Source organism: Protomyctophum parallelum, assembly GCF_964188405.1.
Source record: "Protomyctophum parallelum genome assembly, chromosome: 22".
In the NCBI taxonomy this organism is placed as follows: domain Eukaryota; kingdom Metazoa; phylum Chordata; class Actinopteri; order Myctophiformes; family Myctophidae; genus Protomyctophum; species Protomyctophum parallelum.
In genome coordinates this window covers 19,491,068-19,563,156 of record NC_139714.1, presented here as the reverse complement: position 1 = coordinate 19,563,156, position 72,089 = coordinate 19,491,068, and the positions used below count along the sequence as shown (strand labels likewise).

Below are 72,089 nucleotides of genomic sequence, written 5' to 3'. Positions count from 1 at the left end.
ACAATCTTATTCACGCCGAGGGCCTTTCCCCCAAGAGGGCCATCACAGAGATAGAAATACACACAAAGGACTTCAATCTACCAAGCCCCCATGAATTTCTACTGATTCACAGAGAATTCCTCTGAAATTGTCTTATACAAACCTGATATAATCAGTTAACTGCGATCCCACAGAGGTCTATAGGTCTGCTAGTATTCCTCATACAGCAAACCTTTTAGCCGAATCAACATGCTACGGAAGGGTGCCCTGGGCGCAGCCATTACTGAGGTGTAATCAGCACTGATTAGCTACACCTGGCCAACAGGGCGCTGCATCCAAATAATTATACACACACTCTCCTGATTAACGCTTTTCACATGCTGTTCGTAGTTTGGTCATATCATAGGTGCACATTTTCCAATTGTTCACAAATTACAAAATTGCCACCAATATGGTAAACATTTTCAGAAATCTTCAAGAATAGGAAAAAGAGCAAATCTACGAACGAGTTTTGCATTTCGGGTTGTCATATTGATATGTAGACTCAGGGATGCACAAACCCGTAAAACCATAATGTAGGCCACCGTTCTCCAGTACCTGCAAACGATGTAAAAAACCTTATATAAAATATAATTGAATTCATAAATCCACAAATGTACAGTGCACAAGGCGTGATTCTACACTGCCAGGACATGTGTCCCTTGGAGAGCTCTGAGGGTCACAGAGGACACAGGGGAGGGGGATGTACAAGGTGGGCATAATAATGAAGACATGAGGGGTGGTGCGTGCGTGCATGTGAGAGAGAGAGAGAGAGAGAGAGAGAGAGAGAGAGAGAGAGAGAGAGAGAGAGAGTATGTGTTACGTTTCTCTGCATGTGCATGTGCGCGCATATGTGTATTCACTTTCACGTAAGTGTGGGGCTGTGTGCGTGCGTGGAAAAAAAAGCAACTAAAAAAAAAGCAAGATAACAGCAGAGTCTAATTCCCCCAGGAGGAGCACATGTCCATACCCTGCAGTATGTAGGCCAACCATATGGATATATACTGCCGTAATGAAGAGCATTGTTGCTGCACCCCTCCCCCGAGCTGCAGCCGAATCACCGTCTCCCCCCCATTTTGTAGCATTGCCTTCTGTCCAGTCAAAGTATGGGCACGTGCACAGGTCAGGGGGCAGAGAAATAACATTCAAAGTCGTCTGAAATAAAGTTGGAGCTTTGCGACCTTTCTTGTACATCTCAATGTAAGCTGATACTGTGGTAAATACATATTGTACATTGGACAGTGGAGTATCCTAATCTTTCCTAAAGTGGTCATGTGGAGTGAATACGTGTTGGATTCAAAAATAAATTCTTCTTTCTTTTTTACACGTCGACTAAACCAAATTGAACTTTGATTTGGAAATGGAATGGAAGAAGTGCAAAACACCCTCTCATTCAATTTTCCAGTGCTTCCCTGCGAGAACAATTGCGTTAACATCTCTGTCTGGCTTCACATTCTTGGAAACAGAGCCCTGTGGAAGCTTGAACTGGAGTCCAGGAGTCTCCTATTAACAGTAACACAATATGAGCACTGTGGTGGGAATCACATCAGTACGACCCACATGAACATATTACTGCTTGTTGTTTCTTCCATGTGTCACACACAGTGGTGTGCTCAAACTTGAGTCAAAGTCTTCAAAGTAGATACTCCGGGGTCAAGTATGCAAAAGTATTTAAGTAAACTAAGCCAGCATCATGGGGTCCATGAGCTCTGCAGTGTGTCCACCCTCTTTACCTCTTATAGCTGTGCCTTGGGTTGGCTTCCAGTCCCACAGTATCAGTGGGCTTAATTGCCATCACTGATGGCGAGATCAGATAACTGAATATTTCTTACAGAAAATGGCTCCTGTCATGAAGGCAACGTCCAATCGAACGATCACAACCAAATTGAAGTTGCATGTTCGGGGCCTCTATTCAGTGCACTTCCAAAAAACACTGTATACAATTGAGTGCTTTAGACGAATCACAGTTTTAAGTCCACACTAATTATAAATCAACGAGTGCATAAAATGTAACCACATGGATCCGTAAGGTCTTATAGGCGACGTGAAGCTCGCTGGTCTGAATATACTGGCGTGGCCCATAATATACTCTAACTCCGCTGTCCCACAGCACTTTGTGCTGAGTGGGGTCTCTGGCCATTGTTTTATTTTTACATTGTCTTTATGACCCCCCCTTCCCCCGCCTGCCCTGTCACCAACACACACACACACACACACACACACACACACACACACTTGCAATTGGTCAGCGCCCGTGGTCATTCAGAGGTCAGGGGTCACAGGTTGCCTTCCAACAGATGGAGTGCCGCGCGTGGCGTGTGTGTGTGTGTGTGTGTGCGTGCGTGCACGTGTGTGTACACAATGGGGGTCACACACCTCGCGGAGAAACGCACACCCAACAATGGATGTGTGGCGCCAGCAAAGACACCGGGCTCCATGCTGATCCAGCACCACCTCAGCCTCCTGATCCCGGCTTCACGGTCATCTACAGTGGCACCGTCGCAAAGAAAACCACTGTCATCTTCCACAGTGTGTGTGTGTGTGTGTGTGTGTGTGTGTGTGTGTGTGTGTGTGTGTGTGTGTGTGTGTGTGTGTGTGTGTGTGTGTGTGTGTGTGTGTGTGTGCGTGCGTGTGTGCGTGCGTGCGTGCGTGCGTGTGTGTGTGTGGGGGGGGGTGGTGGGTGTGCATGTGGGGGTATATTCGGCACACGCCAGCTGTTTGCGTGCGCTCAGGTGGCATTAATTCCATAAACAAACACAACCCCCGAAATGTGTGTGTGTGTGTGTGTGTGTGTGGGGGGGGGGGGGGGGGTGTAATTCAGCGGCAGACCCAGCACGTGCCACAGGTCACGCCGTGTCAAAGGTCAAGAGAGCAGGACAAAGGGAGTCCTGAGCTCATCCCGCCCACACACACACACACACACACGCACGCATGTGTCATATGGACATATTCACATGCACGTCCATATGCATAATTATACATAAACCCACAGGCATGCGTATGTGTGGATAATTACCAATGTCACAATCTGTTTACCTCCGGTTTAAGTGCAGTAAGAGAGAACGACAGACAGACGAATGCTCTTGTGGTCCTTGTGGATATTATTGGAAAAGTCCAAAGTGAACTTAAATGACCGTAGCAAAGAGCTCTATAGGTATAGTTTGTTTTTTCTCCATAGTTTTGTTTGTTTGGTTAATGTTTAGCTGTGTCCTCTCCTCCCCTGTCCATGTGCATTTGGTCCAAGGTTAATTAAATAAGGTTAGGAAGCGAAGACCGTACGGTGGTCTCCATGTTGCTCCCTGGAAGGAAAGAAACATGCGCAATTGAGACCAAGGAAGCTGAACGCGGAAGTGCTGGCTGCATATAGCCCATTGCGCATGTTTCTTTCCTTCCAGGGAGCAACATGGAGTCCACCGTACGGTCTTCGTTTCCTAACCTTATTTAATTAACCTTGGTTTGGTCCAATTATGTCAGGTTACTTGAGTGGTTAAATAACTTTTAACTTTTCAGCAAAGTTATGTTCTGGGCCCTATAATTTGTTTGTCGGAAATGTTGTTCATCATTTGTCACTTTGTGTGAAAACCTGTGTTCTCCTATGTTTTAATTAACTGCTTGGCCCCTATACCTCCATCACGACATGAGGGATGAAACATTGCACATTTTCTTGCATGGCGTGCAGTGATGGTGGTGGTTAAACAGATTTAGATGCGCTATTAATCAACTCATTTTGATCGTCAAGGACCCCTGGGGGTCTCCGGACCCCGCTTTGAGAACCGCCTTTGGATTTCCAGGACCCCCATTTTTATATGAGTTAGGTCACCACTCACCGAACCCCCCAGTTGACACTTATTGTTGTTGTTTTTTCCGTTTAATCTCTGGGACCCTAATCTACACTGTAATCTTAATTTAATTCAGAGATTGTACAAAATGGGAACACTATGAGTTACAGACCCTCAGGGGTCCATTTGTATCTATATGTGTGCAAAACTGTGCATGCCTCATTTGCATCACGACACATTGTGAGCTTGTAGATCAGCTATGTTCAAATAGCCATTTGTCACTTTGTGTGAAAACCTGTGTTCTCCTATGTTTTAATTAACTCCTTGGCCCCTATACCTCCCTCACGACATGAGGGATGAAACATTGCACATTTTCTTGCATGGCGTACAGTGATGGTGGAGACACAAAAATATGTGCATTTGTAAAGGGCAGTCCATACTGTCTCCGACCACCAAACTTTCGGAGAGTCACAACATCTGGGAGTGCAGCTTTCAGAACAGAAATTCGGAGGAATGCGTTTCAGAAGTTGCGAGTGACGTCATGTTGTAGTTGTACCGGAGCTTTCCGACGAAAAGTTAGATGGTTGGAGACAGATATGGACTGCCCTTCAGAATCCTAAAATCCTCAGTGTTCATTTGTCCATTTGGAAGAGTTTATGTTTTAGTTGTATACTAAATGATTTTTGTCAGTTTTTAGTTGAAATATGCTTTAAATTGTCCTTCAATGTCAAAGACAGACCTTGTTGTTTCCTCACACCCTTCACCCTTTCACCCTTACCCCAGTTACCCCAGTGCACGGGTGTGTTCCAGGTATCTATTAGTGCATGAGGCTGCGCAAACAAGTGTACCGCGCACAAGCGTGCAAGTATGTATGTGTGTGGTAAAGTCAGTGTGCCTGTCTGTCTACTATCTATGTATGGGAATGTTTGACATCATATTTCCCCTCTGTGAAGGGGTCCTGTGTGTGTGTGTGTGTGTGTGTGTGTGTGTGTGTGTGTGTGTGTGTGTGTGTGTGTGTGTGTGTGTGTGTGTGTGTGTAAGGGGGTGGGGTGGGCCTCCCCCACCCCCCCCCCCCCCCCCCACCGAGTTCAGCCCGTGTTTGTTTGTGTAGTGGTGAGCTCCCCCACGAGCGCTCGGCCGGCGCTCGCCGATTAGCTGGGCAGGAACAACACCCTGTTGGAATGCGCGGAATTCTCCACAACACCAGCTTAGCTCATCCCTGCCTGTTGTCTCTGCGCTGTCTGCTTGTCATTCTTTCTGCCCATCCAGGGCTTAGGGAGAGAGCTGAGAGAGAGAGGTTCCAAAAACAACACGTCATCCCCCTATGAAGCCCATGGTGTTGACACTGACATGTTGACTGTTGCAGTGGTGTAAAGTAACTAAGTATAGGCTGTACTCGAGTACAAGTTTACAATGCGGTGCGATGCATTGTGAGCTTGTCCATCTGTTATTTTCTAAGGATTTTAATGCCTTTCAAAACCTTGGGGCATTCTTAATGAGTATAGGCCTACTTTGTTTTTCCTTAAGGAAACCCATAGTACCTTTTCCATCATGAGAGAGAGAGAGAGAGAGAGAGAGAGAGAGAGAGAGAGAGAGAGAGAGAGAGAGAGAGAGAGAGAGAGAGAGAGAGAATCAGAAAACAACACGTCATCCCTCTATATGAAGCCTATAGTGTTGACTGTTGACAGTCCCTCTTTCTCATTCCTTCCATCCTAATATCTGTGACATCTATTACAACACTGGTCCTCAAACGTTTCCCATGCCAAGGACTCCCAAATCAATAAGAATGTGTTTGGCCATGGACGCCCATCTGAAATTTATTTTGTGCCAGGGCCCCCCGTACAAAGATATTATACCGTTAAAACAACATGTTTGAAAACAGCTGATCTGCAAGCATGTAAGTCAGGGTTCCCCAATTAATTTTCCTCAAGGGCCATATTTTGACTAGCGTACCAGGCTGGGGGCCGAGTCTGCACGCGCGAGGTCGAGGTCTTGCCCTGAAAATTCATTTTCAGGGCAAGACCCCATTTGAAAAGGATGCCCAGTTTAGGCTACTGACCCCCATTTAATGCCATTTATATCTGGGACCCTTTAAAAAATAAATTAAAAAAATGCCCTTTTTTTTTTTTATTCTTTCATGGGCCACAAGGGGGCGCTCTGTGGGCCGCAAATAGCCCGCGGGCCGCCTATTGGGGAACCCTGATGTAAGTAGTAGCCTTGCCGAGCCATGAGGCCCATAGGGCAGGATCCTATCTCCTGTTTCTGTAGTGTGAGGCAGCTTGATGTACAAGTACACCCCCTGGACATGACGCTAGTATGTCGCAGGGATTTACCCCCAATCCAATCCTTGATGCTGTGTGCCAAGCAAGGAGGCTTTGGGTCCCATTTTTAGAGTCTTTGGTATGACCCGGCCTGGGGATCGAACCCCGACCTCCCAGTCTCAGGGCGGACACTCTAACCACAAGGCCACTGAGCTGGTCGGACCAAGAGTGGTTAAAGATTTAGATGCGCTATTAATCAACTAATTTTGATCGTCAAGGACCCCTGGGGGTCTCCGGACCCCGCTTTGAGAACCGCCTTTGGATTTCCAGGACCCCCATTTTGATATGAGTTAGGTCACCACTCACCGGACCCCCCATTTGACACCATATTGTTTATTTTTTTCGTTTAATCTCTGGGACCCCAATCTACACTGTAATCTTAATTTAATTCAGAGAGTGTACAACATGGGAACACTATGAGTTACAGACCCTCAGGGGTCCATTTGTATGTGTGCCTTACCATTTAGCTTTAGAAACGGGTAGATTCATTGGTACTCCTGAGGAGGACAGAGTGTGTCTAGTGTGTGATTTTAAAGAAATTGAAAATGAAATTAATTTTTTGTTTTACTGCCCATTATATGAAGAATTAAGACATGTATTATTTTGTAAAATGACAACCATCTGTGCTAACTTTTTCTGGTTAGAGGACTATGAAAAACTGGAATTTTGTTTTAGGAAAGGTATTTTTGCTTTAGCAGACTTTTTATGCAAAGCGTGGGAAAAAAGGCAGAATGTTTTGTTTGTGTAAAAAACAACAAAAAACAACAACAAAACAAACCTGTTTCTTGTACACAATGCAATATTGAAGCAATGATATGGTGTGTGTCCTATAAGTCCATGTGGGCTGCCTCATTTGCATCACGACACATTGTGGGCTTGTAGATCAGCTATGTTCAAATAGCCAACGTACTGTAGCCATAGGGTGAAAGTGGTTAAACTGATTTCAATGCTATAGATAACTAATTTTAATGGGGATGGGGACCACCTGGAACCCCCTCAAGGACCCCTGAGTGTCCCCGCACCCCCCTTTGAGAACTATACTGCCTAATGCAGGGCTCTATTCTAGTCCAAGCCCCTTCCTGTCTTTGCTCTCAACCAAATATATACACGCTTACTTTGCTATAATTTACAGAATGCTTGCCCAAGAATAGGGATATGCTGGGTTACATTTACAGTGGTGCTGCTCACTGGCCAGCTGTATCATTCAGATTGTGGTTGCACTGGACAGCTCCCAGTAGGCTACAAGTTGTACAACGATATTGGACTGTTGTTGTACTGGTCAGTTCCCAGTACACCAGACTGTGGTTGCACTGGACAGCTCCCAGTACAAGTTGTACAACGGTATTGGACTGTGGTTGTACTGGTCAGTTTCCAGTACAAGTTGTACAACGGTATTGGACTGTGGTTGTACTGGTCAGTTTCCAGTACAAGTTGTACCACAGTATTGGACTGTGGTTGTACTGGTCAGTTCCCAGTACACCGGACTGCTGTTGTACTGGGTGGCTGGGAATGGTGGGGAACCACAGCTGTTTCTATTCTACTGAGCAGGGCAATCATACTTTCCACACAGTTGAAAATATCTTCCATTGTGCCACTTGATTCCTGTCAACTCTTGGTCAGCACTGCCATCTGGTGGTCATTGATGGTTTCGATCCCTCTCACAGATGTTCTTTTCTTCAGTGTGTGTGAGGCCAATTATTCTTTATTCAAATGTTGTGTTTTGATGTTTGATGTTATCATGACTATTCATGGGCATTCTGTCGAATAGGTTTTTCATTGAGTAATGAGGAGGCTAATCGCAGTAGTCTAGTCAATACAATCTCAGTGGTCCGTCAAATGGAACCAAATGGACGAGAGCAAGAGGGCGCTAGCCCCTAGCCCCTCCTATATTCAGCTATAGTGTAGATTTTTGTCAAGACACAAACATTAAATGACACGCATTGACAATTAATGGAGAATTTACGTCATATGTGTCTGAGCAAATTGGCTATTATGTGCTAACAGTACACAAACATTAAATGCCATTGACAATGAATGGAGAATTCACAAGTAGCCGTAGACGAGCAAATCAGCATATTTTTTTCCTACACAAAGATGAAATCCCCATTGACAATGAGTGGATGATGGTACGATGATAAGAGCACCGCTCACTTCACACAGGTGTGATTTTTTACTTTACTGTTGATTTGCTGTCGTAGTTCACATTTTTTTCACATTTCACATTAATGTCACAGAGCCACAACCAACCCCCAGCATGGTGTTAGGTAATTAAATACATTTACTTAAGTACTGTACTTAAGTCTTAGGTGCAATTTGGAGTTACTTTGTCTTTACTTTATCATTGCACCATGTGCGTGTTGGTAACTTCTTATGAATTGAACGTCATGTCATACATTATTGCGGCCCTTTTTTAATGTTTGTTTATTCCGCGTCTTAGCTTTGGTTTCTTGGATATGCATGATGTTTTATGTTGCACAGTTGCACCGCAAGTGGATGCAGGGGAGACAATAAATATTCTTAATATAAGTACATTTCCATTTATCAATAGTATCATAGACTATACTACACAGCAGGGACGCCGGAGGGGGGTTCAGAGTGGGGGGACACTTTGGCGTGGCTATATGGTGCCGCAATGGGGGCTTGGCCGGGTGTTGACGTCACAATATGTTTTAACCTGGTGCAGTACACAGAGGTTATTAGCCTAAATGAAGCAATACATGATGATATGTTGTGTTGTGTTAAGCTACCCAGCAGTACTAATTTAAAATGGCTGGTTACGTGATTATGGTTAAAGTGGTTAAACCATTTTGATGCTATATTAACATATTTTGCTCAGGACCCCCTTGAACCCCCTCCAGAGAACCACTGCTTTACCCTACAGGTTACTCATAGGCTACTCACAGCCAATACGCTACTCATAGTCTACAGCAGTGGTTCTAATATCTCCATATTTGAGCATGAAGACAGACTGCACTTTTTAAATTTGGAGACGTTGATGATACATCTCAGCCAATCATAGTGTGAGGTTGGACACATCTGTGTGACATCACTAGCAACATAAGAGAGAGAAATATAGTGTGTTTACACGACATGACCAAAAGTGGACACTCTGGGCACTTTAGAGGACACTTTCTAATGATGTCAATTTCCCTTAAAAAACAAAACAAAAAATGGCGTCTTCCTCAGACGTCCGGATTTGCGGAGAAGGAATAATCAAACACGACCTCGAGATCAAAGCTCTCATTCAGGACATCAGAGAATGCCGTGGCCCCATGTCTGCTCTCGCGGAGCTCAACTCTCGGGTCAAAGTCGAGCTCGACCAGCTCGGACTCCGAATACGGGACCTGGAGCAGATGTCCAGAGAGCAGGACAGAGACCGAGACACGCTGGCCGTCCAGACTGAGACGGAGAGCCACCGCAGGCACATGCTGAGCAGCCGGGCGGCGTGGCGTAAAGCCAACCTGGCCTGCAAACTGGCCATCGACCAGGCGGAGAAAGAGGAACTGCTGCGCTGCGGACGAGACGACCCCGCGCTCAGACAGAGGACGGTGGCCAAGGACGGCCTGGTTCGGACCAGCAGTGACGTCACGGACAGCCTGATGTCCATCTGCAGGATGATGGACCACAACGTCAAGCAGAGTGTGGACGCCGTCGGCGCGCTGGCCACCTCCTCCAGGACCATCCAGGAGACCAACGAGGAGTTCCGCTCCATGGCGGGGACCATCCACCTGGGAAGGAGGCTCATCCTGAAGTACGGCCGCCGTGAGCTGACAGACAAGCTGCTCTTCTTCCTTGCCCTGATGCTGTACCTGCTCACCGTCCTCCACATCATCAAGAAGCGCCTGTTCCCCTTCATTTAGGCAACAAACACTCTTTCTGTTTTGGTCAGGGGCCAGTTGACCTGATGAAGATCAAATAGATTGAAACGTCAGATTTCTCAAAAAAGAACGACATTCTTGTACCTGTGGTGTACAGGCTCCATCCATCATCTGCCTTGGTCAGGGGCCGCACCATTAATAGGCAAGAAATACTGCCAATATTATATATATAATAGCCTACTATATTTATCATGGTGTGGCTCTGACATATTTAACTATAGGAAGTCGTTGAGGCCCTGATTGCCTACATTATGACACGGGAATCCTGCAACATAGACAGTTTGCCTATCAGGGTGACGGATAGTTACGCCTAAAGTGCAGTCATGCCCAATCAATATAAAGTGCAGATTAGATTGTAGACACGCTGAAAAGGTTTCCACATGACGGAAAATGATGTACTGGATTGAAAAGGTTTCCACATGATGGAAAATGATATACCGGTTATTGTAAACTACTAACTACACTTACACTAAATAGCCGGTAGATGTACCGAGTGTCAAGGTGACATAAACATGATGCAGCCATGACCTCATCACTGGGGTGTGGGGCTATTTAAAGACTCCACAAGCTTGCTGGAATATGTTGTTTGGTAGAATTTGTTAACGTCTATTGCAGTTTTGATTTGATAGCTCGACTCCATCAGACCTCTCACACCCGAGGAGATCACGTTACTAATTTGTTCAAAGGCCCAAACTGAAAGGAATTTGTGTATGCCATAAGCATTCTTTTAGAATCCACACCCATTGTATTACATCGTATGTAATATCTCTTTAAAGTGAATTCTGTAATTCCATTCCAAGCTCTTTCTGCCTCTGGTTCTCTGTTGACTCCATCATTTTACCACAAACACACCAACATAAAGGTTTGACCCACATGGCAGCATCATTCGAGGAGATGAGGCCGGTCGTGAAGAATCTCTTGCGTGGAATCGATAGGTACAACCCAGAAAACCTTGCTACGCTGGAGCGATATGTGGAGGCACAAGCCAAAGAGAATGTGTACGACGGCGAGGCTAACCTGGCTGTTCTCAAACTGTACCAGTTCAACCCAGCCTACTTCCAGATGAATGTGACGTCACAGATCCTTTTGAAGGCCCTGGCCAACCTGCCCCAAACCGACTTCACCCTGTGCAGGTGCATGATCGATCAGACACACCAAGAGGAACGACCCATCAAGCAGATACTCCACCTGGGGAGCCTGCTGGAGACTTGCCACTTCCAGAGCTTCTGGACGAGTCTTGAGGAGAACAGGGAGGTCATCGACAGAATCACTGGCTTCGAGGACTCTGTACGCAATTTCATCTGCCACGTGGTGGGCATCACCTACCAGAACATTGAACGTGACCTACTGGCCGAGATGCTGGGGGACCCTCTCGACACCCAGGCGAAGGTGTGGATGAGCAAGCATGGCTGGACAGAGAACAAGGAAGGGCAGATCTTCATCTGCAACCAGGAGAGCATCAAACCCAAGAACGTTGTGGAGAAGATTGACTTTGAGAGTGTATCCAGCATCATGGCTACTATAGGACTGTCAAAATTGGCCAAAAATGATGTTTGAATATTTTTTCATGAAAACACCATTTGGATTTTGTACCTATTTTTTTATGTAAAATATATTACGTAATAGACCACAGATGTCTCTCTCTGACATTCTTGGTGCTGCAGCAACGTGTGCATTTAATAAGGTTACGTAATGGTTTAAACTAAAGGACTCAGGCCCAAGCCCCAAGGACCCCCCCCCCCAAAAAAAACCCCTTTATTTTCTATCAATTACACTGGTTCCAAAACGTTTTTTGTTCGTGTCCCAAAATAAAAATGTAATGTCTCCCCAGGACCCAAACTAGTGAAAATGGCAGATATAGAAGCTCAGCTATTTTCACTACTTAAAATTCATGATTTTTTAAATTATGTTAATTTAAAATAATGTAGGAAACTAAGATAATATGGGATATTTAGTTGTGACCCATACAAATGTGTCCATGACCCACAAATGGCCCACTGTCTGGGAACCAGCGAATTATACACGACACACCCCATTAAGCCTTGAATTCAGTGAGATTCAGATGAGGTTTTTGTCGCATTCCGAAGCCAATAATTTGATAGTCTCAACATTCTCAACCTCTGTTTTCCCGAATATTTGACGATGGGATTCTCAGATTGATAATTTGATGACCGGCTAAGTCTCCGGTAGGATTGTTTATTGTTTATTAGGATCCCCAAATTTCCCGCAAATTTGATTTTGCCATGACAAAAGCTATAGTCTTCCTGGGGTCTGACACAGACAAACATTTCAACAAAAAAAAATATATACATCAACTTTGGTACTATATACTTGCAGAATCTCCTACTGACTGATGACCCAGTCCTCAAAGAACCATAATAAAACATCATGAATTCAAGGCTTCATGCCATGGGGTGTGTAGACAATAAGGTGTGCTACTTTAATGTTCACATTTAAGCATGCATTTTCAGGGCGGATGCCCATTGGGATTGATTGATTGGTTTATTAACAGTTTGCAGAATTACAGTACATTTCAAGTACAACTCAATACAAAAACTGTTAACAGTGAGTGGACGACACCATAAAGCATTACACTTGTTTACAATTGGGCCCACCATTTTCAATTCATCAAAACATTTAGAGACGTACGAATATACACAACTATAATAAAAAAGAAATCATCATAGGAGGTAAAAAGGGAAAACATATAAAGTGAGGGGAAACGGGTGGGTGGATTCAGATGTTACGGGGGCCAGTTTCGAATTACAGCCGTCCGTAGGTGCCCTAGCTTTGAGAGCAGTTTGAAGGAGTCAAGGGATTCGCATGTCTAAATGACTGTTGGTAGGGTGTTCCACATTTTGGTGGTATAGGAAGGAGCAAAATTGATTTAATCCCTTGTTTGTGCCGAATCTGGGTTGCAATGGTTTGTTGAACTCCCTCTGGTGTTGTGGGTGTGGACTTAAGGAAGTATTTAGACAGGTACGTGCGCATGGGTATCTTGATGGTGTAACGAATCTTGTGGACCAGACCCATTGCAAGGTGCTGTACTCTGTCGTCAACCTTAAGCCATTCCAGCCTGTCAAAGTGGGCAGGGGTGAGGTGGTTTCGGGTAGTGAGCCCAAGTAGTTGGGAAGGTATGTCCCCTCCCCTCCGGTTGCCCTCTGGTTATGTAATAGCCCGCCATTGTATCCATTGACAGATTACCGTGTAGTACCGATTGCACCCATTGTCAGAGCCTACTTGTAGGCCAGTTTATTACGTCAGTAATACAAATGCAACTGTCCTTCTACACTGCTATTTAGTAGTGCTCACTGCTCAATGAAGTAGGCCTAGGCCCTAGACTAGAGATAGTTTTTCCACACACTAGGTGGCAGTAATGCAACTTTACGCTGGTTTCCACCCAGAGACAATAAATGTTTCTCATGGATTTATTTTGAAAGCCAGGACCGGAACTCTTGTTTTGTTTACAGTTAGCTTGGCTCCGTCTAATGAGCAAATTTAGAACTTCCTGTTTGAGAGCTAGCAAATTTAAGACATCCGGTTGCCTTCAGAATAATATAAGGTTATTTAATTCGTTAATTAAATAATTATTACATTACATTATTAGTATTATTATTACATTACAGTTATTGTAAAGACATACATTATGTTTATGTGTAAAAATAAGTAATTAAATAACATAAAAAAGTTATCTAAATGGATAAATGCTATTCACTGGAGTGCATGGACTTTATAAAGTGGACACTGGACAAAAGACGGCTCCGCGAGGCAACTATTGGGACATACCCACGCGTTCAGGGAGATGTCCTCTACAACACCCCACTCTCCGCTAAGCGGGAGAGGTGTAAATTTCACAGCAGCAGACCTTCTACTGGGGTCAACGGTCAAAAAAGTGCCGTTTCCAGACCCAGAGTGGACACTGGACAAAAGACGGCTCCGCGAGGCAACTATTGGGACATACCCACGCGTTCAGGGAGATGTCCTCTACCACACCCCACTCTCCGCTAAGCGGGAGAGGTGTAAAATTCACAGCAGCAGACCTTCTACTGGGGTCAACTACAACAAACAAGTACAATAGTACAAAAGTGCCGTTTCCAGGAAATATAGTGGCCCTCTCCATAGCATTACATTTATAAAAGAATAAAAGAATACAGACAAGGCTTTGAAAGTTAGAAAAAAATACCTTTTAATTAATCATTCAATCAATCAATTCAATGGAAAGAAAAAGGCATACAGTTTGCTTACGGTGTTTCTCATTCACTGTTACACAGAAGAAGAAAAACGTTTCCAAATCTCTACAATATTTGTTTTTAAACATCATACTTTGTCTTAATGTGGACTGAGAAGCTACTTTAATAGTTTAGTAGTCACAGATTTGATCAATTTACTGCATGTGTGTGTGTGCATCTGTGTTAATACAGCAAACATTATTCAAACACATGCAAAACATGCAAAAACTACAAAGTCAATCAGTGCAAACATCACTCAAAAGTACAAAATGGTACTATAAGTGCAACATACCTATAAGTGCATACATTATAAAGGTAAGACCTGCAATGTACCAAGTGCAAACGTTACTCAAAAGCTTAGGTACAACATGCAATGTACCTAAGTGCACACATCACTCAAATGTATAAAAAGGTACAACATGCCGTAAGTACCTATAGTGCAAAGCATCACTGCAAACATAAAGTGCAAACATTGTACACACACACACACACACACACACACACACACACACACACACACATAAATTTATCAAAGGTTAGATGTACTTTTAAAGCAAAACCAGCTCAGTCCAAACATTTCAAACGTTTGTTTTTAGATGATCACAGTAAGCACTATTGGATTAAATCACGTGGGGACGTGTCATTTGGGGTCCCTCGCATCCTCCATTGGCGGAGTTCTCCTACAACATATCTAAAACGTATAGCCTTTTAGTGCAGTGCAGTACTTAAACTATGTACTCAGAGCAATACATTTTTTCCTGTCAGCTCATCCAGAGTGGTGATATTTGAGATGCACTGAGGTGGTGCCGGGGACCCCCAGGGGTCCTTCAGGGGGGGTCCAGGGGTCCTTCAGGGACCCCCAGGGGTCCTTCAGGGGGTTCAGAATCACAATGAAGATGATTCTGCAGTTTCTATTAGCTAGGATTACCCATCGATGATGTCACTGGTGGTGGACGGGTTTCCGAACTTGCAATTACAGTTAAAATTGTAATTTTGTGTGTGTGTGTGTGTGTGTGTGTGTGTGTGTGTGTGTGTGTGTGTGTGTGTGTGTATCAAATCAAATCAAGGGCTGCTGATGGACATGACATTGAGCATGTAATGTCAGGTAATGTCATGTAATGTAATCTTCCAAAAGGTACAAGAGAACACAGGGACAGGGTTTCCATGTCTCATAATTATAAGCGACTTTGCGTCTTTGTAAAGTTGTTGCTTGTTACTGTAAATATTGCGATTTATTTAGCAGGTTGTGTTTTGTGGGGGCTTATTGTTTCTAAAGTGTAGTTGTTTATTTGGTCTTGTTTCTAAAGTGTAGCTGTTTATTTGGTCTTGTTTCTAAAGTGTAGTTGTTTATTTGGTCTTGTTTCTAAAGTGTAGTTGTTTATTTGGTCTTGTTTCTAAAGTGTAGTTGTTTATTTGGTCTTGTTGTCTCCACCAGGCCGAAGGCATGTGGGGAGAGTATGTTTTGCACTCCGTCCGTCCGTGTGTCCGTGTGTCCGTCCGTGTGTCCGTGTGTCCGTGTGTCCGTGAACAGCTAATCTCGGCCACCGTTAACCCGGTCGATGCCATATTTTGCACACACACTCCCTGGATGCCAACCATGAACCTCTGCCCCAAACTTTCCAGAACGGCCTGTTATAGCGCCACCAGGAGGCCGCTTTGTGCAAAACAAGTTTTTGCACAGTACACCTACAGATTTTGTCCAAACATCACGCAAATTGGTACACAGTCTCTCTAGAGCCATTCAACGAAACGGGTCTTTCAGATTTATCAGACTCCATCCTGATTGGTTAAGATTGGCTTCCAAAGTTCACAGGAGTGCTCAGTTTCAAACAAAATGCTGCAAATCATGAACACATCGCGTGATTTCCGTGAAATTGTGCACCCACATTCCCACTAGGCCGAGGACGAAATGCCACATGAACAATTTCAACTCAGCCTCAAGGTGGCGCTATAACTGGCCGAAAAGTGTTTTCACCTCTAACTGCACGGATCTGTGGATAACCTGGTGGAGACCTGTGCCCGGAAGGGCACTTTTTCTAGTTTCTAAAGTGTAGTTGTTTATTTGGTCTTGTTTCTAAAGTGTAGTTGTTTATTTGGTCTTGTTTCTAAAGTGTAGCTGTTTATTTGGTCTTGTTTCTAAAGTGTAGTTGTTTATTTGGTCTTGTTTCTAAAGTGGGTGTCACTTGTGTGCGTTGATTGCATCTGTCTGTGCATTTATGCATTTGTTTGTCCTGCCGAAACTTGATTATTTCTTGACTGTTTATTTTCTCGTATGACACGACATAGAAACTACCTGTGACTACTGTCTTTGTGTGATGTCGAGCGGATGTTAGTTGCATCAGCTCAAAGGAATAGCCTGCTGTATCATTCGATTCATTTGTCCAGATATGCCATTTATGATCTTTAAGGATGTACAATGACGCATATGGTGGCCTGTCGAAAAATACACACATACTGGTCAAAGCATACTCATTTTGGTGGTACAGACAGGATAAATTGAAAGTTTTTGGAATTTTTGCCAGCTCTTAACAGGAGAAGTAAGGTCTGTGGGCTGTTAATTACTCATATTTGTTGATGTTAATCACACATATTGTCATTTAGACTTTCATTGCATAAAACCACATCATCATCATCATCTTCCAAATTGTCCTCCGTTATTGTTCTGTTATTATCCTTGTCTATAATTGTGATGCCAGCATCACCACATTTCACATAGAAATATAAGCACCCATTTACTTTTGACTCTCGCACAGCATTTGCTGCTGGTAAGATTTCTATCATTGTGTCATTTGCTTTAATTACAACATTGTCATAAATCAAGTCTGCCCAAAAGTGTCCAGTTTTGGCCATAGCGCCTATGGGTACTCTTATTTTGAAGAGATCGTCCACCGGAAGTCTTAAATTTGCTCACTAGATTTGCTCACTAGACACTGACAGTGCCAGTTAGCTTTGTGGTAGGTTTCAGTGGAGTGGCGCGACTGTAAACAACGACCACCACGAGCTCTGTTGTAGGTCTACCGATATTGTATTAACGTCACCAAAACGGCATTTTCGCGAACTCAGCACGTGAGCTTCTGAATTGTTACGACAGTGTTGCTCGTTTAATATTTTAGAGAGATCTATCTCCCAGTACACCACACCGATGCAGCTATAAGAGCGTGCCGCTACAACAGGTATGGATAGGATAGAGTTGTTTTCTGAAGCGGGTCAAGTAAAAGTTTTAACTGATCTACTGAATACTTATTTAACTGTAAGTAAGTAAATCCTTACGTGACCTTTGACAGAAGAGTGGAACACATTTAGAAGGCGAATGAACAGCAAAGGTGGAATACACCCCCCCCCCCCCCCAAAAAAAAAAACCAAATCAAAACAAAAACACTCAGGACAGCGGTGGTTACTTACGTTTTTTTTATTTTTAAGAAAACGTAGATATTTGCTGAAATATCTTTGCTATGAATGAATCATCTAATCAAGCTGTACAATATGATTGTAGTGGGGAAAAGGGTAGCCTAGTGGAGTAGCCTAAGCACTAAATATGTTTGTATTTTGAAAGTGTGTAGTGCAACTTTATCCCAGTATACCATACATTTGTTTTAATTCATGAAAAGCCATGTGGATAAATTAAGTCATTTAACATGGTCAACAAAAAAAGCATTTATGCAAATTATTTTTATTTGTTTATGGCTAGATGTTGGGAAACATCGTCATTACAGACTTCCTCATCAACTCCTTAAATATTAGATATTCCTTCAGTTTAGTGATAATATATTTATTATTATTATACTTTACAAATTCTGGAAGTGCTTTTCTAATGTATTCAGGTGTTGGTCTGGAACAAGGCTGAAACGTTTCTCCATTAAGGCGTGCATCATCTTTGTCTCCTTACCTTGAGGAGACAGAGAGACACTCTCTCTACCTACAGGTACACTGACTGTAAACACAGCAGTTCATCCTCTTGGTAATGCTAAGCCTGGTTTATTCCTTGTTGCATGCTGAAAATGGCCGATCTACATGCACACATTTAGATATTGGCTATTAAATTCTTTGAAATGTGTTGAAAATGTTTGAACCATTTAGAAGGATATTATGGTGTGTGTGTGTGTGTGTGTGTGTGTGTGTGTGTGTGTGTGTGTGTGTGTGTGTGTGTGTGTGTGTGTGTGTGTGTGTGTGTGTGTGTGTGTGTGTGTGTGTGTGTGTGTGCGTGCGTGTGTGTGTGTGCATGCGCGCGTGCGTGCGTTTACGTTTTTCTAATTTCCCTCCTAGGATCTCAATTATATCATTCCAGAATATGGACTTAAAAATGGAGGTGGACCCAACCAGACCTGTTACTGTTAAAAAGGAGGAAGACCATCCAGACTTCAGTAAGTTTCACTGTCTCTATTATGTCCTGAATATTCAGCAAGGACCCAGTAAGTAACTTAAACAACTGACAACTGATTGGCCATGTTACCTCTTCCTTATTGTCTGTTAAATGGTTGATTGTAAGAGACGTTTCTCATCTTAAACCCTCTTGGAATTCCTATTTATTTTCATTCCAGGCTCCGTGGAGTGCAACATGGAGGTGGATCAGATCAAACCGGTTTCAATTAAAAAGGAGGAACCCGAAGACATCAGTAAGTTTCACTGCCTCTCTCTCAGAGATGTCATCGGACATCCTACACCCACACTTTCTGAAATGAACAATAAGGCCATCACACGCGTAGCACTTTCAATATCAAATGACACTGATCATCCCCTGTATCGCTTCTTTAACCTCATGCCATCTGGACAAAGATACAGAACCTTTCCATGGAAAATGGTCAGTTTTTTTGTTCCCTCAGGCATTAAACAAACGAACAGACTGTGAAGACGAATATCCTTCGGGACAATAAAGATTATTATTATTATTCCCGTTGCTCTGGGGTCAGCTCAAGTATGTTTATTGTCACATACATGACCTATAACACAGTTGGTAGCATGTTTTCTGAGTTTGGCCCAACATAACATGCATTTTATTGTGGTCAGTACTGGTAGCACAGTGGAAAAGACTGAAAGTGTCAAAATCATGCCACAACTCCACAGTGACAAAAGTTAGTGTGTACTAACCTATGCTACAACCATCATTGTGTATTTTAAAGGTATATTCAGTGATTTCACTTAATTCAAATATCACTTATTTTTTTGTTTTGTTGTGATAATCCTCTCTACTATAGAGTGTGCTGACCATATAAGGAGTTCCTCCCTGTCCCCAGTTAACCCCTGGGGGTCAAAAAACCTTAGGTTTCGTTTTTGACTCTATCCTGATTGGATGAAAGTTTGGGTCCCAAGTCAAAAACGAAACCTAAGGTTTTTTGAGTGAAATCACTGAATATACTGTGGAGTCTCTGTGTGGAATGAACAGGCGGAACAGGGAATTGCAGCACTTGAAAACGGCTGTTTTATTGCAGTTCAATAAATGATAGCATTCGTCACAGACAGGAGAAGCCCCACATAGGTCTCTCGGGCAAATTATAGTCCATACAGTATTATTTGCTTCACAGGCGTCATCCACAGCCTGGAGAAGGATGAGAACAAACGTTAGTTTCAACTTAGGTTATGCAGTCCCTTATAGCTCTTCTCCTCACTGGAGGGCTATGGTTACTAATAAATGATAAGAGGTGACGGCGAGGTCTTGCTTCGTGACGTCGTCAGTATTTATCCTTAACTGTAGTGGGTCTTCTCCCATAGCGGGGGTTCAGCTCCGAGAGAGCACCAGCCGTCCAGCCGATCCGGCGTATAAAATGAGTGCCTGTTTGCTAGACAGTTCTCAATGCAATGTCTTTAGAATTATAGGTTTCCTTCCGACCTTATTATTAGTAGTTTCCGCGTCTTCGCCGTTGTGGCAGGGCTGCCCCCCTGCTGCAGTGCGATACGTGAGAACCGGATCTCCGGTTCCTATACTTCATTCATATCGTCCGTGGTTTCTGCCCCTCGGACATTTCCTGGACCGATCCTAAAAGCCTGTGATGAGGAGAGTGACAGTTAAGACATGCAGAGCTATACACATGAGTGTGTGTGTTTGGTGGAAGTGTGTGTGTCTGCTTACCCCCCGACGGTTTGCTTGTGCGTGCCTCCGTGAGCGTGTGTGTGAACCAGCCGCTGTCAGACGCACTACTAAGTCTTCCTTTTATATGACGGGTGTGGCCGCTTGCTGCTTTGGGCGCGGTCCATCCATCAGCTCAATCTGGCGGAGGAGGAGATTCGGGACGTAGACATCCCCTATTAGGCGGCCGAGGGCGTGTCTCACGATCCGAGGCGTCTTCTGTCTGACAGCTTGTCTGGTTGCCCTGGCAACGCACTTACCATCGCGGGGTGTCGCTCGCGAGACCCCACAATACCTTTAAGGCACGTTTTAGATTTTTGTGTGTGTCTTGAGTGCCTTTATCTATTTATTATTAATATTATTTATTTATGTACTCATTGACATATGACACCAAGGAAACCATGCAAGGCACTTATTGGGAAGAATTGGGCGTAATATGTCTTGCGCACTACCCCAGGGTGAGCCAGGGATCGAACCTTCCGATTCCCAAGTGGCTGCTCTTGCCCCATGAACCACTGCCACCCCTGTGCCCCATCACTGTCCTTATGAAGGCCTACTGTATTCTTCACTGTGTATCTAGATCCATCCACAAGCTTTACTATTATTATTATTATTATTATTATTATTGAGACCACTGTGACCTAGTTAGTTATTGAATTCCTTCATTTCAGAGCCGTCTGTGAACTCACCCGGGATAATTTATTTTAAACACGAGGACGCTGAAGACTGCGAAGACCTCAGTAAGTTTCATAATCTCTTTCTTTCATTGTTTCTGTTCTGATGTACTGCTGTCACATCTCTAATTTATTTCAATATAGAATCATCACAGCAAAGAATATGACAATGATAATATCCCAATATATTTAGCCAGTTATACAGTCGTTATACATTAATACTATAACTCAAAGGCTTTTAGTGTCTCATAACCATATCCAAACGGATATGGTTTACATTGTATTTTCTTTTACAGCTGGGTTTTAGGCCAAACCATGTAGAACAATTAGTCAGTTTTGTAACTATGTCCCCTCAAAAGTAGAATCTCTCAAGCCCAATTTCCACTGGCATGCCTAACACCACTCAACACTGCAGTGCCACCGTTTCAACTTTACAGAACTGGGCTGAGTTGTGTCAAAGTGGTATGAAATGAGCCATCTCCAGGCTGGGTCAGAGCTATTCTAAGCGGTGCCAAAGCAGTGACGTACACCGTACAGTATAACCCTGCTGCTATTGATTGTTTGAAGAATCCGTCACAGCTGTGTCTGTAAACAACTTGAGACAGATTTTAGTTTGCGAGTGGCGGATGCGAGTGGCGGATGCCCGTTGGTTTTCTGTATCTGTGAGATGTTTAGTTGTTTCATTTCTGATCTAAGCCAGTGATTCCTCATTTTGTACACGTACCATGGAAGACATTATTATTTACAAATTACTAATGATAATAAATATGTCATTCTTCTCCTTCTAGACATCGTCGTGTGTAAGGAGGAGATTTGCCTTACACAGGAGGGGATCCCTGGTCCAGTCAAGGAGGAACCACAGCCTCCACAGATTAAAGAGGAACCGGTGGAGATTTTTCTAATACCAGAGGAGGGTCTTGATGTCTCAACGAAGATTGAAGTTGCGGATTACGTTGCTGATGGAGACATGCCTTCAAACAGTTCTGACTCTGCTTCTGAAGCCACTGATGAGGGTGATGAGTGGGATGTGTCCAGTGTCGGTCAGTCTACTTTAACCCAGCTTGTAGATCTGCTATTTTTCAATAGCTAAAGCATATCATGATGCTGACACCAAAATGGGTGCCCGGTCAGAATGGGTTAACAGCAGTGTCTCTAATGCTGGCAATATTTTCATATTTACAGTAACTTCTAGGTGATTGATACGTAGTAATTTAAGGTCCCCCCCCTTTTTTTTCTTGTTTTCCCCCCAAATCAGATTACACATTTGTCCCAATGTCTGAGATAAAACCGTACATGTTTGAGCCTGAAGAGCCTGCCGATTCAGAAAATGAGGATGGACAGAGTGGGCAGGATGAAAATCCACAGCAACAAAGATTACGGCAGGACGCCTCTGCTTGGTAAATATTATACTCATCATTACCTGCTTACTTTGTGACATAATTGTGGATTTAGTCTTTCAGTCACAAACATGTTCTCTGTATGCTGCTGTTAATAGGTGCACGTGTGGGAAATGCTCTAAAATGCAAACTGAAAAGGCAAACATCTGTTGTCGGGAAATTCCAAAGGTAAAGTAACATGTGAAATATTCTGCTGTTGTGTCTTCCTGCACTGCTGGTTACAGTTGATAAAACATTCCATTGTAGGGCTGTAACTATCGATTATTTTCTTACCGATTATTCTATTTATTACTTTTAAAAGTGTGTTGTATTTATATTTCAACTAATAAATTAAATTGATTATTATGATTTGATTACCCACTTAATGGTGTCATATATCAATTTAAATAGTGGAAATGGCAGATTTAAAGCCGTGCGATGTGTTGCATAGTGACATAAGGTTTTCTTTTTTTTTCCCCACAAAAGGTTGTAAGAAGAATGAACGATGTGCCAAACACAACGTGCATGGCTGATCATCCAGGCTTTGAAGTAATCTGCTTGAATGGTTTCCACCTACAATATATGCACAACGTGTACAAAGAAAACTATGGCCGTGTTAAGAGGAAAACGGAGGGAGAGTACGTTTTTATTCTGTTATCAAAGTTGTATTATAACAGAACATAGTTTCAATTCTGTGTCCCCCAATAATGTCCGTTAGGCTCCAGCCTACTCAGAAACGATGCAAGTTGGGGAAGATGCAAGTTGGGAATGCATGCCCCACCTTGTTATGCGATACCTGTAGTGTAGTACCTAGTCAACCCACAAGGCAATTTTAACAAATGTCAGCATTTTTGTCTTAAGCGCTATTTCATACTTTATTGCACAATGGTGTCTTGCAAAAAGAGCTTGTAAGCATGTACAGCAATTTAATGACAATGTCTTCCCTGTCATTCAGACGTTACAGGTTCCTGGCACAGACCGGTTTTGTATCTTGGTGTTGGGGATCCATTCAAAGCCAGGTCCTGGTCGACCTCCCATCCTGTGTGGTTGGCCGTATACTCCAGGAGTTTCCTGATTCCGTTGGCAACGACGGGAAGTTCCGTCCCCCGCTCGACTGAAACGTGACACATGCCTGGTGATGAGCTCCTTTGAGGAACTATGCACGCAGGTCCTCTTGAGATTGGGATTTGAGAATGAAAACTATACTCTACACACGTTTAACACTACTGGATTCCCTCTAATGATGACGTTTGGTGGTCATAGTCACTGGGAATATTTTTTCATTAGGAGTTGGTCTGTGATTACAGGTCATGGTATGTTATGCAGATAGTTTGATTTTGTTATTCCATGTTATTTTTTACATTCATGGCCTCATGTTTATATTCATTCAACTCTAAACTCTTAAGTGAAATACAATATTAACTATACAGACATACTTGGTGGGTGTGCGATGTCTGGAGCAGATGAGCTTGACCTCTACTTGTTATGGATTTCTTTATTATGATCGTTTTGAAAATAGAAAAACAATTGGAATCTAAATGAGGTAAAGCGGCATTGGTCATGTTTAATATTTGACAATAACATTTTACCACACACATGGCTGTGTTCTTTCTTTCATTGTTGGTGGTGGTGAGAGGTGGAAGAAGTACTTGGATCATTTATTTAAAGTCACCTCTGGATAGCTACTTACGTGGTCATGCATCCGTTCACAGCTTGTTTGTGCTGTTGCAATCTGAGAACCCTTCGTCAAAAAATAAAATAAAAACAGCGGCCTGTTTTCCTTGAGTCAACAGTCTGTCATGAGCGACTAGTGTGGTTGGATTTGCTAGTAATTATGCAATTACAGAGAGGAGAAATACAATTCGGGTTCCAAAAGCACTTCTTTCTGTTAGTGCCTGCACTGCCTGGGTAGTTTTGGTGGGAGTGCTGGGGCACTGGGTGACTTCCTCATATTAAACGCACAAACCATGGTGCATTTACAGGTTTTCAAAAACAACCATAAAGAAAAATAATGCTTAAGTGAACAACACTGATCTCATGCAAAAATGTAATTTATCACCACTAAACCGTCTCTCCCTCTGCAGTCTTCCGGGTTTGGCACTCTCTTATCAGCCCAAGTGTCTAGTGATCAAGGATTTACACCAACACCTGGCCATCTCAGCGCCTTCGTCTTCAAAACTCCCCTTGTCTGCGGTAGGGCCTCCCAGCGGGTCCACCTTGACCCCTGTCGTGACCTCGGCCATATCTTCCGGCTGGAATCTTGTCATCCATCTGGCCTGTTGAACATCCTTCTTCTTTAAGAGTTGTTGTTGTGGACGCCCCATCGCCCAGTTCCCTGGAGAACGTCCCTCATGCTGCATCATTGCATGCACATACTTTATAGGAGGGGGTTTCTTACGATTTCTCCGATATGCATTGAAACTAGAGCTTTAATCGGGCCTAAAATGTTGAGCCCGACCCGACCCGGCCCGACAGAAGTTTAGCCCGGGCCCGGCTCGAAGCCCGTTTACATAATTGACAAAGTGAGACCGACACAGCCCGAAACCTGACATTTATTCTAAACAAGCTTAATTGCTGCAGGCAGCCGTTTTTCTCATCAAATCTTAATAATGTGTTAAGATTAAGAACATCAGTCATTGTACCCATGTCCAACTGTCTTTATTTAAAAAATATATATATATATATAATAATATCATATATAAAATCACTTATATATATGCCTGTCATTGCTGTTTCGTTCCATTTGCTGCTTGGGGAAGATAACCAGGTGTGCAGGAGGAGCCACTCTGAACTTGTGAACTGGTCTCTCACCGAGACGGGCGGGAGGTACCTTACTTTAAGTAAGAGATTGGCCATTGCAGTTCCTCTCCTGTCTTACGCCTCCCCTCCCCCCTACATTCCTGTGGCCACACGAAACTTCACTTGGCCCTGAGGTCACTATGCTTACAAAGACAACAAAAATTGTAGCCTATTTAGAAAGGTGGTCACACACACACATTTATGTGAAATGGTTATTGTGAAAGTAACATGATTTAAGTAAAAGTCCCACGGTAAGATAAAGTTTTATCTCCAAGGGGGCAATTTAGTTTACAGCAGCAAGGCCCTCAAAGCAAAAGCTAATTGGAATAAAAACATGAATACACATTAATGACAAACAGATACACAGTATAACTCATGTCATATCACCTGTCACCATCAGCAGCAGAGAAGTCAAAATAAAATGTAATGGGGGAACATTGCGTGACCAATGTAATTTACTGTATTGCATTGCAACCAAGTGTTAGCAAGCAGTAAAATGTAATTAAAACTGTAAACTAAAAGTACTGGTTTGGTCCCTCATGGCATAAATAATTGTATTATTAGTAGGCTACTGAGGCAGCTGTGTGTAAGCAGCATGTTTACTGTTTTATTAAGATGATTAGTATTATGTAGGCCTAGTGTAATTAATTATTACAAATGTATTTGCTTAATAATGGCGTTAAGTAATGTAGGCAATGGCATTGTAGGGAGTTGGGTGGGAGGGACTCCAGGCTACATACTCCGTACAGTAGGTGGCGGTATGCACCTAAAAAGCAAAGGAACGGTTGTTGCAGCAATGTTGCCATGTCCGCTTATAAGCGACTATGGGCTTGTTTTTATTTTATGCTTGTAAATATTGGTAGTTTTTGATTGATTTATTAACAGTTTGCAGAATTACAGTACATTTCAAGTACAACTCAATACAAAAACTGTTAACTGTTAACCATTTTCAATTCAACATTTAGAGATGTACGAATATACACAACTATAGTCAAAACAGGAAATCATCAGTAAAAAGGGAAAATAAACATACAGGGGGGGATTCAGATTGTACAGGGGCCAGTTTCGAACTGCAGCTGTCCGTAGGTGCCATTTGAGAGCAGTTTTGAAGGAGTCAAGCCAGGCATTCGTCATTCGATCGTGTTTCTAAAGAGTTGTTGCTTATTTGGTCTGGTTTCCTAATGTTTTAAACCAGTGGTTCTCAAACATTTTTATGTCAAGGACCAGGGACTGGTGGTGTGTGTGAGTGTGTGTGTGTGTGTGTGTGTAAATACAAACAGTTTTTGTATTGAGTTGTGCTTGAAATGTACTGTAACTCTGCAAACTGTTAATAAATACTTCAATCAATCAAAAACAGACTCTCTGGAAAATAGCTGTTGAATATTGGATTTAAATTGCTCATTTGTGGAGATGCTTCTTTTGGGGTTGTTTTCACCTGGTCGCTTATATCTCGCAAAATCTGGCAACACCGCAGAATGCATTGCAGATGTTCAAACGACAAAACATCCGGTCCTGAAAAAAAGGCAACCAGACGAACTAGATAGACCCGACGGGCGGCGAAAGCCGGAGGAAGAAGAAGCCACTGATAACAGTTATATGAATGCATAACGCATAGTTAAAAAAAACTCAAGATGCCGCTAGAGGACGTGGACCTGGACTTTGAGGCGCGCTATGCCACCGTGATGGACGGCATGCTGCGGAGCGCCGTGGCGGAGACCACGCGGCTGTACGAGGCCATGGTGGAGGAGCTGCGGGCGGGCATCTGCACCATGAGACGGGAGAACGACGCCCTGCGCACCAGATGCACCAGGTCGGCCGCCACCGCTACCACCACCACTACTGCAGCCCAGGATCCGCGCAGCAGACAGGACGCCGGCGTGCAGTGTGGTCAGTTTTAATTTCTAGTAAAAGCAGTGGGGGGATAGGCATAGTACGATAGTACTCACCTTTGTTTTTAACTTGGGTAAAAGTATCAATACGGCAACGTAGAAATACTACTTAAATGGCCGGAAGTAAACATTTACTTGAGTAAAAGTATACCTCAAAATGGTACTTAAATACAGTTCTTGAGTAAATCTACTGTGCCTAACCTAGTACACGGACATGAGTTGCAACTGTGCTTAGTACAAAGTTTCCTTTGCCAATATTAGCCAATCTACGCTTTTTATATCTGTTGCTTTTTGGCTAATGTTACCCCGATACCTAGCTCTGGTCCATAGCATTAGACTAGAGCTATGGACCATTTTAGGGTTAAAGCATAATATGCACTGATTACATGGCTCGCTAGTAGCGTTAGCTTGTTGCTAACTGAGATGGTAGCACTAGCAATGAATGTTATGTTATCATTTGGTTCCATTCTGTACCCACTCAAAGCTACCCCCACAGTCATTATGTAAAACAGTGGTTCTCAAAGTGGGTTGAGGGCTTCCAGGGGGTCCCCAGGGAAATTGGTTGCATCAACATCAGTCTAACCAATTTGACCACGACATACATTGCCAGCCTATTTAAATAACTGATTATCTGAAATATTTGGGATCAGGCGATTATTATGAAGTAATTGTGGCAGGCCTGCTGCTGTTGTCTTTCAGACCTCATTCCTGTGGGAGCCTTGCTGCAGCCTGGGACACATGGAGATGGAAGTCATCTGTTGGTAAGAGAGCTTGACCACTGAGTGATCAATATGTCAGTAGACAGGTGGCTAGCCGCAATTATTTGCAACTAGATTTTTGGAATGGGATGAATCTAGAGTTGCAATACCCTCCATTGACTCCACACTCATCTTTTTTGGTTTGTGATCTGCTTGTCTTAAACGACGTTAAACTCACCAACATTGCAGCTGTAGTACAAGCTTGAATTATCCTCTTTCAATCTGCCGAGCTTGTTTTTCATAAAAATCATAAAAGTGCTGGAGTTTGGAAGCACTCGTCGTACGTCAATGAACCTTCTGCGTTCCACCTGTTTCGAATTTGCACATAATGCAGGAGGCAGCAGCGCGACCCGTTAATAAAAATGAGTGCTTCCAAACTGCAACACTTGCAGAGCATGTGTTTTTGTATGAGATTGTGACAACCTTTTTCTTCCGTTTATCTAGATGGAGGGTGATGAGCCTACGATCGATGGACAAGGTGAAGAACATACAATTATTTTCAATTTGATTAAAGTGTCAAATCGTTGTCTCAAGACACTTTACATGTAGAGCAGAGACCCAACAGTCCCACCTTTTTTATATAATGTTTATTTAACCAGGAACTTAGTCACATTGAGGTTAGCCACTTAAACCCTATAACCGTTGACCGGGGTTCCCAGGGGTCTATCCATGAGCTCTAGTCAACGAACAACAAGACCGGTAGAATGTAGTCAACGAACTACAAGACTGGTAGAATGCAGAGAGAACAAATGTAGTTCCTAAAATAAACTAGGATGGGTGCCAGGTAAATAATGACCCAAGCGTCTGTCTAAATAAAACATTGGTCAAGAAGAAACAACTAATGGCTCGTACACACCGCACGCTATTTGCCGATTATGCTGTCGGGACCATTTTTGGTGCTCGCCAACAACTCCCGATCTGACACAAGGTCGGGCATTGATCGCCAAGGTTTTGCTCGCTGTGTGTGAAAGGCTCACTGCAGCCCTTGTAGGCTACACTACACGCTGTCACAAACATTTCGCCGTGTAGCCTGGCTATTCCTATGTGTGTGGAATGCACAGAGAGAGAGAGAGAGGCGTCCTCTTGTGTCGGTCTCGCGCTCGTATCACGGCATCCTGCACGTGCGTGAGATGTAAAAATAAAAACAAATTAATATTGGGTCTCGATCGCATCTTGGTGAACTCTTGCAGTATGTGATGCCTAGTCTGCGACCAATCGTTTAGTGTGAAAGCCACAACGATATAATGACAGACGATTAAACAGACGATAAAAGACATAAAAAGACTTATGTGAAATACATAACGATCTGATGACTCACCGACAACTTTAAAACTCCTACAGTGTGTAGGGGCCATTAGGTAAAAAAGGAACAAGAGACCAAGATATCTGTAATTTTCCGTTCTAATTATAAACAATGACTACATTTAAACGGCACACCAATTGTAGTACTTTCAGTTTCATATTGAAATCCTGATAAATTGTTGTTTGGATTAAAACCATGTCTTAACATGTACATATCTCCCTTTGTTTCCCTGTTATGTTACCATTGAAGAACCCCCTACAGATGAGCCATTTTCAAACAGAGGACTGACTGCCCTTCAACAAGAGCATTGTGAAGCGGACGAAGCTCAAATTCCTTTGTCTGAGACAGCAACAGCAAACCAGTTATCGGCAGTTTCCTCACACTGTGCATCCACACAAACCTGTTCTAGTTTGAAAAATACCATTTCAAACATCCTCGTGGAAACCAAAGTGCCACCAAGTGAAATACCTGTTTTTCAACAGAAAGGGTCTGCAGTGGTTAGATTGACTAGACTATCATTGCCTGCATTAACAGAAGGGTCACCTGTTTTGAATATTCCAGTTTGTAAAGAAGAAATTGAACCAATTCCTCTGACACCAGCTTGGTGTTGTCCAGTTGTCCAGGATTCGGAAGAGGAAGACGTCAAACCGATTTTATCCGCAATAAAATTTCCTAGCAGAACTAAGAAAGTTAGATTAGTTAGAGACGGTAGGACCACTAGAAAGACGTCTCACGAATCATCTTCTAGCCCTTGCGCTAACAAAACCTCTAGTGAATCCATTCCTATCAGTCGCCAAATTGTTACTAGCCATAAGAAGCTAGGATTCACTAAAGATGGCTGTAAAAATAGTATTGATGAACCCACTCAGGTTCATGCTAAAAGACCCAGATTAAGTCGTGATGTCAGCCCCAAAAGGTGTAGATTGGCTAATGTCAAGCTAGCTAAAGAAGCCTGTGGTCAGAAGTTGACTAAGAAAATCAATGCTGTCAAGTTCCAACCAACCAATCCTAACAAGTTGGCCAAAGCACTCAGTACTCATGAGAACCCCACAACTCCAAAACTACCTTTCAGTAACATCAGGCGACCTTTGACTAAATCATTGAATTCATTGGCCTCTACCCCACAGAATCTGCCTCAGATCCCAAAAGCCAAATCTAACATTTCCTCCCCTCGAACCGTCACCATTCCTCACAACACCGGTGTGGAATCCATTCCTCAGCGAGCACCACCAATCGTGTCACCGCTACAGCCATTAGCAGTCATCGGTAGGCGGCTGCTCAAGCACCAGTGTGCGGTGTGTGGTCGTGTTTTCAGCAGTGCAGCTGGCTTGGGGACCCACGTCAGCCAGCACACGGTCAACCATCCTTTCGCCTGCTCGCTCTGCGGGAAAACCTTTGCAGATAACAGGAGCCTCCGTCGGCACGGACATGTGCACCGCAAAGGCCAGGCCCATGTCTGCAAGGAATGTGGCAAGGGCTTTGCCTTCGGCTTTTCCCTCAACAGACACTTCAACATGGTGCATGTCAGAGTGAAGCCCTTTGCCTGTCAATTCTGCAATAAAGACTTTTTCTCAAAAGTAGAGCTGGCATCCCACTTAAGAGTGCACACGGGGGAGAAGCCATTCGAGTGCAACCTTTGTGAGAAGAAATACGCCAGGAGAATGGACCTCAATGTGCACCTGAGGTGGCACAACGGGGAGAAGAGATACTGGTGCTCTTACTGTGAGAGAGGCTTTCTTGATTCTAACAATTTAAAAAGGCACACATACACACACACGGGAGAGAAGCCACACCAATGCAGCCACTGCCTCAAGAGATTCACACAGTCTGCTAACCTCAAGAAACACCTGAAAAATGTACACAAACTCAAAGCTCAAAACTCAGTTGTGCGTGAGTGTAGCACAACGTAAATAGCAGAGCTACAAGCTCGCAGCATGGCACGGTGTAAGCTTGTAAATCAGCTATTTTCGGTGGGGTTAGTCCGACATCCCGTTAGTCTGACTACGTGGCCTGCCTGGTTAAGACTGACCCGTGGCTTAAGAGTTTGGGGATAAGGTTGGTATAGGGCTCTGTGGTCGGAATATTGGGTAGTCGGATTTATGGGTTGTAGGAGCATAAAATGTTCTCAAGATCTCAGGCAGAGTGAAGGATATCAGGACACAGGACTCATCTCAATAGTTCAGACATCGTTCTTTATTTTCATGTTTTCGGTCAATTTACAGCAGAGCAACAGCCTCCTTCCATCATCCCTCCTCCTAATCCATGACAATCTTTCCCCTTTATCCTCTCCCAGACACACTCATAATACTAACATATAGACAGTCAGTAACAGGTGGTCCTGCTAACACGTCCCTTCTTGGTCGGGAAAAGGATAGCACCGGGTTGTGGGAGGAGATGGCAACGGTATATGTGGTCCTACTAGCATCAGCTGGTCCGAGTCTAAATGATGTAGCTTACACAAATACAGTGGTCTAGCTAAACATGACAACTAACAGGTGTGGGTCCTGCACTCCATGGGCTACCCCCCTAGGAGAGAGTGCTTGTTTCCATTTCTAGAATAGGTACAGGCTACAGTGGTCTATACAAAACATGGTGGAAGCTGTCAGATTACAGCTGTCAGTCACTTGAAAATGAGGCAATAGTGAAGGATGGATTAAATGAGATGATAAGACAGTAACCCCCCCGGAACCTCAAATGACGTCAAATTGTAGGCTCTACAGAGCCAAACTGACTTTTATTCGGCTCTAAAATAGGAGTATGAATCAGCCCTTACGCTACCATGTGTGACACTAACTAATAAATGTTCCACACAAGTAATGGATGTTTGCTAATCAGAATGATGGACTAATGGTCACATTAGCACATTAGTTAAAAGTAACTAAAAACATGTTATGTATGTTTATTAGCGTGGCCACTGTCAGTACGGACCTCGTCTGTTTCCAACATTTAACATTTACTTCTATTTTAAATATTCTGAAAGCATATACTCTAAATGTCTTGCCTTCAACATGGGTTTGCACATTGACTGAGGTCTACTATGTTATGTACTATTGTATGTACTTTCACATTGATCAATTGGTTCCTATTGAGCGTGTACTGAAATTATGCAATTGTTTTTTGTTTGTTTTTTGTAGTCAATTTCTTTAGATGTTAAATTTACTTTGAGCTGCTATAAGCAATAATATGTCAACATTTTAATGACCTTTTTCAGGTCATTCAAATTTTGACATTATTGCTTAAGTGCCTTCCAAGGAGTGTTGTGATCTGTTTTAATTGGACATGGTCATAGAGAGAAGTTCTGTGAAAATGCAATTCCAGCCGAAATCCACAATGACAATAAGTGCACGCATTCAAGGATAGAGAAAAAGAAAACCCTCAAACGTAAGTTTAACATTGTAAAAGATTGAATTGTAAAAGCAGTGATGTTCAATCAATTGCACAGATTATGAAAAATGTTATCAGAAAATTACTCTGTGCAGCAAGATTTCTTTTAAAGTCATGAATTACTACAATTGGATCCATTGAAACGCAGGTTATTTTCCTTTCCTGAAAAGGAACATTGGACGTACAAGGTTTACACCCAATCAATAGTGACGATTTGCAAGCCTATGATGTTAGAAGTATGTATATATATTTTTTACTCTGTAGACTACATGTGGAATTAAAAAGTCGGAAGTCTTGCCAGAAAAAGTTTATTTTGTGTCTGTGAAATCTGTTTTAGGCTTGGGCGGTATCAAGGTATTATGGCTATTATTTACAACACCAGGGTAATTTGAATTATTGAGGTATGCTTTTCAATACAGTAATAATAGACACTTCTATTTTAAACATATTTGGATATGCTGTATTGAGACAATGTATTCCATGGGAATTTAGCTTACAGAAGGATTATTTAGAGGTAGAAAATAAACAATAGGCTCATCATTTCTCTATAGGTGTCCTAGCTCAGTGATTCTCAAACCATATGTCAAGGACCCCCAAATTATTATGCATTTAACAGCAGACTCCCATATGTACCAAAAGCCTTAAGTGGTTATCAAGACTAAAAATGGCAGATCTACAACGCATCGTGATGTCCCCCGACCCCACTTTGAGAACCATTGTCCTAGTCAGCTAATCAATTGAAAATGACTAAATATGGAATCGTACTGCCACAAAACACTAATATAGTTTTCTACACTTTTAACTTTGTACAAGTATAGTTTGAATTTGAAATAGCCCTTTGCTATGAAGGCTGCAGCTGTGTAGGTGTAAACAAATACACGTTAGCCCCTTGAACAAATCTAGACTCCAGACAAACGGTTTGCTTTTTTGGCAACTTTATTGCTCTGATTCTTCTTCCACAAATCAGTTCTCACAGCCTCACTTTACCCTTGTCTCTTGCACACTGTCTTAGTTCAGTCGGTAACACTTGCTGATATCATCTTGCAATGGGTCTGGTCCACAAGATTCGATACACCACCAAGATACCCATGTACCTGTCTAAATACTTCCTTAATGTAAACGAAGTCCACACCCACAACACCAGAGGGAGTGCAACAAACCATGTACAACCCAGATTCGGCACAAACAAGGGACTAAATTATTTTCGCTCCTATGCTACCAAAATGTGGAACGCCCTACCAACAGTCATTAAGACATGTGAATCCCTTGACTCCTTCAAAACCGCTCTCAAAGGGCACCTACGGATGGCTGCAATTCGAAACTGGCCTCTGTAAAATCTGAATCCCCCCCCCCCCCCCCATTTTCCCTCACTGTATATTGTATCTTTTCCCTTTTTTGATTCCCATATGATGAATTCCTGTTCTGTTCTTTAGCTACATAGAAATGTCTATTTGTATGTCTCTAAATGTTTGTATGTCTTTAAATGTTTTGATGAATTGAACAATGTGGACCCTGTTGTAAACAAGTGTAATGCTTAATTGGGTCGTCCACTCACAGTTGACAGTCTTTGTATTGAGTTTGTGCTTAAAATGTACTGTAAATTCTACAAACTGTAAATATTTCAATCAATCAATCAATCAATATATTGTACCCAAATTATTAATTAATGCTTAAGTAACCCTTAATTAATGCTTATTTAATATATCATAAATTCATTAATTAATGTTCAAGCTACTATCATTAGTTATTGTTAACCATGTTTCATTGCTACACGTGGTTTGTTTATAGATCTACTTTAATTGGTCAATTTCTAATTTCTATTTATCATGATGAATATTCTTTAAAAACACTTTGGCGTTGCACTAGCCTAACATTTTGTCTCCTACTCAAATAAAAGAGGCTATCTTCCACTCAGGTGCACTCAGTCCATCCATAGAATTGCAAACACTTTGTAATCGGTTGTTCATAGACTCTATGAACGGGCGACACCGGGTGGTCTTATCTGGCACTTGCAGGTTACAGAAAGAAACAAAGTCCGCCGTAACCGCGTCCACCCATAGAGCATTAGAGCCATCATTAGAGCTGCTTAATTGGTTATCAATCAATCTTTATTTCAGACTACATGGTCCATAACAATCAACAATACAGGGGACAATACAACAGAAAAATAAGAAATAAAACAAAAGACAGCAACAAAAACACAAAGATCTAAAAAACATACAGACACTCCAGTGTTTCCAGAAGCAGGAGTACCTGATGCTGCTCTTCTTGGGCATGGCCAAAGTCAGTATGATTTCGTTTTTTGAGTCATTCAACCTCATCATAAAACTGTACATTAGATTCCTAAGAACAGTAGGAACACCACTGTTTACAAACAGATGACTGGCACTTGTCCGCCTCCGGAGCCTCAGCTGGATTCTGAGAGCATCATGCCACGGTGCCACCCTCAATTTATTATATTTACCCTTACTGTAGCTCGCCTGCACCACAAGTGGGCAGTATACAGTGGTGTACAGTAAGCTTTAAAAAGGGCTATCTTGATATCATTATCATCAGTATTCAGTACACATATCAAACTTCCGAGATAACATGTTGGCTTGTGCATACAATTTACAATACTGTCTCTGTACATATTGGTTACACCCAAACGTGTGTCCCAATATAATCTGGTCTTCCTGTTCTGCGCTTCATGATCTTTGCATCATGATCTGATTAACCAACAAATACACGACATTGGGTCACGTGACATCACTGTACAAGAAGTGGACGTTTGGTAATCAGTGTTGCCATGTCTGTGTATTATAAGCGACTTTGACCATGTTTAAAGTGGCTTGGTAAATTTTTTGGGGGGGGTCGTTTTAAATCCATAGTTCTCAAACATTTTCATGTCAAAGACCCCCAAATTATAATAATGTATTCTGTATGCGGAGTTGCGGACAAAATACCAGTCACTGCCTAGCCTCGGTCCCAGTCTTACTTATCTGCGAAAAGAAAAAGGTCACTGCCAGGGATCGCCCCGAGATGGAAGATTTCTGTAGGCCTATATTGCATTTTACTTTTGGTACATTTGGATGCCATTGCTTTCCCCCCCCTTCTTCTTCTTTTTAGTTTACTCAAGTAAATTAAAAATTCTGGACTCTTACTTCGTATTAGCATTTCTTCATTGCGGTATTAAAGGGATTGTGACATAAAAAATATTTTTTTTAAGTTTATTTTTAGGTTTTCTGAGGTCAATTGCACCCACAAAAAAACTGCACTTTTAACAGTTTCCTGCTGTTTGCTTGCTTCTCTCGTGAGATCTGGCAACACTGGACTGGAACCTGAGAGAGACAGGAAAACAACATTAAACTGCGTTTGTTCTTCTTTTAACGCATTAGAAAAAGAAACAACAAAACTAACATAAATAAGCACATAAAAATGAAGATGCTGGCTAACGTTAGCTTTTAGATAGAACTATAGATTAATTAACAACAGCGCAAGTTTACAGTAAGTATGCCGCTGTCTGTAGCTATCAATCTGCAATGTTTACATTCACAGTAGCCATGGTTCATGCAGTCATGTTTCAGGGCTACATTCACAGCAAACATTATTATTATTGTCTCCACCAGGCGGAAGGCATGTATGTTTTGCACTCCGTGTGTACACACTGTGTGTGTGTGTGTGTGTGTGTGTGTGTGTGTGTGTGTGTGTGTGTGTGTGTGTGTGTGTGAGTGAGGGTGTGTGTGTGTGTGTGTGTGTGTGTGTGTGTGTGTGTGTGTGTGTGAGAGAGAGAGACAGACAGATAATGAGAATTTGAGAGAGAGAGAGAGATTGTGTCATTGTGTCCGTCCGTCCGTCTGTTACCAGCTAATCTCCGGCACCGTTAACCGATGCCAACCTTTGCACACACTCCCTAGATGCCATCGATGAACCTCTGCCCCCCCCAATAATGCATTACACTTGTTTACAAGAGGGTCCACCTTGTTCAATTCATTAAAACATTTAGAGACGTACAAATAGACACTTCTAGAGGGCTGGCCGACTTTTGTAAAACATTCTTTTTATATTACTCCTCCATATTTTGTCCACAAATCCTGCAAATCGTTACACAGTATCTCTATAGTCATGTGCTCAACACAGATCTGTCCGATATTTCATATTCCATCCTGATTGGCTAACATTGGCTTTTAAAGTTTACAGGGTTGGCCCGTTTTGAACAAAAAGCCTTAAATCATGAATGCAGTGTGCAATTTACGTAAAATCTTTCAGACGTTCTTTCTAGGCTGAGGAATATATCCCACCCTTCACATTGGCCTGTTATAGCGCCACCAGGAGGGCGACGTTTGTAAAACACATTTCTTGATATTATACTCCTCCATATTTTGTCCAAAAATCCTGCAAATCGTTACACAGTATCTCTATAGTCATGTGCTCAACACAGATCTGTCCCATATTTCATATTCTATCTTGATTGCCTAACATTGGCTTTCAAAGTTTACAGGATTGGCCAGTTTTGAACAAAAAGCCTTAAATCATGAACGCAGCGTGCAATTTATGTGAAATCTTTCACAGACGTTCCTACTAGGCTGAAGGATATATCCCACCCTTTTCACATTGGCTTATATTAGCGCCACCAGGAGGCCACAACCTGACCTGCCCTGGTGGAGACCTGTGCCCAGAGGGGCACTTTTTCTAGTTATTGTTATTATTTTTATTATTATTATTATCTCCATTAAAATGTATAGAATGTTATTTAGATGACAGATTGTTTACCCAATGTTCTATAATGAACAATTAGTATTCTCACAATTTTCACAATTTTTGTACAATAAAGTATAACATGGGGTCAAGTGATTAAAGCCCCAAAATATTATTTTTGTGTCAATTTGTTGATGAAATAGAAATTATATTATTATTTGATTATAAGTGGGTTATTAGTATATGTTGTGTTATTTGCCCCCGTGTAGGCCGTGTAGATTACACATTTAAGGGTTAGGGTTAACAACCAATAATTGCGATGATATTTTTTTGCATTTAACATTGGAACATAATGAATAAAAAACACATGTGGAATGACTGACATATACAAAACCATTTATACATTTTTAGACAAAACAAATAGGACACGTTGTAAGCTTGTAGATCACGTATTTCTGCTTTTTATGTATGACAATCTTTCAACATGGAAACTATTATCTTAACTAATTGCGATTAGACTATTATGTAATCATTGTAACTTGTGTTCCAGGTGGTGAAGAACATGGAGGAGGACGAGAAACAGACACACGGCCATGATGGAGACACCAGCTTCAGGTTGGATTTGAACCAATGTCCTTCTGTCTCCGACGCTTCTTTTCAGAACGCACCGTAGCTTAGGCTAAATATACAGACAATTTCGTCAACAAATAAAACCTAGGACTAATGGAGAAGAGATCCAGTAGAACTAAGACAAGTCGTTTAATGGCTTGGCTGCAAGTGGTTGTCATGTGCCAAAACTGTGATAAAATGAAGTCTCTTTAGCCCAGCACCCAGCCTGTCGATGTGCATATTCTGGTCCGCTAGATCGGCTATCGGGCCTCGTGAAGCCATCATCATCATCAAGCCTACCAAAAATACACTTTAGTTGACCAAATCAACTGTACATTTAGTTGACTCAAATCTTATAATAATAAAATATGACCATTTCTGTCAAAATGGACACTGCTTAAGACTCCACTTGTTATGTCTGATGCAGTTCCATAATGTGGGTCTATATTATGAAATAAGCATTGCTGTAGTGTGAGGAGCTTTTGTCTCACATGACTATAGGTGTGTGTGTGTGTGTGTGTGTGTGTGTGTGTGTGTGTGTGTGTGGGTGTGGGGGGGGGGATATAAGAACATACACTACGCTGCTTTGCAAATCAGTGCTATAGCAATGTGGAAGCTGGATTAGTTTACCCAACACACACGCTAATATCCTTAGGAAACCAGGCCGTACCGGCAGCCTTTTCTTCTTACACATCATTGTTTTCAGGCAGAAACCTTGTATCTCCATATTTCAGAACATACAAGTTTTCCCCTTAAATGTCTGTAATCGACGTAGCGTTGAGCAACTGCTCAGCTGCGTTAGTCGGTTTCTATTGCTTCATTTATTTATTTTTAGCAAACAAAGTAGACTTGGCGACGGATTAAAACATTCCTCTCAGGGGCCCACCCAAAAAGCCACTTTTCCTTCTGATGTCACTCACTGCTTGGATCCTATGGAATTTGAAGCCAGCAAAAAAACCCGAAATGCCTGTTTTCTTTTGTCCTTCATCTACTCCGACTCTACTTCTGGATATACTGTATGTAATTGGACTAAGAAATTAAACTGATGCTGCTGATGATATTCTGGACCTGCTAGTGGAAGACTAGGTCATATTTGCCACTGAGGAGGCGAACCATCTTCAGTTCACTGTAAGACAGAGCAGACGGCTTCTTCAGGAGTCACACTGAGGAGAAAGAGCTGCTTCCCGAAACAACACGTCTGTGTTTTCGTAGACTGCTGCTGCTGCTGCTGTGGATGTTTATTGAATAAAGTCTCCTTAAAACCTCTCAAGAGAGAGCTGTGGATGTTCCTTTCATTGAGTATTACTGTCAAGAATCTGCACCCCAGTTCAAACCTCAAGAACCTTTGAGAAGAGTTGAGCGCGTCTTTCTTCTTGAAGTGAGTTACACAATAGGGATGGGATTATTAACCGTGAATAATTATGTCCAAAATAAATGTAGTAGCTGAAAACATGTATTTTGTAATAGAGTTTAAGAGGCGTGTAGCTTTGGTAGGTACCAATGTAGCTTTATGACATTTGTTATGACATTTTACGTGAAGATGTTATGAAAATGTATGATTTTCTTTAACCCATTCACTGCAATTGGGTGTCATTAGGGCTAATTATTCCGACTCGCACATTATTAACCCTAACCCTAACCACACACAAAGTCACGTAGTCGGAGTAATGAGATGTCGGAGTTATGGGCAGTGCAATGGGCCTGCCATTGTTGCGTATATTCTTCATTTCCAGGGCGCAGACCAACCAATGACGTATGACCTTGGTCAGGTCATTTGGGGTTTTCAGTGTTTATGATAGAGGGTGCTCTTCCGCAACCTGAGAGTGATCCTAGGACTTCCAAAGAAGGGTACGCCCGGAAGAAGATTTAGTCTAATATTATAGGATTTATAAAGATTTAAAAAAATCTGCTTTCTGTTCCAATTAAGTGTTTTTGGTTAAAACAAGCTATATTCAACTGCTAATGACTAAAGAATTAGCATAGCGACTGTTTCCTTACTTTTTGAGATATTTAGTGTTTTCATCATCATAGAACAAAATATTATGTGGCTCTTGAAATATTAGTAAAAAACGCTCCAAATCGTTCTAGGGAAACTCCAAGGAGTTAACATGAAAATGTTAATGATAATTGCGATTATCGGTAAAGGTTGCGATTAGGCGATTATGTAATAACTGTGACAGTCCCGGACATCTACAGGCTAGCCGACCACGTCGTCTTGAATTCCCAGCATGATGGAAGAGACGCGTCGCCCGTACGGGGCGCTGGATCGCTTTCGCTCCCAGAGCATGGAAAGCCTGCTGAGCGACGCCAGCTCAACGGGCAGCCGGCTGGCGCTGTGCCATCGCCTGAACCAGCTGATGACCTGCGTGGATGACCTGGACCCCCGAGACAAGCTGCACCACAAGGTGTCCAAGACCCTGGACAACGCTTTCCTGCTCTGTGGCAAGAAGGCTTTCAAGCCTAAGAGGGACGCCTTCAGGTGGAGACCAGTGTTCATTTTGGATTTATTTTACAGCTAAATGTTGATGCTGTTTCAGTCAGTATTTTAATTAAAATTCTGTTTAGTTTTTAGTCATCTGAAATGTTTGTTTTTGTCTAGTATTAGTTGACTAAATATCATATAATTTTAGCCGACTTAAAGCCGGTCCATACGAGCTCAATGGTCTTGTGGTTAGAGTGTCCGCCCTGAGACTGGGAGGGGTCATACCAAAGACTATGAAAATGGGACCCAGTGCATCTCTACTTGACACTCAGCATCAAGGGTTGGATTGGGGGTCCCTGCTACATACTAGCGTCATGTCCGGGGGGTGTCAAGCTGCCTCACGATACAGAAACAGGAGATAGACTCCTGCCCTATGGCCCTCATGGCTCGGCAAGGCTTACTTACTTAAAGCCGGTCGATATACTCCTTCCGACGCCAGAAGTTTTACACTCGCAACTTCAATCGCTAACTTCTGAAAAGCAAAAAATTCAATAGAAATACGTCGCCAAAATCTACTTCGGAGGGCCAAAAAGTGTGATTAGTAGAGAGAGAGAGTGTGTGTGTGATTATTTTTCCTTCTCTTCTCCCCTCCCCTCTTCTTGGGTCTACCCTGGGTCCTTTTAGAACCCAATATACCTTTTTGTATTTGGGATGACCGACAACGGTATCGAGGGTCCCCTGAGTCAATGCATTCTCCCATTCAGCTGTTGGTACCAGTCTATGGTCTCAAACAAATATATGGTCTTTAAAGTGTTGAGAGATTTCAATGATACTCATAATAACGCAGTCCCACAGAAACAGTGCTTTATCAGCAATGATCGGCGTTACCATGTAAAACATGTTTAAATCCATATTTAAAATAAATAGGTTTTGCTCTTTGTCATGCTCCATATCCTATCCACAGTAGCGCCAAGAAGCGTCAAGATGCAGCTTTGAGCAGGCATCTCTTCCTGGTTTTGAAACAGCTGGTGAATGGAAATGACGCTCATGCGTGGCTGCAACTTGCAGCGTCGGCAAAAAAAACAGAAACGATTTGCCGACGCTGCAAGTTGAAGCTTAATTTCCAACCATTTCCGCGAGTGTCATTTCCATCCACCAGTTTTAAAAAACAGGAAGATACGCCTGCTCTAAGTTGCATCTTGCCACTTATTGGCACTACTGTTTGGGCCAAGCCCCCAGTAAGGCTATCCAACGTTGAAGCTGCCACTACCTACTGGCGAAAAGTGGAACTGCAGCACTTTCATGGAGGTGGACGGACGTTCATGACGTCATGTGCGTAACGTGCGTCATCCCAGGACCTCAAATTTGAGGTCCTGGGCTAGGCTAGGCTAAACCTCCGCTCACTCGAGCCATTGAGTTATAATTGTACTTCCGGCAGTCATCCGGGTGCTTCAAAACGCCACTGAGCACCTTCTATTGAAATGAATAGCGGGGGGCCGGGGCTAACGCTCCTGTTCAGTCTTTATTCCCCTGTTGAAGACCCCAGGTCTACACAGGTTCATGGTTACACGTTTTCATGTTACATTCATTCTCATTGTCTACTCTACAGGCTACACACGGTCACATGTTTTAATGTAACATATTGTCCTTGTCTACAGATTACACATGGTCACATGGAACGTAGCGTCAGCTGATCCTCCAGATGACATCAGCTCTCTCCTCCATCTGAACTCCCCTAAGAAGCCTGACATTTATGTCATTGGGTAGGTTGGTTACATACATGTATGTCATTGGGTAGGTTGGTGTCATGCACTAGGAGATGCATGGCAAAAAGTCCACACAAGAGTAGTATATTTATCCTAATAATAATAGAGCGAATGTCTGAATGTCTGTCTGTCTGTCTGTCTGTCTGTCTGTCAGAAACAAACACTTATCTCCTCATTGCCTGCACCAATCGCTCCCACTTTTCACACAGGCATTGACCATAATAATATGGAGGTCTTAACGAAGCCATTTTTCCAATAAGATTAATAATGAATTTATTAGTGAATAAAAACCAGTTTATTTGTCCGTGCTCTATCTCCGACCGAGCCACACTATTAGCACACATCTCTCCATGCCAAAATAAATCTGCACGCTCCCACAATCCAGCTAGGCTACTTTTTTACCGACGCAACTGTCATATTTACTGTACAGATATTGTTTTTACATCACCACACGATCATGGAGAATTGTAACTTGAAGAATTGTGTGCCTGTGGAGGGGGTGTGGGACGCATAATTCGATAGGTCACCGTTTGTAGTGTGACGTAGGAAGCGAAACCCAGCCCCGTCGGAGCATCTGTTCTGTGTCCGTGTTGGATGTGAATGACCAGCGACACACAGCCAGGACTGCAGCCGCTCCGAGGACACTGTTTCTGGGCTTATGATCAGTGACACACAGCCAGGACTGCAGCCGCTCCGAGGACACTGTTTCTGGGCTTATGATCAGCGACACACAGCCAGGACTGCAGCCGCTCCGCCGCTATATATAAATGCACCATTTACACTGTCCGCCCCCTCCTCAACCACCTCCTTCGCCGTGCATTACACATGGGCTACATGCACGCTCAAAGCCTGGACACTGACAACGACAGCTTACAGCCCTGCGCGCACCCAGCGTGGCTGCGTGACACACTGAACAGCACGATCACAACGGAATGCTTATCTGTCGGGGTCTCGGGGTGGCCAAATGGAGACGTTTGGAGAAGACAGATCCCGTGCCGTCGGAACAACACAATGACAAAATACATACAGACAGATGCAATGACAACGACACGTTCCTAAATCACACAAAACATCTAATTCTTATCCTGATTATATAAAGAACAAACTACAACTTGCTTTGAAGCCCAAAAAGCCAACCTCCGCGTTCACCGTTTAATAGCTTATATCTCCACGGGCAGCAGACGGTGAGCGGTTAGGGACCGTCTACAAAGTGCAACACCGACCTTGAAAATATTCAATAACTTCCATTTATAGGCAGAATATCACCACCATATTTACATCACACATCAATGGTGTACTTATGATTGTACTACAGCATTTAATTAGCCTATACTTTAGTGCCCAACCCAACTTCCCAAGACCATCTGTAAACAATTCCCCCCCCTATCAGTAATGTGATCTATTACATCACACACTGAACATGATTTGCTGTTTGCATATATTCAGAACGGGTAAGGACTAGTTTAATTAAAGTATGGTAAATAATCAGGTGTGGGAGCTTTCTTGCATCAAACCAGGAAGTTATGCAGGAACGCCTTTTCTGGCCTTGACAGCCCATACATCCACACAGAAAAGTCATATCTGATTGCATTAAACAATGTTAAACAATGTAAAACTCACTTTGCCACTCGATGTGCCATTCACTTTAAGCATGCGCATACCCTCTATTGGGCTGACGGCCTGCTCGGCTCTGCCATCACAGAGGCTGCCGGCTAGTCTACAGTGAGGCAGAGGGGGCACAGTTGGTTACATGTATGTCATTGGGTAGGTTGGTTACATGGTAGGTTGGTTACATGTATGTCATTGGGTAGGTTGGTTACATGTATGTCATTGGGTAGGTTGGTTAAATGTATGTCATTGGGTAGATTGGTTACATGTTGAGCTCAATATGTGCTGCTTCGTGCCACATTTCAAGCTTGTAGATCTGCTACTTTTTTGCACGACGCAGGATGATCAAGTCAATACATCATGGGGCCCCTTTGCACATGCCCAGCGGTAGTGTCCTTTATGTGGCTATGTCAAACCAACTTTAACAATATCAGATGTGTGTGTGTGTGTGTGTGTGTGTGTGTGTGTTTATATATAGTCTACAGGAGGTGTATTCAGGTCCTATAAGGTTCATGTCAGACATGGCGTTCGATGACGCCTGGAGTCTGTTGTTCATGTCCACCTTAGCAGCACAGGAATACTTCAAGGTACGTACGCATTGTACACACACACACACACACGTGCACACACACACACACACACACACACACACACGTACATCAACCATCCTTGACCGCTTTGATTCAAGATTCAGATTACTCTGGCCACGTTCTGTTGTGATTTCTCTATTTCTCACCAATCAGGGCTCAGTATGCAAATATGGAGCGGGTTTATAACCAGAGGCATTCCAGACTATTATCTACGCAGTGATATCCATGCATGCCACGCTAGCACTCACAAACCATGTAGCGTTGTCGTGCCGCCATGACATCGTGTGTGTGTGTGTGTGTGTGTGTGTGTGTGTGTGTGTGTGTGTGCGTGCGTGCGTGCGTGCAGGTGTCCTCCATCAGGATGCAGGGTCTGTTGCTGCTGTTCTTCTGCAAACTGGAACACGTTCCGTTCATCAGAGACATTCAGGCCAAGTACACGCGCACTGGTCTGTGTGGTTACTGGGTGAGTTGCACACACACACACACACACACACACACCTCGTCTAGTGAAGAAATTGCTCCTGGCTTCATTGAAATCCTCCGTTGTAGCCTTTTTTCCGACCTCTTCTTTCGTGGCATAACTGACTTCTCTAGCGAATGCATCCCGGACATCTGACTGTGTAACACAGTGGAGAAAACGAGCGGATGTTGTGATCACCAGATCGTAGAGCCATATGAAATCCATTTTATTTTTTTCCCAATTCCGTTTTTTCCCCCCCCAAATTCCGTTTTTTCCGTTTTAATATTTCTGAATTCGTTTTTTTGCTTTTTATGCAATGTCTTTACCGGGAAAAAATAAATTAGTGATCGACCGATATGGTTTTTGGCCGATATTTCCGATTTCCGATTACCGATTAGTGGAGAATCAAAAAGCCCGATATAACCAATATTAATTTAAAGGGACACTTCACCCTTTTTGCAAAAAAATATATGTTAATGACGTTTAGAAGCTTTATAACACTTTCCTGGAGATCTTTATGTGTGTAATATGTGGTTTTAGATATTTTAGATTGTAGCAGTGAGCCTGTTGTCTCTGATGTCATGGACACTGGGCTCACTTCCTTCCTGGACTACATGTTGTCTCAGTAAGACAGCTCTCCCCCTATCCACAAGGAGGAGCAGTGCACCAAAGAATTATGGGAATTGTAGTCCAGGAAGGTAGTGAGACCAGTGTCCATGACATCAGAGACAACAGGCTCACTGCTACAATCTAAAATAACTAAAACCACATATTACACACATAAATACCCCCAGGAAAGTGATCTAAAGCTTCTAAACGTCATTAACATATATTTTTTTGCAAAAAGGGTGAAGTGTCCCTTTAAGTAAAACTTTTTTACAGTAACATCAATTCTAACACAATAATTCCTTTAAATGCATTGGAGAACATTTATTGCTCATAAAAAGTTAGTGCAAGAAGCACCAACATCCTTTTCAGTAACAACCCCCTATCAAATGCAGCTTTAATTTAATTAAAGTGCAAACATGTACTGTAGCAGAATATGGAACATGCTGTGCTGTATGAGGTGCAGGCACAGGCTTAAAACATATTTTTTTTAATCAGTGAAAAATAATCAGTTTATTTATCCAAATTGGTGATCTACAAGCCCACAGCACATTGCAGCATGACATTTTGAGAGCTTGTAGATCTGCTGCCCAAACTCCCCAAAGCCATGTGACCTTGTTGTTTTTACTCCACCACTGAAATTTGCCACATAATTTTATAGCAATACAAGATAATAGCCTGTATGTCTCAAAACACTGGCCTACAGTTAAATTATTGTCAACTAAATAAATATGAATTAGAAATTAAAGGTATATTCAGTGATTTCACTTAATTCAAATATCACTTATTTTTTTGTTTTGTTGTGATAATCTTCTCTACTATAGAGTGTGCTGACCATATAAGGAGTTCCTCCCTGTCCCCAGTTAACCCCTGGGGGTCAAAAAACCTTAGGTTTCGTTTTTGGCTCTGTATCCTGATTGGATGAAAGGCTTAGGTCCCAGCCACAAACGAAACCTAAGGTTTTTTGAGTGAAATCACTGAATATACCTTTAAGACAAATACTGACAATGCTACTGATTGGTTCATTCTTCATTGGCTTGCAGTTAGTTATTGCACACAGCCAAAATGCAATAATAATAATAGGCTGGTCAGGATGGGGGGGAAAAGTTGTCCTTTTAGAAAACATTCAGTTGACTCGCATGCATGCACGCACCCACACACACACACACACACAGTTAAGTTTGCAGCGTTAGCATAGGAGCTAGCGTTGGCTAATGTAGCCTTGTAGTTCTACCACTTACACCTTCTGTCCCTCTCAGTGTGGAGTTTATTTTTGTTAATGCAAGATGAAAACAGCAATGCTTATGGTTACAAGGTTAGTATTACTCCTAGACCTGGTCCTCTACTCCTCTCTCCCTTTACATGCAGTCTTTACTCCGTGTGTGTGGAACTGGGAGGGAGCCGAGGAGCAGGCAGAGAGAGCGCTGTGCTCTGTCTACTCCTCCTCGGTGTTACAGAGACACGCAGCTAATCTATACATCTCCTTACAACCGTACTCTACCGGATTTTCAATGAGAGTAGAGTGGTTGTTGTACTTTTTTGCGCATTTATGACAAAATATAATAATCGGCCGTCTTCACTTGATTTCTGAACAAACCTGACCACTGAATCATGTTCCATTTTCTCCCGTAAACTGAATTTCAGCCCAGATTAGGGCCAATTCCGCAATATTCCGCGTTTTATTCCAATTCTGTTTTTATTGGTCATTTCCACGATTCCGTCCGCGATTCCGTTAACACGGATTCCATATGGCTCTACCAGATCGCCATCACCAGATTCGCTCTATTTGGTCAAAGTAGTTACCGCCACCATCAGGACTGGGTATAATACTGTAGGATTACCGTGTTGGAATGAGATATAGTGTGTATGTCACAGACTTTTCTATTGGCATTAAAATGACGAATTAAACATATGAATAGTGCAGGTAGAAGGTAACCTGACGCTGCCAGATCCAAGAAGCTTGCTACACAAATTTGTTTCACAGCTTATTGGGATCTGGGATCGCGGAAGCAAATTGATGACGGGGCTGTTCCTTTTTTTCAAGATACTTGGTAGATGATTGGATAGGACCGTCTGTCTATCACCGTGTGGGCGTGCAAACACAACCAATCATATTGACTTGTCTATATAGCTTCACATCCGGTTTCGCACATATCCCGCCCTTAGCTCACGCTGATTGGTTCGGTACGGAACGGATTTGTGTCAGCTCAACTCCCTGAGAGATCCCAGATGAGTGCTGTGTTGGTTACCCAATACCGCCCCCATCTGGCAGCGTCAGGTTAGGTAGAAGGCACAATCCACTGTTAATTAGGGTGGCCATAAGAGGGTTAAGTGAATGGATGAGTTCTTATTGGCTCACTCTCCTTCCTCAGGGTAATAAAGGGGCCGTGTCCGTCCGGCTGTCCTTATATGGTCACATGATGTGTTTCCTGAACTGCCACCTGGCGGCTCACATGCACTACGCCTCGGAGCGCGTCGACGAGTTTGAACACATCCTGGACACGCACACCTACGAGAGCGTTAAAGCTCCCACTGTACTGGACCACAGGTTAGAGTGCACACACACACACACACACACACACACACACACACACACAACCACACAACCACACACCTACGAGAGTGTTAAAGCTCCTAGTATACTGGATCACAGGTTAGTACACAGACTACACATACACACATGCACGTGCGGACCAGTGGTTTTGTCGTTGAGGTACAAGGCAGTGTTTATGACTGTTAATGTTAACTGTCATCACTTCCTTTTTACAACCCTTTTCTGTCATCCCAACTTCATCCTCCTCTCTCTCTCTCTCTCTCTCTCTCTCTCTCTCTCTCTCTCTCTCCTCTCCTCTCCTCTCCTCTCCTCTCCTCTCTCTCCTGCACCAGGCTAGTGTTCTGGTTTGGTGATCTAAACTTCCGTATCCAGGATCATGGGATGCACTTTGTTCGCTCCTGTCTCACCAACCAAACCTACAACCTGCTATGGAGCAAAGACCAGGTTAGATTATGATTTTTGTCTCCACCAGGCCGAAGGCATGGGGAGTTAGTATGTTTGGTTGTCTCCACCAGGCTGAAGGCATGGTGAGTTAGTATGTCTTGTTGTCTCCACCAGGCCGAAGGCATGGTGAGAGAGTATGTTTTGACGGAGTGTTTTGCACTCCGTCCGTGTGTAAGTCCGTCCGTGTGTGCGTCTGTCCGTCTGTTACCAGCTAATCAACGATTAACCTCTGCCCCAACTTTCCAGAACGCCCTGTTATAGAGCCACCAGGAGGCAGACTTTTGAAAAACACATTTTTGGATATTACTCCTCCAGATTCTATCCAAAAACCCAGCAAATCGTTACACACTATCTCTATAGTCATGTGTTCAAGCCGGATCTGTCAGATATTTCATATTCCATCCTAATTGGCAACATTGGCTATCAAAGTTTGCAGGATTGGCCCGTTTTGAACAGAAAGCCTCAAATCATGAACGCAGCGTGCAATTTACGTGAAATCTTTCGCCTGCCCTGTGCCTGTGGCCCTGTGCACTTTATCTAGTTTTTATTATTGGGCACTGGCCTACTTGGATCGATGCAAGTTGGAAATGCATGCCCTACCCAGTTATCATGTTTGTGTCCCTTTTATGCCCATATATGGAGTTCTTTTAAAGATTGATGCATTTATAGATAGGGATGCTAGGGGTTCAACTTCAAATATGGTGGTAAAAATATGGACCCAACGTCTCTTCTCCAAACATTCTGAATCTCACTAAATCCAAAAATGCACCGAAGAAAACCTTTTTACCCTGTCACACAGACACAACCAATTATCAGTTGTATCAAACATGACACACTTTCACATCATTTTTGTGGAGTTCCGAATACCTGAACTATACTTTCCATGCTGTTGTTGTCAACTGACCATGATGAAACGGAAGGAACCATCATTTATTTATTTATTAATCTTTGTGTGTGTTATTGTTGTTGTTATGTACAATATGCATTTATATTGCTGTTGTGTATGCATTTATGCTGTTATTGTTGTTGTTGTCAGCTGACCATGATGAAGCAGAAAGAACCAATCATCCAGCAGTTTTCAGAAGGCTCTCTGGACTTCCAGCCGACGTACAAGTTTGACCTCAACTCGGACACCTATGACAGCAGGTAGCCCCGCCCAGCCACCACGCATGCATTATACCTGTAACCCAGCCCACCACGCAAACGTTATACCTATGAGAACCGGTAGCATTTGCCTTTAGTTACAAAGTCCTATTCTCAAAGTAGCACTATGTAACGTGCCTACTGCCTAGTAATTAATTTTCAATGAGACCTGTGTTTTCTTTCTGTATGTGCAGTGAAGTTGGGAGGGGGGGCACGCAAGCGTATTTACGCGGGCGCAGTCTCATGAAATTGTCGCGTGTGTGCTCGTTACGTGCACACGCCCGCGACTTACCGGACCTGGATTCTGTTTCGCTTTTCTATATGCTTGCGTTGTCACGCCCCTCATGAGCAGACCTGGAGCAGACCTGTCGTTGATCCAGGCGACAATGTCTGTGTTAATCGATGACCGTCTGAACGTCTTTGACTTCATTACCCAAGAGCCTCTGCAAGCATGTCCGGCGAGGATGTGCTGTGATTGACCAGTCTTTGCTTTGACTTAGCAGTTCTGCCAGGATGAAACTCATCGTCTCCCATATACATAGTAATACAGTCAAGCCCCTAGCAGGGATCCCCCTGAGTCTATACATGGAAGGATGATTATTGCTTAAACATGTAACTTTATATTTTTGTTGGACATAATATGCTATATAGTTGTTAAAAAGTTACATAGTGCTGCTTTAACCACTGTCTTAAAACCCTTTATATGTTAATCGGGGTCCCCCAGGGCTCTGTACTAGACCTGGCAATTCAGTAGATTGTCAGTGCATTGTCAGAACATTGTTAGTGAGAAAGGGGGGCAATGTTAATTCGATTCAGATTCCCTGAATAGATAGAGTTCCTCTGCTGTACATGTTGAGGACTGAGTGAGACTAATTTTCGGAAAGCCTCCAGCAAAAGTGTGAAGAGTTGGAACAGCATATCTGTATGTTGTCCCTTTCGTCAGCTGTTTGTATTCATTGCATTTGTTTGCCTCTGTTCGACTCCACAGGTGCTACTGGACATGGTTTGTCTTTAAGTAAGAGTTCAAAAAGCCCACTGTGTCCCTCCTCGCATTAATGTGTCCTGTGCTATGCCTCCTTTTACTCCCATAACCTCTACTGGTATACTATTGATAATAATAGTATGCTATACTGTAAACTAATACTATACATTACTATTGTATACTACAAATAGTATACTATATACTATTGACAATAGTTCTCAACCTGTGGGTTGGGGGTCCCCACATGATTTTGGGGGGTCCCCACATGATCGCCTGACAATTTAAGGACTTTTAAGACTTGAAAGAAAGAAAGAAACAAACAACGAAAGAAAAAAGGGCTGTCATGATTACAAATTTACGTTGACGATTAATTGTCACACAAATAATTAACGATTTAATGCTTTAGGCATTGAGCATTGGGACATATGAATAAAAACTCAATTTCTGTTTGTTTTTTTAGGCTTCAATATAATAATAATAATAATAATAAGTTAATAAATAGTATTTTTAGGCTTCAATATCACAAATTGCACAGTGCAAATGCGACAAATAAAGTAAATATACAAATCATTTACTGACAAATTCTATATTATATACTTTACAAATTATGTAAAACAAATTGCAGAAATATAACTACGGTACAAGCTTTGTGACGTCTTATGTGACGAGCTATTTCCGCTGTTTTTGGAAAATGTTTGAAAATGTATGAATATTTTTCAACATGTTTATGACGATTATGTGAAATAATTGCAATTATGTGAAATAATTGCGATTAGACGACTATGAAATATTTGTGACAGGCCTAGTAATCAACAAACTATACGATAAAAATGGGTCAAACATTGACCAATTTGTCAAATAATATAAGAAAATCACACCTGTGTGAACTGAGTGGTGCAACTCCCCTCTCCCATCCCCCACCCCCCACCCCCCTCCTCTCTCTCTCTCTCTCTCTCTCTCATTAGCAGGCAACAGTGCAGCACTATCTCTATCTCTCTGTTTCTGGCACAACAGCACCCCTACTGGTACTCATTAAAGTGACATAGTCACATAGGTTAACACGGACATTGCTGTTCCTTGGAGTGGTTGCACGGCACCACTCAAAAATATAATAAAATATAATAATAATAATAATAAAAATTGGGAAAATAGCTTATCTGTTAACTTATTTTTACAATATTTATCTGCGGAACCGAATCAAACCGAATGAAATTGAATGCCTCAACTCCTACATTCCATGTGCTTGTCAGGGTGGGGGGGGGGGGTCCCCAGTTCAAATAGGATAGCCAAGCAGGTTGCGTTCCGCTACACATAACCACGCTTCTGCCTCCCAGCAGTCATTGCAAGACACACATGTCCTGTTGTCTCTGTCAATTAACTGTGACCAATGGTTGTTCCCTTTAACCCATTTAGGCCTGGCGTCGAAATGAAAAAAAAAAAACGATTTTTTAAAAATAGCAGACCTACAAGCTCGCTTGTAGATCTGCTATTTTCCAATAGCTAAATTATAACATAATGTATGTAACACCAAAAGGGGTTCCCGCTCAAAATGGGTTAAGGCCCTTGGTCCATTGAAGACATAAGACCTGTGCGTCATTGAACACACCCGTTGTTTGCAACTGGGCATCATCATTGTTTGTGACGGTGGTAGACACTAGGGATGGGACGATTTATGGTGGCGCAATTTAATTGTGATTAACAATGTTATTACGATATTCAAAATATGCTTAACATTTTAAATGTTGCATTTGTTAACCACTTGAACTCCCAGCATCCCTGTTCTGAGTGGAACGTTTTTGGAAAATTGATTTGTGTAGAGTGAAATAGGAGCGTCCCATAAGGGAGCATGGAAAAGAAACACATGCACCGCATGTTTCCAGACTATTGCTCCTATCTGGTTTTCAATGATAGATTAATAATCTGAATGAAAATGAAATGATAAAATTCTGAATTTCAAAGAATAAATTGACGATAGAAGCAAGAGTATTTTCATGGTGTTTGGAGCAGGCAGCCAAAATGCTTACACCACTGTGTGCAACTGACAACGTGTCTCTTTATGATTCTTCCATCAGCATGTTCAGCATGACATCAAGTCTTTAATTGTGTTGCTTTTGGAACTGATATTATGTGCATTAACCCACTAAAAATATTGACAATTTCATCAACAAATAAAAACTAGACTAAAGGGAGGGAGGGACTAGTGGAGATGAGATCCAACTAAAAGACATTTTATGTTTGGTTGCGCTCGGGTGTTGCACTCTGAAAATAGCAGATCTACAAGATCACGCAAACTTGTAGATTAGCATGCAACCAAGTGTAAAATCAGGCATTTCGACGCCATTAAGGCTAAATACATATGGCCAAAATAATTTTTTGACAAAACTAACTGACACTAAAATGTGACTAAAACTAAATTAACCCCGGGGTGTGTCCCTCTTGTCACGTTGTCCAGCGGTAAGAAGCGTAAGCCTGCGTGGACAGACAGGGTGCTGTGGCGCCTGAGACCCAATGCCTCAGAGAGAGACGAGGAGGATGATCAGGATGGCGACGGTGAAGAGCGGGCGCTGGCACGGAGGAAGGCCAAACACCAGGAGGAGGACGAAGCCTTTCCCCTGAAGATCAAACAGGAGTCCTACACCAGCATCATGGAGTACGGCATCAGCGACCACAAACCTGTACTCAGCATCTTCACCATACAGGTACTACTGCTGTTCTCTTACTGTATATACAGTGGTTCTCAACCACAGCCTTGATTCAAGGCTAGGTCAGAACTAATGTTTTCCAGGTGTGGACACCTAGTCTGACATATGTGGCCGGTAAAGGCGCGATTCATACTCCTATTTTAGAACCGAATAAAAGTCGGTTCGACTCTGTAGAGCCTACAATGTGACGTCATTTGAAGTTCGGGGGGGTCGGCTCTTCGCTGCTACTGAAAATTTCTGACGAGCCGAAATCATTTCGGCACTACAGCGGTAAAATAGCAGTATGAATCGGCCCTAAGACTCATCCGTGGCTCAGACATACGTGGCCAGTTAAGACACATACGTGGCCGGTTAACCCATTTAGGAATTAGGACTGAGGCCAATTCTAAATACGCCTTCTAAATCCTGACCAAAGTTTTCTGAAAAACATCAAATATGTAATTGTTTTGAGTTTTGAATACTGTACATACTGTCCAGATCCCCAAAAAGGGTTAAGCTGTCGGACCAAAGATATGCACCCCACATAGGCTACAATGTATCCTGATTTGCAGGGTTCGAGTCCTGATCCCCGCAGCTTTTGCTGCGTGTCACTCCCCATCTCTCTATCCCCATCAGCCTACTGTCCTAATGATAATAAAGTCATAAAAAGCCCCAAAAAATGCTTTTTCCAGGTGCACCTATTGGCTAAGATCAAGGCATATCTCTCCCCCAGAAGCTGGACTAGAGAGGGCCAGACTCCCTGTACCATTGTAAATAAACTATTCACTATGGCTACTTCTCCTTTTGCTCTTTCTCCTACAGTTAAGGAAGATGTTTGACAGTCCTCTGGTGCGTCTCCAAGCAGAGGGTGATTGGAGCGCTGACATTGATGCCATGGTGCTCTACACAACTCTGCAGCCTTTCCCCTCCAGTGCCTGGGACTGGATTGGTCTCTATCTGGTGAACACATTGGTTATGTTATGGTTATGTTCGGGTTAGTTAGTGGTATGGTTATTGCTAGGGTTATGGTTTAGCGTCAGGGTGATCGGAGCTCTGAGCTTTGCAATAACCATAGCCCCATATTTGAATTCTGGGCCCTGGTTGGTTATAGCCTCATGGTTCCAGACGAATCTGGTTGGCTCGTCACCACTTCAGCCGTGAAGTCCTCCCACAATTGAGAGGGGCTGGACTTAATCTTGCCTGGGGCAATATGCATCGCAAAGGCAAGTGAAGGCTGGCTATGCCGAGGCTAGGTTTACAATGCTCTGCAATGTCTGCATCCTCTCCCCTCCAGTTCCTGGAACTGGATTCAGGGCAGCGGTGGCCGAACAGTTTGCGGAGCGGTCTTGATATCGGAAGGTCGCTAGTTCGTATCCCCGGACCGGCACGTTAAAATTACCACCGTTGAAGTGCCCTTGAGCAAGGCATTGAACCCCTACCATGAAATGTTCTATGAGCAGGGCCTGGCTGTAAACAAGTTCTTGAGCTTAGTCCAGTTACTCTGCGTAAATATGTTAACTTTGCTTTGCTTTCCTTTGATTGGTCTCTGTCGGTTGAACACACTGGTTATGTTATGGTTATGTCATGGTTAGATAGTGGTACAGAGCATGCCTATTTACACGCACCTTGACAGTGGGTGCAGGGCCAACAAGGCAATGCGGTGGTAAAGGAATACTTTATTGAAAGAAAGACACCGTTTCGATCTGAATGGATCTTCATCAGGTCAGTAGATACTTAGTGGTACAGACCACGGTATGGTTATGGTTTAGGGTCAGAGGGTGATCGGAGCGTTGGCATTGATGCCATGGTGGTATCAATGCATCCTCTCCCCTCCAGTGCCTGTTACTTGTAATTAGTGGATATTTCAGGTGTTAATTGATCACTAATGTATTTATTGTTATTGTTTTTTTAGGTGGGGTTCACCAGTGTGTCAGATTACACCACCTACACCTGGGTCAAAGACCAAGAAGTGTCCTTCAACGAACAACTCGTCCAGGTAAACTGTGTCTGTTCAATCAAGGCAGCAGTGGTTCAGGAGGTCAAGTGTCCATTAAGCAGTCCATAATAATAATAATAATGAATTAAGAGCTCTTCCAGATAAGTTATCTGTTTTATTGAGAATATCCAACCTTATCATAGATGTGACTGTTAGTTGGGGAAAGAATATATCCATGTATATATATATATATATATATATATATATATATATATATATATATATATATATATATATAAATGCTGCAGGTGTCAGATTTTTAAGTGGTGCAACCACTTAAAAATGCAATGTCCATGTACCTGTGTATGTGTAACTATGAGCATGAGTGGTGTGCGCATGCGTGAAATTGGAACGAGAGAAGTATGTGACATGGCTGCCACCTGCTGGACGCACGGGAGTTGCACCACTTGGTTCACACTGGTGTGATTTTTTATTGAAGGGATAGCCCCTTGAAATTCAGCATCTCATTTTCGACAAAGTATACAGGCAGATTCATACAATCTCTCCCAGCACACATCAGCTGTTTAACAACACAAGAGAAAGAAGGGCACAGTGCAAATACATTTACAATACATAATCATGTCCCTACAGGTAAAGTCAGTTTAGAAGCACAAACAAGTTGAATCAAGATGTGAATATAGGGAAGTCCTGAAGCGACAGAAGGATGAATATGATCGAGTTGTAGATGAGGCAGTGATCATAGCGATGAGTTCCACCTGGACACCTCAAGAAGAACCTGCACAGGGACTTAACACCAGACATTATAAAGTATAAATGTGTTTATGTTGCAGGTGTACTTCAGTAAGGAGCAGCTTCCCGTGCGAGGAGGAGAGTGTGTGCTGTGTTACTACAGTGCTACCATGCAGTGCATTATCGGAATCAGTGAGCCATTCACGGTGAGTGTTATTAGAGTCAGTCAACCAATCCTGGTGATCATTTTTAGAATCAGTGAGTCGTTCAGAGAGAGAGCAAAAATGAGAATATTGGACTAGATTATCCTGTTAAGTAGACTGAGGTAGACTGACCTCTTTTATATCCCTTCTGAAAACACTATGTTACGTTATTTTGTGCTTATGGCAGCTGAGTGCTTAACATGTTTCACCTGCTGACTACAAATGCTGTTTTCGTGCCGTGCTATGAGCTATTTTTAAAATCTAAGCAATTGTTTTTTAACTTAATTCTTTGCTCCTGGGGTGCCCCTGGAACAAAATATTTTTAGATGGGCCAAATACTGTACATCCAATTTTGGTCCTTGACATGAAATAGTTTGAGCACCAAGATTTGTAGAATCGGCCTCAGGTTTTAATGGGTTATAGAACAGATGTCTCATAATTCATCTCTTTTTTTTTAGGTCCACGAGTCCAAGGTGGCCGTCGAAGAAGGCATGTTTCCTGAGAATATCAACCTACTCGACAAAGCCACCACCAGTTAAAGCTGCACTATAGTAACTACCCTTGGATTTGAACCCGGTTTCCTATGCAAGTGCTGACTTTTGTACTTGAAACTATTGAACTAATAGAGCATGCCTGCTTTCTCAGGTGACAAATTGAACCTCGACCATCAGGTCAAACGTTTGTCCGATCTTGTGTCTAGGTGATACCATGACCTTTGACACAATCTAAATGCCTCAATAGAACAGCAGGGAGAGCAAATACAAGCACCCCAATTGTATTAGTTACAGTAACATACAGTGTATTAAGAGGATCCCTGGCTAATAAGACTCATATGCCTTGATACATTATGATTGCCCTCTATAACTATAGTAAAAAATCACACCCGTGTGAAGTGAGGGGTGCTCTTATCATCATACATCATTATCCATCATCTCATTCCGGCCAATCACAATTTGCGTCCTCACTTTTGTCTTCAATGTTTGTATTGGGACAATGTTTGTGTTTACACACACCCTCAAAGCTGCACATAGGAGGGGCGCTCACATTTTTTAAAACACCTTATTCATTCTAGAAATAGTTCATCTTCCCCCCTCCAACATCTGGCTTTCAGAAAAAGAAGTGTGGCAGCCAAGTCTATGGACTTTTATGCCCCCCCCCCCCCCCCAAAAAAAAAAACAGGACATCACTCGTGACGTCAGCCAAGTCTATGGACTTTAAGCATTGATTTCACTTCACACAAGTGTGATTTTTAGTACCACATGCATTCCATACATGGAGCCATGGACCACACATGGGCATATATATGACAGCTTCTACTTATTATTATTGAGTATTGAGTACATACTATTTCTAAAATAAATCTAGGTGTTTGTAATGTCTAGTTATAGCGGGAAGGTACAAGGCTAATTATCCAGGGATCCTTTAAACATACTCTACCATACAGATTGACAAAATACAAATGTATTAATTACAAAACGCGTTACTTAGTGCAGCATTAAGACACAGAGACGGAGATATAAGGTCAATTACAATGTCCTCTGTTTACTGGGGGACCGTTTTGTGTCGGATAAAAAGAAAAAAAGGTTGAGGAAAAAGTGACTTTACAAGGCCAGTAACAGATTGTTGTTTATTTTACTTTATGAATAACTGATTTAAACCTGAGCTGGAAAATAACAATTAAAAATGCAGTGAACTGATATAACGTGAGGATAGGTTTTGCTTAGAGAACAGGAACAAGTGGTTAGGTGGGAGACACAAGTGTAAGTTTGTGAGACTCACTAGTCCTACTGAATGAAGCAACACTCCATCTGTATTTCTTTTATTACATGTATTTGATAAATTCATGATACAATTAGTATTACCGTATCCTGATAGCACAAATGTTAGAGGACTTAATTCGATTGCGATCCCAAAATAAATAATTGCAGCATATGTATGGTATCTAACTAATAACAATAACACGTGTTATTCTATTATAGCTAACTGAAATCACTGCAGTAATAGCATTCAACAACAAAGACGGTCATAAAAGACAAATAAAACAGTTCGAAGACTGGGCAAATTTAATTTCCTTTGGGATTTTGTTCCACCCCCCTTGTGTATTGGAATGAGCTTCTACCTACCTTATTTTTTATGTTTGGTGGTTTAAGATCAGTTACATTAGCCCTTGAGTTCAAGCTGTGGGAGTCACTTACATACTGGAAGTAATCTTTCAAATATTCTGGGCATTGATCCTTTAAAATTGTATAGTAGACCATAATGAGTTGTTGTATTCTACCTTCAACAGGGAGCCAATTTAGTTCTGAACTTAAAAATGGTTAGAATAGGTACAGTGGTGCCTTCACTGAAGCAACACTCCATCTTTATAGTGGTGTCTTCACTCAACGATCGCTACAAAAGTTACAAAACCTACATATGTGACCAGCATCATGTGTCTGCTACTCTGCTCAGCAGCATCATCTGGTTCATACCGTCAGTTTTAGACATTTTACGATTTCCCGGGGAAGACGATCAAATGTTTCTTTTTGGGTCTCCAGCTAAAACGTCGGGGAGCCGCTAGACTGAATCTGTCCGCTAGACTGAATCTGTCCGCTAGACTGAATCTGTCCGCTAGAGTCTAGACTGAATCTGTGCTCTATAGACTGACTATCTACTACTGCTAGACTCTATATAGACTGAATCTGTCCTCTATAGACTGAATCTGTCCTCTATAGACTGAATCTATTCTCTATAGACTGACTATCTACTACTGCTAGACTCTATATAGACTGAATCTGTCCTCTATAGACTGACTATCTACTACTGCTAGACTCTATATAGACTGAATCTGTCCTCTATAGACTGAATCTATTCTCTATAGACTGACTATCTACTACTGCTAGACTCTATATAGACTGAATCTGTGCTCTATATACTGACTATCTACTACTGCTAGACTCTATATAGACTGAATCTGTCCTCTATAGACTGAATCTATTCTCTATAGACTGACTCTATCCTTTATAGAAGTAATCGGAGCGTGAATCCCGCACATGACCAAGCATTCATTTACTTGTCTTAGCTCTGCTGGATCTCTTAACGCTAGGTCCACCCTAACATTTTAGTCTGTTTTTATTTGTTGACGAAATTGACAATACATTTTAGTCGCAGTTTTAGTCATCACAGCTTTGTTTTTGTTACGTTTTTCTTTAGTTTTCTTCAGTGAAAAGTCGGTGAACATTTATAGTCATCGTTTTGTTCGACAGAATTAACAACTGTTCTGAAGCCAGTTCACTTATTTCTGATCCTTGTTGTTTATTTTTCTTTTAGCATAATGCTTGCAAGTCATTGCTATCGGGTGGGGAAACCTTGTATGTCTAAAAATCCCTTCCTTTTTTCTATTATCATTTTAACATTTAAAAACAAGTGGAAATAGCCGATCTACAAGTTGACGCGGTTTGAACTCGTAGATCTGCTGTTTTCGCTACACTGTTGTGCGACGAAGTAGGGCATTAATTAAAAAAGCACAACAAAAAACAACATAAAAAGTGTAAATATGGAGATGCAATGTTTCTGCCCGATGACAACGACGTCGATGCACAACTGTACAGTTTCATTTCCATGTTTATTCCATTTCTCTACTGTAACTGTGTCACTGCAGCATAAAGGAATATTATTGCACTGTTTTATTGATATTATAGTTTTATTTTAAGTGATTGTTATTTTTGTTGGTTTATTTGTCATATTATATATATACATGTATTCAGAAAGAACTGTCACATATATATTTTTTCTTAATTATTCAGCAAAGTGCCTTTCAGATGGTGATGGGTTTGATTATATTTTTGATTATATTTGTTATCAATGTTTCAAAACTCATCAAAATAATCATATTTGAAATGGTAACCGACCCCCCAACTCTATTTATTTATTAAAAGATAAATAAATCATATTTGAACTGGGGACCTCCCAAAATTGTTATATTTTAACTGTGACCGGTGTAGTAGATCTTGTAGATTCCCTATTTCTTCTACTTTTGTGTCACAACACCATGTACCATGATACCGTATATGACAAAAGTTAAAATATAAAATGTCAAAAAAGTTGAAATATGGATGGTTGCCCCACAGCAACGATCACCATCACTTTATCTACAGGCTAAAAATACATTGATGTGTTTTCTTGGTATGAAAATAGCCTTGTTAAATATTAAATGGTTCTCACAATTCATATCTGGTTTATCTGTGTTTATGATATATGTATACGAGTATGCCAAAACCTTTGCTGCCCCACATCAAAATATCCTAACAACATGTTTACAGCATTTCTGTGATCTGTACATCCTCAAGTTCAGTTCATGTTTCCAATAAAATGAAAATCACCCTATATGCAGGGCTGGATTGGGACAAAAATTCGGCCCGGTCATTTTCGCACGAATTTGGCCCAGACGGCCCACCACAACCCGTGCGCAGATAGCAGAAACTCCGCTCCGTCGAGGCACACAACCAAACAAGCCCTAGTAATACCACCACTTTCACAGAACAACATAAATGATACAAACCAACAGACAACTACACAACACTTTGTTGCTCTCACAAGAATGCTGGCAAAACGATTCAAGATAGAAGAGGGTTTATTTGTCACACTTTTTTTTTTAATCATATAACTTGAGCGGCCCGCCCCTACGGTCGCGGCCCACCGGTAATATGACCGGTACGTCCTGTGGCCAGTCCACCCCTGCCTATGGTTGATATAGTATTCATAGATACTAGTCTAGTGCAACACCCGAGTGCAATCAAACATAACATGACTTGTCTTTTAGTTCTGCTGGATCTCTTTATTTCCACTAGTCCCTCCCTAACATTTTAGTCTAGTTTTTAGATGAAGATGAAATTGTCAATATTATGTTTACCCCTTGTATATTGTCGCCGTGGAGTGGAAATGTAAAAGAGGTTCTAGCTGTTTATAGTTATTAAAAAGTACACAAGGAACAAATTTCAGTGTAAGCTGACAATACAGTTGTATCGTATATAATAAATAAAATAGTATACAAGCTCAAAACAAGACTTTGTTAGCTTGTTAGATCTTCCATTTTCACAGTGACAAAATACATTTACCCAAGTAGGCTACTGTACTTAAAATAGACTATTTACAAGCTCACAATGTGTTGCAATGTCACACATTGTGAGATGGTGGATCTCCTATTTTCGAAAGATTTTTGTACACTTGAAAACATGTGAAATTCTAGATGATGAGAGAGTACTTTCTACTTTTGGTACTTTAACTAAATTTTTATACCAATACATTTGTACTTTTACTCAAGTACATTTTTAATTTCTGACCTTCACTTGTAACAGTTTTCTACATTGCAATTGATACTTTTACTTTTACGTCAAAGAACAGTCTACAATGAAGTTATCTGAGATTACCTTATTTTTGGGGGAGAGAGACGTGACCTGTTCATTGTATTTTTGAGGGCCCTCCAATGCATGGCTTTTGTTACTTGTGTGTGTGTACATGACCTACATGCTCACACCACAGGCCTAGAGATATTTACATATCAAATCAGTAATGCACCACACAACCTCAAATGTTCACTAAATTAACATCTGTATTTTCCACAAATGAACAGGGATGCTTGGGTTCAAATGACTGGTCCACAGACTCCACACTCCACAGCAATAAAACTGCATTTTTGTTTGTACCATATATGCCAGCAGATGGCGCTGACAGCATGTGGTTCAGCAGTTTTGTCTGAGACTGACTGAGTAGAAATGTAACATGACTTTGATTGATTGATTGATTGAAATATTTATTAACAGTTTGCAGAATTACAGTACATTTCAACACAAACTCACAAACTGGGCGGAGCTCATACATTTGGTGGAATATGCCTGCAGGTGCTAGACCACATTGTGGCCAAGAAGAATCTCATCTTCTCCACTGACTCCTACCACTACTACTACAATTACTACCTTCCCTCAAGGCGCAGGAGAGCCTGAGGCGTGGATGTTCTGATACATTCATAGTGCAAGGTATACAGCAACCAGGAACCCCCAGGACTTGTAAGTTATTTGAATTTCTGGGCAATGAGGATAACAAGCGACAGCTCTGCCAGATGATGCTCAAGGTCTGGGGGAGTAAGGAGGCAGTATCCCGGCTGGCAAAATGTGAAACAGCTGCTCTCATCGTGGAGGGAAAAAGCTCATCAACTTGTGTCATTAGATAGAGAAGTAAGTTGATTGATCTAGATAGGTCTAGATAACTTTTGTTCTTGTGTTAGCATCTGCCAAGAATATACATTTTAATTGGGGTGTTTTGTGCCATTTCAGGTTGACTGAAACACAATGCCCTCCGGTCAGATCTGGAGGAGACGGGTAGTGATATACCTGCATCATGCTTTCAAGCTGGGCTTCAAGTCAGCAGTGGTGAGGACCCCACCCAGATAGACATATTCTGTATTCTCCTGCATCAAGCTGACAACATCAACCTTGCCATCTACCATGACACTGGCACAGGCAGGCACTGCCAGCTGGTAAATGTCTCAGAGCTGGCAACCTCTCTTTGGCAGCCATACTGTAGCACCCTGCTTGGGTACTATATTCAGTGGTGAGAACTGCAGTCACTGCACTATATACTTCCTTCAAGGGCAAAGTGCCACCACTCAAAAAGCTCCAGAAGAACCCCAAATTTCAAAAGGCTTTCTAGTTAAGAGGATGATATAAATGTATATATATTTTGGTATGTTAGCCTATAGTGAATAGAATGCAATATTCTACAGTCAGCTGGTCGATGAGTAGAAGTTGAAGCCGGAAATGCAGGAGCAGCTATGTGTGATGTACAATCAAGCACGTGAGACATCAGTAAACCTGGTGTAATCCCACTATCATCATTAACAGGCAGGACAGGTAAAAAAGAACAATATAAATCTTTATTATTTGGTACAAATAAGCAATTTCATAAAACTTTTATTACAAATTAATTCAAATCTGTGGATGAGCAGTAATGACATAAAACATTAACAATAATAAAAACATCCCTTGATTGTTGCTACAGACAGAGCAGCTGGCTTGTGCTCCACTTCTATGGGCTGCAGGCTTAGAGAGGGGAATAGATGGGTGAACTCACACATTTTAACACAGCACCCTCCAAATGGCATCCAAGCCAAAACTGCAACTCAACAGAGCAACGTAATAACCACTACAAACCAATAAGGTCAACCAGTGTACCACTATGGTACCAACAAGCCCCTCACCTCTATGGCAGCTCAACACGAAGAGGAGTGTAGGCACAGCTGGTTACCTGACTGAACTCTACTGGAGAGATGGTTTGACAAACATGAAAAACAAAACATAAAGAAAATGTTCAAGCCAGCTGACCAGCTCTGCATTTTACCTATCACTATACGTCTATGATCTAGGACAGGGGTAGGCAACCTTTATTATCAGAAGCGACATTCTTGGCCCAAAAACGTATTACAATTCTATCTGGAGCCGCAAAATATGTTTGCTTTAATAAAGCAAACTTTGTTTGGGAGGATATGGGGTCCATTCTTTCAATTCATTCAGAATTTGAATCCGTCTCTGCTTGGGGATGAGTGAGGTCTGCTGGACTTTTGTTTTAAAAGTAGCTTATACTGTGATTGGATTGTATGGATTGTATTGTATTGGATTATGGATGTATCATGTACCTATTTTTTTTTATATAGGATGTTGTGTACTGTTGTTTTGTCTGTTTTTGTCTGCCTTTTTTTCAAATTTTACTGATCTTGTATTTAAGGTTTGTTTGTCTTGTTTTCTGTTGTCCTTTTTCTTTGGGGTGAAAATTCAATGTGTTTACTCTTTTATGTCATACTTGTGGGGTTTATTTAAGAGAAGCTGTTAATGTTAATTATTATTTTTCAAACTCAGTATTTCAATAATGCTTCTATGAAAAAAACCAATAAACAAAGTTATAAAAAAAATAAAATAAAGCAAACTTTAATTATTTGTGTTTTTTCTGGTCTTTCAATATTACATTTTATTGTTTGCTAATTTCCAGTCAAGTATACTGTACCAGTAAGCCAGCAGCATTGGTGGTGAAAACAAACAAAGATGTCTTATCATGAATACATTCTATTTTCCTTCATTAAATTTGAATCTTATTTTTATGGTGTATACTAGGCAACATTGTTTTGAAATATCAAAATTAAAGAATAACTTTATGCCTACTACAAATTCAATAAAAAAATATGATTAAATGTAAAAAAAAAGAAAAGAAAAAAGAAAACCTCTTATTCCTTTTCATACTTCTTTGCCGTAGCAACTGGGAGCCACAGACGGGAGAGGGCCTATAAGAGCCACATGTGGCTCTAGAGCCGGAAGTTGCCTACCCCTGGTATAGGAGCATAAACCTGCTCACTCACAGTAGCCGGCCAGCTGAATTGTAACCGGTAGGCCTACATCTATTACAAAAACTACAAAGAAAAATGATAAACTCCACATAAACATATAGACACAAAACACTGTTTAATCCATTGAAAACAAAGTTATCAAAATACAAAGTGCAATAGTAAAATGGCAACTAAACAGGCTTACCATTATAGCAAATCAGTACAAACATCTCCCTCTCACAACACTCTAACCGGTGTGGTGCTGTGAGGACCCAAATATTGGCAACCTCCAGACTGCCTGTTTAGAAAGGCTTTTTATAGGCCTACCTGAATCACTCATGATGTCACTTTTATACGCAACCCACACGTTTAGCCGTGTTGCTCATTCCACGAACGCCTGGTCCTGTACCTTGTTGTAAAGGTAACCAATCAACGATTAAACTAATGCTGACGCCTACATAATAAAAAATATATAAATAAAATACCGGTATATATATTAAGTAGTCCACAGGGGATGACACTAAGACTAAGGTCTCACAGGCAACTTGTCCATTGGGCAGGTACCGGTCATGTTCTACTTGCCCAAAGGTCATCATACCCACTTGCCCGAAAAATAAATCATGGAAAAAATCAAGGAAAATTATGGGGTAATTTTGAATTACCGTTCAATTTAACACTTTTCATGACATACCTCAATTTGTATGCCAAATACCTACATAGTACATATATCTATGAATATGAGTTATTTTATATTTGTACGATTAGCAAAGGTAAAACAATCCAAATACCAGTAGACAAAGCCTGCAGGTGTTTAGCCATTCCTTTGTCTCTGCCACTAGGAAGTAAGATGAAACGGTTCACAAAATTCACGATTCCGTTCGATATTTTGGTGCCAATTAACATTCGATACTTTATAAACAAAAAACTAAAACTAACACAGATGTCCTTGATTTGTTGCTTTCTTCTTTTTTTGTAAGTCCATCCATGCACCCCCAGGGTCGTTGAGGGGGTTTCTATGGGGTCCCCAGGAAAGATTTTTCTCCTGTGTGGTCATGCTGGTGTCTTTTCAGAGTACCCAAATGCCTGAAACTTTTGTCACATTGTGTACAATAGAAAGGTTTCTCTCCAGTGTGGATAAGCTGGTGTGTATTTAAGCTACCTGACTGACTGAAGCTCTTGCCACAATGTTTACAGTTGAAAGGTCTTTCTCTAGTGTGGACACGCAGGTGTTTGTTCAGATTTTCTAACAAAGTGAAACTCTTGCTGCACTGTTTACAGTGGTAAGGTTTTTCTCCAGTATGGACACGCTGGTGTTTGTTCAGATGGCCTAACTCGGTGAAACTCTTGCCACACTGTTTACAATTAAAGGGTTTTTCTCCCATGTGGATACGCTGGTGAATCTTCAGGTCACCTAATAAACTGAAGCTCTTTCCACATTGTTGACAGTGGTAAGGTTTTTCTCCTGTGTGAATACGCTGGTGTCTCTTCAGGTCGCCTAAAAGGCTGAAACTCTTGCCACATTGTTTACATTGGAAAGGTTTTTCTCCGGTGTGGATACGCTGGTGTCTCTTAAGGTCAGCTAATAGACTGAAGCTCTTTCCACATTGTTGACAGTGGAAAGGTTTTTCTCCAGTATGTATACGCTGGTGTCTCTTCAGGCTACCTGACTGACTGAAACTCTTGCCACATTGTTTACAGTGGAAAGGTTTTTCTCCAGTGTGGATAAGCTGGTGTGTCTTCAGGCTATCTGACCGACTGAAACTCTTGTCACATTGTTTACAAATGTGAGTTGTCTTTCCAGTGTCAGTCAGATGACGTCCCATTACTTCAGATTGCGTAAAAGTCTTGGTAGACTGTTGACTACTGTAAGGTCTTGATTCCTCTGAGTTTCCTTGCTGTTGGCTCATTGTCGGGAACAGTGGGTTCATATTCAAAGCTTCTCCTATGCATGGGCTGTAATGGTCCAGTTAAATAGTGTATTGTAAGAGTGTATTGAAGTCTCTGTTGCATTCTTACTCAATGCTTATGTCCATGTGTGAACTTGATCACACTGTGCGGTCTAGTTTTAAGCCAAGCTGATTCAAAGCATACGTTATCATTATGTTGTCACTATGATGTCAGCATTGCCCAAATATTCCATGTCATAAGATCTCATTACTAAGATAACGTTTCGGCCCAATCAAACCTCAATTGTCTTCTGATTCCGGTATGAAATGAAGTTGTAAAACGTTCTTGGAGCACATGTCCCAGCCAGGCCGTGTTGCCTACCAAAGGCATGCACATATTGGAAGGCAGAGTCATAGTCAGTTAGATCTGTAAAATCTGAGTGATATATCTTGATCAAATGAGCCCAGAGGCACTCGGGTGGCACAGTGGTAAAGTCTCTGCCGGCCACCGCAGAGGTGGTGGGCTTTGCCTTGTGAGCTTGTAGATCGCCTATTTTCACTACTTCTTAAAGGGAAACTTCACCCTTTTTTTTACAAAAACATCTATGTTAATGACGTTTAGAAGATTTAGAACACTTTCCTGGAGGTCTTTATGTGAGTAATATGTGGTTTTAGATATTTTAGATTTTAGCAGTGAGCCCAGTGTCTCTCATGTCATGGACACTGGGCTCACTTACTTTACTTCCTGGTCTACATCAAGGACTATCTAAAGAGGACGAGAAGCGAAGACCGTATGGTGGACGCCATTGGAAGGAAAGAAACATGCGCAGTTGAGACCAGGAAGTTGTACATACACAAATTTGGGCATGTACAACTTCCTGGTCTCAACTGCGCATGTTTCTTTCTGAGTTTTTAGACAGCTGGTGGATGGAAAAGAAGCTCCACCTCCGCGGCTGACTGCCGCGACGGACAGATTCCGGAAACATTCTCCTCCGCGGCAGTCAGCCGCGAGGGTGGAGCTTAATTTCCATCCACCAACTGTTTAAAAACCCGGAAAAGAAGCTGCAGACAGCCGAGAACATCCGCAGCTCTTTAGTAAGTGTGGCAGCACCTTAAGACAGCCCCTCTCCCTAGGAGAAGCAGTGCACCCAAGCATTATGGGAGTCAAAGTAAGTGAGCCCAGTGTCCATGACATATGGCATTCCCAAACTAGTATTCCCAAAATAGGACTAGGGTGAAAGTGGTTAATACAGTGTATGAAAACAAGCTGTGAGTAATGTGAAACCCCTTGTATGTTTGTCATGACAGATCACGGTGGTCTATGGAGAGTCCCATTGACTTTGTGATAGACACAAGGACTCCATCCCATGCTTCGACCCCTCCAAGAACATCTTCCCTAGGTGTAGGTTATGAAATGTCTTTTACACAATTGTGTCTGTGTGACTGTGCAGGGTGTTTCTGAAAAACACAATTCATGCTTAGCATACCTATACCCTGGATAAGTAAAAAAAAACAGGGATTCATTCAAGTAATTGCTTAATCCATTATGAACAAATGCATTCAAAATAAAGACCTTGGAAATAGGCCTTGCAATGTAATGTGTAGCTTTATGCTACTTTTGAAAAAAGTTTGGTACTTTTTTCCTCAAGTAAAATTCTGAATACAGGACTTTTGTGGTATTGCAAAAAATCTGAGAATTATTTCACCACATGCCTTCTACCCCCTGCAGGAGAAGGCAGTTAAATGGGAGACGTCTGATGGACAGATGGACGGACAGACCACCACCGGTGTGCTAGTGAAGCACCTGCTCCATGGCTTCACTCAGGACTCCAAGCCCGGTCTGTGGAGGGAGATCTCGGTGTGCGGCAACGCCTTCGCCCTCCGAGAGTCCAGTGCTCAACAGGGGAAGAATGGTGAGGAATGAAAAAAGGTAATACATTAAAAATAACAAACAAAAAAAGAACAAATCTAGACTATAGTTGACCATTGTGCGATATCAAGTGTGAAATACATTACGGAAATCAGAGGGTCACACAAACTGACATTTTGATTAAGATGTAGCATTTCTCCCTTTGTTATACATGACCCTGTTAGAAGATCACATAATAGTGTTGCTTTACTTGCTGACACGAAACAGACATGAGTTTGTTTGAATGTAGGCTGTGCTGCAGATGATATAACAGGTAGCCTCGGTACCCAGGCTTTCATTTCGTCTGCGCGAAAAATGAAAGCCTGGATTTAAGCATGGGCTGCACTGCAGGTCTAAAACTGGGATCGCTCCAAATGATGTGAGTCAGGGCTCTGAGCGGTGTGCACCCCTCAAAATAACACTGTGAGGAAATTATTACCAGTGGAATTCAAACGAGGCTATGCGAGGAAAATGAGGAGAATGGCTGAAGAACCCACCACACCGTCTAAGAAAAAAACCAACGTGTGCCGACTCTGTGGAAATAACTTTGACAGTCTGTTAGAATGGTATACTCCAGCAACCAGTGGTTTCTGCTTCTGGTCGACACAATAACAGTGCTGCACTGGGGGGGGGAGGAGAGACCGGGGCTGACGGACAGATTGGTGAACCAATCAGGGTGAGCGTTTTTCTGAGCCGCGGCCCTCCCATCTAGGCCAGAAATGTCTAGCGTTAGCTCAGGCTATATAACAGGTCACAAATGTGAAATTTGATTAATCGTGTAACTTGCCTGTGCTGAACGTGAATTGAAAAGAAGCCAAGCGTGTTACTTGGTGGGTGGAATACGGCGTGTGCCCGAATCACTGTTCCGTTGAAAAAACTAAACTAAAAATGTCTTCAGAGGAAATCAGAATGGGACAGTATTTCAACAGATAGGCCTATATTGGCATGACAATAAGCTTTTCAGTGTAGACCTATTCAGCATCATGTTTTGGATGGTTTGCCAGGTGGCAATCAGAAGGTCCAAGAAATCATTATTACACCTACTGTACAGTATGTACATTTGATAGGCTATGTTGATTTAATTAAAACCTTATACTTAATTGATACTTTGGGCTATATTTTTGTCCGTGCTAAACCCCTTATCCCCAAACTACCGGTATTTTTTTTATATTGTTCTGTTTAGACTGCCTGGTATGTTCTTGGTTTACCTATGATCCCAGATTACTATTTCTATGCATTTGATGTATTACATTTTGTTTTCCTTGCTTACTGTAAGTCACACTTCTGTAAGAGTGTCTGCAAAATGCCTAAATTGTAATTGTAATTCTGGCATCAGGGCCAAGCACATGTTACAAAACCTAAAAGTCTATGTATATGTTTTAAAAGTAAGTTTATTTTTACGCTGAATTGAAGGGAAGAGTGGGGCAAAAAATGTTTGAGACAGGCAGGCAGGCAGGCAGGCAGGCAGGCAGGCAGGCAGGCAGGCAGGCAGGCAGGCAGGCAGGCAGACAGGCAGACAGACAGACAGACAGACAGACAGACAGACAGACAGACAGACAGACAGACAGACAGACAGACAGACAGACAGACAGACAGACAGACAGACAGACTTTTACTCCACTACACCTCACAGACAAACATTGTACTTTTTACTCCAATACAATTATTTTAAAACTGTTAATTTTGAATAGGCTATTATTACAATACATTAAACACTTCAGCCCTATACTTTGGCTATTGGGAAATAGCCAATCTACAAGCTCACAATGCGTCACATAATTTGCGAAGCGTTGTGAGCTAATTTCAAAATATCTTTAGGCCTAAACATGACCAACTTGTGAAATGGGATATAGGCCTACTGCATGGCATAATTTGTAATGCCAATACTTACTCTTACTCAAGTAAATTGTGATTAGTATTTCTACATTGCAGTGTTGATACTTTTACTTAAAAAAAAAAAAAAAGGTCAGTTCCGCCACTACAAGCGTACAATGAGGGTCTGAGTGTCTGCTTGACAAACATTGTGGGTTCATGTGATTGATCGCACACCGAAACACTTGTTATGCAGAGCATTAATAAAGCGCCAGTAGGGACGATCGATGATGCATTCTTTATGGCCGGCGCTTAAGAAAACCCGCTCTTAGGGAGAGACAATGTGCCGGTGGCTCACCATGATTTATGGGCTTCTGGGGTCAAAATTAATTTACTGATGGGAATGTGGTTGTGGGAAACACCAAAGCAATAAAATGGTGCGGGGGAACTATTATGTCTATAAGCCTACCCGGATGCCTGTGGCCAATGGATCCAATAAACAAAACCAATAAACATCTAGAAAAGTGTGCTCCTCCGAGCCAAAACATTTGAGTGACATTGTGGACCTTTACTTTGAGTGCCACTCCTTTGGACAAAATGTCAACTTTGTGCGCAAGATTATGTAACAGGCAAATTGCAGGATAAATCCCATTGATGTCCAATTGGTTAGCCCCATCACCTTTCCTCTAGCGCAGGGGTCTTCGACATTTTACAGGTCAAGGACCCCTTAGCTGAGAGAGAGATAAAGCAGGGACGCCCCTAGCTCTGATCCATAGCCTTCTACTGCTTCGTTTCTGCCCTGCAATTTCGAAATCAGACCAGCCTCTCCTCTTTGGTGGAAATCTCACGAACGTTTGACTTACTCACCAATATTCACGTATAAACGATTTTTCACCGGAGGAAAAATATTCTCTATGAGGCAGTTCTCTGGGCAATATCGGTAGAGGTCGCAGCGGAGTAACTAAAAGTATTTTCTTTCCGGTAAAAAAAAAATCCCTTTTTGGCCAAAAAGTACCATTTATACTTGTGGTGGGGGGCTCAAAGTGCGTCCACTAAGGAAAGTAGGCTTTCTATTGACACAACCCGTCTTAATATTGGTGAGAAGGTCAAACGTTCTTGAAATTTCCACAAAAGAGGAGAGGCTGGTCTGATTTCGATTTGAGATTTAAAACGGAAAGTCACATAGCCTTACTGCAGGGCAGAATCGAAGCAGTAGAAGGCTATGGACCAGAGCTAGGACCCCCCCCACTACATAAAATTGTGTTGCAGATTAAACCTTTTCATAGCTTTATACACTTGTTTGACAGCACTGTTGTGTTGGATTCATGTTCATGTGCGTTTTCAGACATTTAACAACTTAACCCATTGACGCCTGGTGCAACGTATACGTTGTTCTACCCTTGATGCCGGCGCGCTCTCTGTGTCTCATCAACAATCCACCTAGCATTCTCTTCTGGTTCCTCTCTTTCAGTGGAACCTATTTAGCCAAAGACCGAAGCTGTGCTGATAGAATAATTGAATAACTGCTGTGCCAGTATATCACACATATTGGCAGAGCAATAGGATAATTGCAGTACATTGCTCACCATATGTTGTGTGTAACTGCATATATTCTGTGTTGCAGTCTGAAGCAAGGAGAGAGCAGTATCATTAAAAGCCACACATTGCGTAATTGTGTAATCATGAGTCTTCAAAGACAAACGGAGGCCAAAAGGGAAACACTTTGTCTTCAAATGGAATGATAAGTAATTCAAAATGACAATTCAGTGAATTAAAGCTCATGGCCATGGCTGTGGCAGTGTGGCTATGAAAATGCTTTCAACTTCATAGCGGGGAAGCATCCATTAGAAAGAGCCCCGGTTTTAAAGCATATGGGGAGGATTTGTCAAGCGTGATCGCTTTTATTTGAACATCCAGCTTTCATGTTTCACGCTCTGTTACTGCTTTGTACACGTTTGAGTGTCTGTTTTCTTATGATGAAACGAATATTTAACTCATAGTAGCAATAGATCGCATGCACACACACACACACACACACACACACACACACACACACACACACACACACACACACACACACACACACACACACACACACACACACACACACACACACACACACACACACACACACACACACACACACACACACACACACACACACAAAAATTCACTTTTTTATGAAGAACTGCACTTCTTTATCATTACTTACATCACCTTTGCAGCAGCTCC

The 72,089-nt window shown here is 42.1% G+C and overlaps 5 protein-coding genes across 12 annotated transcripts; all 5 read left to right on the top strand.

Moving 5' to 3' along the window:
- Window positions 1–9,288: 9,288 nt before the first annotated feature.
- On the top strand, window positions 9,289–9,978 carry LOC310853737 (vesicle transport protein SEC20-like; the record flags this gene model as incomplete). The annotated part of the gene is made up of 1 exon (XM_083758153.1): window positions 9,289–9,978. The coding sequence occupies one exon, from the start codon at window positions 9,289–9,291 to the stop codon at window positions 9,976–9,978; it is 690 nt and encodes a 229-aa protein (XP_083614279.1).
- An 891-nt stretch (window positions 9,979–10,869) lies between these two features.
- Window positions 10,870–11,553, top strand: LOC310879756 (eukaryotic translation initiation factor 3 subunit K-like; the record flags this gene model as incomplete). The annotated part of the gene is made up of 1 exon (XM_083794586.1): window positions 10,870–11,553. The coding sequence occupies one exon, from the start codon at window positions 10,870–10,872 to the stop codon at window positions 11,551–11,553; it is 684 nt and encodes a 227-aa protein (XP_083650712.1).
- A 5,640-nt stretch (window positions 11,554–17,193) lies between these two features.
- Window positions 17,194–24,722, top strand: LOC310853742 (uncharacterized protein). Of its 7 annotated transcripts, none has more exons than XR_014568828.1 (11): window positions 17,194–17,233; window positions 18,047–18,158; window positions 18,489–18,586; window positions 18,764–18,838; window positions 20,958–21,026; window positions 21,749–22,000; window positions 22,216–22,357; window positions 22,456–22,525; window positions 22,823–22,974; window positions 23,292–23,504; window positions 24,421–24,722. XR_014568828.1 is itself a non-coding variant. In XM_083758159.1 (11 exons), the coding sequence occupies exons 3-10, from the start codon at window positions 18,514–18,516 to the stop codon at window positions 23,452–23,454; spliced, it is 996 nt and encodes a 331-aa protein (XP_083614285.1). In that variant the 5' UTR covers window positions 17,200–17,398; window positions 18,047–18,158; window positions 18,489–18,513; the 3' UTR covers window positions 23,455–23,471; window positions 24,421–24,722. The 7 variants fall into 7 exon arrangements, 2 of the variants coding, with proteins under 2 accessions (XP_083614285.1, XP_083614284.1); XR_014568829.1 differs by having other exon boundaries at window positions 17,200–17,398; window positions 18,118–18,147; XR_014568830.1 differs by having other exon boundaries at window positions 17,200–17,398; window positions 18,087–18,158.
- A 1,912-nt stretch (window positions 24,723–26,634) lies between these two features.
- LOC310853510 (uncharacterized protein) lies at window positions 26,635–30,995 on the top strand (the record flags this gene model as incomplete). The annotated part of the gene is made up of 4 exons (XM_083757884.1): window positions 26,635–27,022; window positions 27,724–27,785; window positions 28,227–28,260; window positions 29,335–30,995. The coding sequence occupies exons 1-4, from the start codon at window positions 26,767–26,769 to the stop codon at window positions 30,993–30,995; spliced, it is 2,013 nt and encodes a 670-aa protein (XP_083614010.1). The 5' UTR covers window positions 26,635–26,766.
- A 4,797-nt stretch (window positions 30,996–35,792) lies between these two features.
- On the top strand, window positions 35,793–57,059 carry LOC310853207 (inositol polyphosphate 5-phosphatase K-like). Of its 2 annotated transcripts, XR_014568752.1 has the most exons (14): window positions 35,793–35,955; window positions 37,697–37,761; window positions 41,836–41,940; window positions 44,030–44,138; window positions 44,488–44,604; window positions 47,580–47,755; window positions 48,094–48,205; window positions 49,242–49,351; window positions 52,783–53,029; window positions 53,834–53,971; window positions 54,924–55,007; window positions 55,799–55,903; window positions 56,359–56,594; window positions 56,922–57,059. XR_014568752.1 is itself a non-coding variant. In XM_083757448.1 (13 exons), the coding sequence occupies exons 2-13, from the start codon at window positions 37,709–37,711 to the stop codon at window positions 56,437–56,439; spliced, it is 1,437 nt and encodes a 478-aa protein (XP_083613574.1). In that variant the 5' UTR covers window positions 35,793–35,955; window positions 37,697–37,708; the 3' UTR covers window positions 56,440–57,059. The 2 variants fall into 2 exon arrangements, 1 of the variants encoding a protein (XP_083613574.1); XM_083757448.1 differs by having other exon boundaries at window positions 56,359–57,059.
- The last annotated feature ends 15,030 nt before the right edge of the window (window positions 57,060–72,089 follow it).

Coding starts and splice junctions, on each gene's coding strand:
- LOC310853742 (XM_083758159.1), top strand. CDS start 18,514: ATGGACTTAAAAATGGAGGTGGACCCAACCAGACCTGTTACTGTTAAA. Junction 22,358..22,455: donor CGGCAGGACGCCTCTGCTTG/GTAAATATTATA, acceptor TGCTGTTAATAG/GTGCACGTGTGGGAAATGCT. Junction 22,975..23,291: donor AAGAGGAAAACGGAGGGAGA/GTACGTTTTTAT, acceptor CCTGTCATTCAG/ACGTTACAGGTTCCTGGCAC.
- LOC310853207 (XM_083757448.1), top strand. CDS start 37,709: ATGGAGGAGGACGAGAAACAGACACACGGCCATGATGGAGACACCAGC. Junction 37,762..41,835: donor GATGGAGACACCAGCTTCAG/GTTGGATTTGAA, acceptor CCTTGTCTACAG/ATTACACATGGTCACATGGA. Junction 53,030..53,833: donor TCAGCATCTTCACCATACAG/GTACTACTGCTG, acceptor TTTCTCCTACAG/TTAAGGAAGATGTTTGACAG.